At 47.4% G+C, this 72,089-nt stretch overlaps 1 protein-coding gene, 1 non-coding gene and 1 pseudogene across 3 annotated transcripts in view; all 3 read left to right on the top strand.

Moving 5' to 3' along the window:
- The window catches only part of LOC144170459 (nose resistant to fluoxetine protein 6-like), a 72,619-nt pseudogene extending 68,674 nt beyond the window's left edge, over positions 1–3,945 (top strand). Inside the window, exons 14-15 of the transcript XR_013322618.1 lie at positions 124–269; positions 2,639–3,945. The product of XR_013322618.1 is annotated as a nose resistant to fluoxetine protein 6-like (transcript). The remainder of the gene's footprint in view (positions 1–123; positions 270–2,638) is intronic.
- A 25,504-nt stretch (positions 3,946–29,449) lies between these two features.
- On the top strand, positions 29,450–64,807 carry LOC144159676 (protein Wnt-8c-like). Its single transcript, XM_077691317.1, has 7 exons — positions 29,450–29,511; positions 35,176–35,209; positions 41,228–41,366; positions 43,122–43,250; positions 49,016–49,158; positions 60,173–60,447; positions 64,621–64,807. Exons 1-7 carry the CDS (start codon positions 29,450–29,452, stop codon positions 64,805–64,807), a joined length of 969 nt encoding a protein of 322 aa, XP_077547443.1.
- On the top strand, positions 57,939–58,011 carry Trnaa-cgc (transfer RNA alanine (anticodon CGC)). The gene has a single exon. It is a non-coding gene; the product is annotated as a tRNA-Ala (tRNA).
- Positions 64,808–72,089: the final 7,282 nt, after the last annotated feature.

Raw genomic sequence — 72,089 nt, 5'->3', positions numbered from 1 at the left:
GGTCGCAATTATTGGTTGTTTAAGTGCGTTGTGGGGGAAGTGGGCCCACTGTATATTTTAGAATATTGTCTTATTAGAGTATTTCTCAGCTCTTATCAGCCTGGGCGCGCATTGTGCACGCAGGATGGATCGGCCAATTTCTTCAATGGAAGGCGCTGATTCCGCTCAGTAGGCTGACCTTCATGACCTACCTCCTGCATCCGGTGGTCATGTGGTACAAGCAGGGCCAGCTCAGGGAGCGCTTCTACCTCCGGCACTTTCCAGAAATGGCAAGTACAGCTGATCATTCTTCCAAAGGGCCACATGCTACTGTATTTTAAGGAAGAGTAGCTCATGCTAAACCTAATGCCAATGAAGCAGACGGCCAGGGGTCGCGAGAAAAAGAAATAACAACAAAATCAGCTTGACGACCACAAAATAAATTCAATGCGTAAATTTTGTTTGGAAATTATGCGTTTCTATATTAATTCTATCGCTATAGGGGGCGTGTATGAGTGACCTTTTCTACTATACTCTTTGCTGCCAAGTGGTCCCATCTATCATCGAGAACAAATAAAGCTTCGCTAATTTTATTTTCGCTGAGCACTTCGCCGAGCGACCTTTATAGTCCATAGTGATCGTCAGTTATCGTATAAAAGTCCGTTTATAGAACGTGGGGCCGGTAATTACCATATACTTTATGCTCATGGCGATAAAAACAGTCAAATATGTATACAAAACTAGATTAGGAAATATGCGCCAATGCACTCTTGTCTGCATAATCATCAGCACCAGCAGCATCCTACCTGTCTATGTCCACTGGAGGACGAAGGCCTCTCCCACAAACCACTTCTCTCCTGCGCTGCCCGAGTTCTTTTATTTTTTTTTTTTTTGCCCCCGAGCTTTCTTATTTCGTCCCTCCATCGAGTTAATGGTCGCGCCTACTTCTAATCCTGTCTCACGATAGCCACTCAGTCACCCCGGCTGTCCAACGGATGTTATTGAGCTGGGAATGAATTATTAAGCTATTTGACATCACCATTCTTATGAGCCAGCATTATGCTATCATTTTTTTTGTGCTAGGGGTACTATGAAGTCCGGAAAATTTTTTAAAATAAGTTTGCAAGGTTTTCAGCACAATGTCTCCTCCGCCCTTTGGGTGATCTATAGTTTTCCGTCTATTCCTGCAGGTTTCTCTTTTATCCCCTAAGCACCCTTTCCTGCGCCTCTTTAGTTCTAATGGTACACGGAGAGCCAAATTTCAAGTTTCCGCACTGTTTCCTATCTTGTCGTTGCTAGCGTACAGCTCAATATAAAAACGTACCGCTACTTTTATTTTTTCAATGAAAAAGCATCAATGGTCTATGAAGCGAGAAGGTCGGCATCGGATTCGGAAGCCGGCAAACGGCGCCTATCCCACAGTCTGGGAAACGTTCCGCAGCAAGAGGCATTATACAGCGCGAGCTTAAACTCGGCAAACGTTTGCTGTCCACGCCGGTACATTGCAAATGACCTAATCGAGCGAAAGAACGCATCCGAGCTATCGAACAAGCAGGCAGCGAAATTCGCCAGCGTCATTACATGGCGGTAGGACCAGCAGCGGCGCAACGCGTATACGAGACACATCGAAGCCATTCGAAAGCGTTAAGACGGACGCGGATCGCGAAACAATGCGTCTCAAGAGACACGAAGCCTTTCTTTCGACCAAGAGAGCCGGGCGCAAAGCGCCTCCGGCGTTCAATCAGACATTAATACTTTCGCATCAGCAACCTATAACAGGTGCTTAAGTGTAATATGAGTTTCTACTATCTCGTCCAGGTTTTGCGTAACGTTACCTCTTTCGACTCTCAGCGTAAAGGAGGAGAATGAAGGACGGAAGGGCGGGGTAGTTAATCAGGTGTAGAAACCGGTGTTAACTGCAGGTAAAGAGCCCGAATACGGTAGTTTCTATTTGGCGTCAGACATCGCGACTGTGTATGCACGTCCGAAGTGCAAAAAGCACTTACATGCTTCCAAAGATGCATTCAGTACTTATTTCTACCCCCTTTTTGTTATGGTTAGGGGGAATGTGATAACGGTAAAATAAAATAGTTCGGATCCCCCGTCGGTCGACGCAGGCCCCTGAATATAGAAAACAGATGTTTGGAATAATAACGGCAGCTTACCGTGTTTCTATACATATATACATTCATGTCGTATTTCGTGCAAGCATTTACTTTCATGTTGTCATGGTGTCTTGCTTATCAACATTTTGTGTCGCTTCACTTCGTACACAGTGCGCAATCAAGGAGAGGTGGGCCGCCCACTCAAAGCCGACAGATTTTATCGACAAATATTCACTCAGTGGCCGATTTCCAGGGGGAACGCCAAAGTGATTTTTACCAGCAATGCTTGCCTGCTAGTTCTTTACTGCTGAAGAAGGGTATTGTTTCCTTCGGGCTCTATGATGCCCTGTCTGCAGGGCAGCCGGCTGTCGGCATCCTAATATTTCAAACCCCTTGGCGCAATCTATACTGACATTACTCCTTTTAGTCGGTCCCTTCAGAAACACCCTTGAGTAAGTTTAGTATTTTAATTAAGCGGCAGTGCGGAGGAAATTTGGGTGGTACAAGCCTCGCCTAATGCACTTACCCCCGCTTCCATGCGTGTATTCGCGCAGGCCAACAACGTCGTGTCTGACCTGGTCTTCTCGTACGCGGCGGCCTTCATCGGCACCATGCTGTTCGAGGTGCCCATGCTGAACCTGGAGAAGATCATACTGCGACCATTCTCCGGCGCTTCCAAGAAACAAGGCCGCTCTGGAAACGGCCTGTCCAACTCGGCCTACTCGCCCGAGTCAGCACCGGTCGATTTCGTCATTAACGGCCACCACTACCCCGACGACTACAAGCGGTCCACGGGAGGCGAACGAAACAGTTCGTCCAGGTTGTGAACTCAGTCGCGTGGAACTCGACCGCTGTGTGCGCGGCGCGAAACGCTCCAGAAAGTACTCGGCAGTGCCTCCAAGGCAGGGAAATGGCTCGCATACAGGGACGCTTGCTCCTGTTTGTATATTATCGCTCGCAAAGGCTGATGCTGTGCGACTGGCACTCTTTCGCCCTTTCACAACATTGCCCGTCGTGCACATTCGCTCTTCTACACTGGCAACCATCCGCGCGCTGCGACATCCGTCTCGCGGCTGGATGAAGGACCGTTCGTATTACCCTCTCACAATGTGCAGCGAGCGCATCGGCTATCCGCTGCGGAAGAAGTACAGGATGACGTGTTGCAATTGCCAAATGAGGTCATCTACTTGCACAGTTAAAGGTGCGCGCATCTTACGAGTATGACCCGAAAGAAACATGAACAGGTGCAACTGCACGCACCGTTACAGCGGTGACAGGGGGTAGAGCTAACGGGGGAAACGACCTCTACGGGAAGGCGGAAATCAGGGGTGGTCGTATGGCAACAGGTGCCGTTTGGAATTTCGGTTTGCTATTGAGGGTAACGATAAAAATAAAAGTGGTTAAGCAGAAAGGCGGACCTAGCGTCGACAGGTTTGGTTCCCGTGTTGTGTTTGCAACTCCCGTCTTTTTTGAAGCGGTTTAACCACAGCGTGCGACAACGTGTACTTTTCTACTGTAGTTACCTGGACCACGCGCTTTTAGGCATGCGTTTTTTTTTTTCTGAGAAAATGTGCTATAGCTTCCGCAATGTATCGGATTCTAATAGGCTTATGTTCGGTTTATTTTGCAAATTCAGTGGCATTCGTGTGTCGTTTTGTGCAATAGAAAGAGAGAGACAAAATACCTCATAGCCCACGAAATAGCAAGGGCCCCGCGAATCACGAACGGACGTGAACGGCTTGCCCGGCCGATTGAATGCATTGCTCTGTCCACCTCAGAGAAATTAAGAAAAGAAAATCAACATATCGCTGTTAGTGAAGGCAGCTTATCCCAGGACTTGCGTGCATCTCGTGTTGTTCTTTGACAGTTTCATCTTGTTTTGTAAATAAATTTCTATGTAAGTTGATCGTTTCGTTGACTGCTTCCTTGGGAACCCGCTGGATCCCTCCTGGGCATATGTATACAAGCCGCAAACTGTACCATTTTCTTTTGCTGGCGTTTTCAATGAGAGTGCTGTTAAGACCCAGCGGCGAAGGTTTCCTTGGTGCAGGGAAGCCCCATGGTTAGAGATGGGGAGAGTCGCAGCAAAGCAGAGATCCGGTCCTCTTACGGTGGGCGTCCCGGCGAGTTCGCACTCCCAGCTGGAGACCTGATGTTCTTAGGCAGCGCTTGAACCAGTCGCTTACGCCAGAGTGCTTCAACATAAAGACTCAGCTCACACAGTTCTAGTAACCTTGGCTTACACACTATGGTACAGGAACCGGTTTTACCACTCCACATTTTTTTTTTTTGCTAATAAAGAAGTTTATTCTCTCTCTCTCTCTCTTACATTGTTATACTAATTGCAGGCGCTGAACGTCTCAAAACAATAGTTTGCCTGTCTTTAGTGCGGCACTAGCACTCCGGAATAAGCAAAACTCCTAAGATTCTTCAAGTGCGAAAAGGTGTTAGTCGTCAATAACAATTTTTTTAATGTTCCCACGCCAGCGATCCCAGCCGGAGAAGCCACGAATAGGGGAAATTTCATGTCATACGTACAGACAGAGTTGGTTAGTAAAAATAAAAACACGAAGAACTCCGTCACTTTTCCTGCTATATCGGCAAAGAGTAGTCGGGGCTTTAAAACTTGGTAAAATAGTAAAAAAACCATCATGCGAAAATTTGCTTTTAAAATGTACGAGATACAGGCGGGCGCATATAACGGGGATGGTTGGTAAGTGAACAATTATTTTGCTCAAAGCAAAGTCACTTAATTTACGTAGCAATTATCTTTCTCTCGAAATTCCCGGGCAGCATATTACGTTCTCGAGATGCTGTGTATGTAGACACCTTAAGACAGCAAGAGAGAAGGCAATGTAAAGAGATAAAGCAATGCAAAAACATCACCATGTTTCGTAGGAATTTTGAATTCTGCATGACTTTCGCGGTATTGTTTTTTTTTTAATAAACAGCATCAACCGCAGCAAATTCCTCGCACTACATAACGATACCACTGCACAACTACTTCACTCAATATGCATTCCCCTAAAATAACACCGAAGGAAAAATGCAGCGGACCACACCTAATTCTTTCTTGTACGGAATTTCTTCGTTGGCACATAGTTTCTTCATCTAAACTGTTCACGGGTGAATCTAACTTCATCCTTCATCGATTAATAATCTAGGGCCCAGATTCATGTTAGCAAACCTAATCGCTCTTCAGCTTTTACAGGGAGCCTTTTTTTCGTTCTAACCAGCATGGTGTTTTCGTCAACTGCATTATCTCGTGACCACATATATTTTAAGAGATGGCATCCCCAGGGTTTTTGTTTTCACGAGCCCAGCCATTTTCAGCGAGTCAGCCCGAGCGTGCCGGAAAGAGCATACTTGCATGGGCGAGCCAGCTCAACCCGTCTGCTCTTGCTAGCAGACCCCTTGCCGGAGGGCCAACGTTCCAGCGTGCCAGCGTGCCAGCGTTCCGTGGTTCTGTAAAAGTTATCATGGTTCGCAGGGGGTCTCCCCAGAATATCGAGAAAGCTTGAATAGCTCTGAATAAATGGCACCGTAACTAACGGTCCCGGAACAAATGATTCCAGAACAGATGGTCCGAATGGCGAAGCACGAATAAAATGTTCCCGGGGTTAACGTCGGAAAGACGTTCCCGTAAAACAGTTTAACCTGCTACTTTTTAAGGTATAAAACTTACTGGAGGGCCAACTGTGTGCGCTAAGGGGAAAAAATTGTCCGCTAAACCAATCGGTCAATTTTAGTCGATTTTTGAGGGGGGAAAGAAAAACGTACGAAAACGAAGGACGGTCGAGAGGAACACGGACACAATGCTGTCAGCATCTCGACCGTCCTTCGTTTCCATTCGTTCCAGCTGAAGTTTTCCCGTGATCGGGAGCCAACTTGCCCAATCACAAGCAAGGAGTAGAAAGCCCACGCGGCTAACGAATGCGTGCTTTTGCAGGCTTACATCGACAATGTCGCATTACAAAAGCTGTACCAGACGTGTAGCGAGCTGGCGCGTTAGTGCGCCTTAATGTTTAACAAAGTGTTAAAGATGGAACAGCACGACGAAGAATTACACTGGACGAGCGGTAACTCTCAAGTAAATGTCTGTGAGGGAAAACCCCCGAAGGTTCTTTTTTGAAGGATTCAGGGGCGACTGAGACTTGTCACAGTGCCAAAAAATGGACGAGGGCACTTGGCAACGGCACAAAAACATGTATTCTCAACCCAACACACACACGGCAAGCAACTACAACTCGAAGTTCCGCCAAATATACATAACACAGGAAAGTATTAGTTCTAAAAAAACACCAACGAAAATTTCACCATTTTCCCGGGGGGGGGAACCCTGAGGAGGATGCGAAGCAGCAGTGGGGGTTGGTTGGTGTGTAAGTAGAGTTGAAGTAAGTAGTGTGAGTAGAGTTGGTGTGTGGTGTTAGAGTTATAAGGAGACGCGTGGGTAGGGTGAGGAGGAGAATGGAGGAGAAACGCGCATGCGCAGTGGAGGTGTGGACGGCGCAACAAGGGAGGGAACATGCTCGACCATAAGCATCCTACGGGAGGATGGTGTAATTTTATTGGAGGGGGGGGGGGTGTTAGAGTGGAGACGCATTAAAGAGAGAGAGAGAGAGCGAGAGAGAGAGAGAGAGAGAGAGAGAGAGAGAGAGAGAGAGAGAGCGAGAGAGAGAGAGAGAGAGAGAGAGAGAGAGAGAGAGAGAGAGAGAGAGAGAGAGAGAGAGAGAGAGAGAGAGAGAGAGAGAGAGAGAGAGAGAGAGAGAGAGAGAGAGAGAGAGAGAGAGAGAGAGAGAAGTACGTGGTATGAGTTTGTCTTTATTTAGGCATTATCATTATCATGTTCAACTTAGGTGACGTCGAGCTGTGGTTGGCGTCCCGCTTTGATTATGACCGCCTTATGGTCTGTGAAATGTAAAGTCAAGGGCTGTTGTAGTGGATGAACCCTAAATTTGCTGAAGATGAGGTCGATGCATGTTCCCCGGATGGTTGTGGACTGCTTGTAATCACGGCCCGCCGAGACTCGCCGACGCACGCCACCGCCGCCGCGGATGAAACGTCGAAGGCGCGTGAAGCGTGCTCGTCTCATGCCGCCCCAGGAAGACACCGGCAACACTGTCGCTCCAGGAGCCATTAAAGGGTAAGACACCACAGGGCGTTCAGCAAGCCGAGCATGCGCAGTGGGGGTGTGGACGGCGCAACAACAACAAGGGAGGGACATAGCCCCGACCATGACATGCTTCACATCTAAAAGCTCCCACCAAATGTTCGGGACGATGAAGCGTTGTCCGTATAGGGCGTTGTGGGTTCTGGTGGCGATGCGAGGCGAGGCGTCGCGGGGCTACATTGAAGTCGTCGCACGTGCCGCAACGTCGACGAGAAAGACGCACTGTTGTCCTAGCACACAACGGTCTGCTCGGCCCCCACTCATGATCGGGCACACTGTAGCAGCGGGCAGGAGGCACCGTGCACTGCCGGTCGCCGACGGGCAGCAGGCGGCGGGTCGTCCAAGGGCGGAGCACGCCAACGTTGCGTGCCTCCACGATTAAGGAGTCGCGCCTTGGCCCCAAGATGCCGAGACGCCTGGTAGACCCTTCTCGAGCTCGGGTCCTCAAAACCCGACGAGCTTCGAGTCTTCCACCTGGACGTCGCGCTCCTCGACCTGCTACGTCCACTCCTCCCGGCGTTCTTCTCTGTTCTCCCTTGTTCTCGCCTGGCCTACCTAGCACCTCGGTTGTGGCCACTTGACATTGACCCACGTCAGCCCCTCGTGTGGCTTGCCACTTCGCGCCACCACATTAAGGGCAATCCCCGCACAAGTACTGCGTGGGTACGTTCCCGCGCGGTTGTCGTCGTTGTCGTGGTCACAACGGGAACCTCACCTCACAATGTCTTAACTAAAAAAACACTGTAATAGAGTGCGTGCCATTTCCTTTTTTAGGAATAGACTAATCCATAGCTTCTGAATGTGACCGAGAATTATACCAAAAAACTTCGGCAGCGGCAAACTCTTCAACACCCTTGAATGCTATTCGATTTTAGCTGCTTCTTGTTAACTTGAGTTATGTGGCAGGGGAAGTTTGTAATGTGTGTACGTGTCAAATAAATCAAGCCATTCAACTGATGTCAAACAAGTCAAATGGCACAAGTCAAGGAATAAAAGCAGAAGAAAAAAAAGCAACTGGAGGGAAAATTTCAACCTCCCCAAAACCATATTTCAGTGTAATCAAACTATAAAGAATGTAAGATACAAAACATGACCGCTGAAATATGGGCGGCCACCAAAAATCAGCGAGTTTGAAACCGAAAGTGACAAAAAAAAATCAGTACCATTCCACTTTGTAAAGGTGGATGACCAGCGGAGCTATGCTGTCCGTGACGCCACTATCCAAAGCGACAACCTTGGTTGTTTGCAGTTTTATATGCTTATTTTTATTTTCTTTGTACATCGGCTTGGCTATAGCGCCATCTACAGGCGACACACCACTGGTAAGCGAAAAGAGTGCGCTGTAGCTGTGAAGCGCGCCCCGACTACGCAATGGTTGTGAGCGGAAATAGAGAGTTTTAGTATAGCGTTTTAGCTGTAGCGTTAACGTTTTGCGGGCCGCAATCGCGAACGGATAGCGCCTCGTTATGCTATGGTTAGCGTGCCCGCTAACGCTATGGGCGCGCTAAAGTGGTGCTTTCCGCTATACTAAAACTCCCTAATGGTGCGCTGCCGGGGTGAGGGGCGCTTGCGACAACGCACAAGCGTGTGTGGCGATGGTGTGCAGTAGTTGTTACGCGAGCGCTAAAGACACACATGTGGTGAGTGGATAGGGTACGCCGTAGCCCAGGCCGTGGCCGTTGCTACATTTCGCTGTATCATAGTCCTTCAATGCTTTACTGGTCACGAAACTGCTCCGTAACTCAATGGGAGAGCTTCGTATGCTGCGTTTGGCCGCCGCGCGGTGGCGCCACCCTCTCACTGAGGTCACTCCTCGGGCGGTGTTGCGCTGGCTCGAACGGCGGAGCCGCGGCGAGTTGTGTTTGTTTTGTGCGGGAAAAAAAAAATGTAACGTGCATCTCGCGCTCTTGTGATGCGACTTAAGTAGTGAAACGACGATGCCTAACACGTGTTGCGTCCCGGGATGTCGTTCCTTGTACAACGATACCACAGAAAATGTTTCCTTGTTCTGTTGACCGAGAAATGGAGGCGCGCCATTCCAAGGCAAGAAACGGGAGATTTCAGCTTCGATTATAAGTGTGGGACAGTGCGTGGAAATGCACTGTGTGTGAGAATGGAAAAAGCAATGTACCCTTTTGAGAGCATCGTGGACCTAGAATTGTACAAGGCTAACTTAAAGCCGGATTTTTGTCATATCAGTCAGGTTGTAGCGGTGCTTCATTACCTGTTTGCAAACTTGTATTACCTTGAGCTCAGGCTCGCGTGTAAAAAGCTTTGGGACGTCCTTGTGATTTTACTTTTCATATTTCCGCGAATTATCCCTTAGGGTTCGTCTTGTTTGTTTTGTAACCGCGCGTGGCCGATTCCGGTTTCTTATCTGGCGTTTCAACCGGAGCGCCCGTTTGCTCTTTTTGTCATACGTCCCGTCGGGCAATATTGTTTGATACGAAAAGGGTGCCACCTTGTCGCCAACTTGATTTTTTGTTTCTTCGACAATGTTCTCGGTCCCATTTCCATGGACCGGAAATTAATAACGTTCCGAGAGTAATGCATGCATAGCAAACGCCGCGCAACTCACTTTATTGACGTTCATCTGTGCACGTCACACTGCGGACTGCTTCTTCGACGTTTGTGTTTCATTCTAGTCTTCTGTAGAACAGGAGCTCGCTAGCTCGCTGCGTTCAGAAAAGCTTTGCGTCGTTCTTGGCTACGTGGCAATATTCTGTTTCCTCCGTGTGCTCCACATCGCAGCGCGAAAAAATAATTTTTTGTACGCTGGACCACGCTCTTTTGTCTCCCTTCGTAACATTGAATTTTTGTTGCGTGTGATAAAATCAGTTTTATTGTTTTTTTTTTCGCTTCCTGTTTTTGCAAGGATTGTAAAGCGTGGAAGCGGAAAGACACATGGTGCAACATATATCTCTTCGTGTTTTGATCCTTCGCGTTTCTGGATCGTTTTTAGATGTTCTCAAGTATGTACCCACTCATTGAAACGACGATACTATTGGGCTATTTCTTTTAGTGTTCTCTGCATTCCAGGGCAATCAACGGATTCATTAAGCGTAGTCTGAACGACGCGTATTTGGTTTCTTTCAGTTTTTTTTTATTGTATTATCGATAGGCCCGCATTAGTCTGTGACTACGCAGCTACCGTATGTGTGGTATTTACAACTTAACTTTAAGGAAAGAAGAAATAGAGATTTAAAAATCCGAAAACACGACGGCGCAGCGCTTGTGCCAGAGCACGCAGAAGCCGTTGCCGTTCGCGGCCGAAGTCTACGATAATTTACTACGAAAAATAAAACCCCATTGAAGGCAGGTGATGACTGGACCATTCATCGCTAACTACTACGAAAAAAAAAACACTTAATCAGCGCGCAGACACCAAAAGCAGCGAGCGTTTGCACGCCTAGAGCAGGCCAATACGCCGCGAAAGCGGCGGCTGGATGACCTTCGTGCGGCGGTGGCGCCTGTAGTGGCGCGCTCGGTCCCTATATGAAACGAGCGCCGAAGTTTCGTGACCACTCTGGCTGTATCGACGCTACAATGTTTTCTGGTCTACGCGCTCGGTCTAGCACGCTACGCCCTCCTATAGAAACTAGCGTATAACGCATGGTGTAACAGTTCCGCTGTAAAAATCGCGGTCATTACGACCAGGCGGAAGTGACGTAATTAAAGCCGGAAAGCGAACCTGGGCGGCGGACGAGGTACAGTATGATGGGGCTTTAGCCCGGCGCCTGCTCGGGTAAAAACGAGCGGCCGCTGGACCGCACTGGCAGGAATGTAACGTTTGCTTCATGTCTGGCTGCGCGATCCGTCGACAAGTGCAGCGTTGTCTGCTACGGTGCTGGTTGAAATGCGTGTATTATAGAGACATTGCACGTTACTACCAGTCATGAACCAGTTGCAGAAGGGTGTGCTGAAGGGCCAATTGGTACATTGTACTACGAAGAACCAGTTGCTTTGGCAAATGAACTGCAAGTTATAAATAAGTTTATCAAAAACGGTGAAATTTCGCTGCGGGTGGCCTTTAATTGATACGCACCATGGCAAAAACACTGATCGAAGCATTTTTTAATGCCCGACACGTGCCGCCGGGTCATTCTTTATTTTTAACTACAGCTCTTTACTTGACAATCAGCGCTCATCCTGTGCAATTATTTCCCGTGCTATCAGCTATCTCCCGGCTGTGTTAAAAATGAGGTGTACAAGATGTCACCACCACAAAAGGCGCTGGTGAATCGCTGCTGTGCGTCAAAGTCGACGAATTGCGGTCTGCGTAATTAGAAGCCGCTTATCATCCCACCCCTCACTCACAAAAAGAACACTGCGGGAGGGGCAGCATGCGCCCTCTTGAGGGACAACGACCGGCATTAGCGTGAGGGGCAGAAGCGACAGCGTGATCCGGCGTCTCATGAAAGACGGTGGACGTGTAGATGAATGGGTACACTGACGCCAAGAATCAGCCGGGTCCTTCCATGTGGCCTTTCATTTTAAGGTAAGATGGATTTCGATAGATCCCCACACCATTCGGGTCAAACCTTATTTCTCTTCAAAAATATTCCTCTGGCCAAATATCTACTGCCACAAAAAATGCTGTCAGAAATAAAGGGAAATTTCCCTAAGGGCAAAACCCTTAGCAGTAACTTTAAATCCAAACGAAAGATGGGATCGCAGTAAATTATATGTCGTCCCTTATGTTATTATGAGTCTCTTTAAATGTACTGTTTACGTGAGCGCGGAAAACCGGGAAAGTTGGTATACGTTTATGGTAACTATATAGTCACCAGGAAAGCATACTAACTCAATTTCCCTCTAAATACCACGAGCAGTGCAGGCACGCAATTTATATATCTCGGAGACTGCGCGAGAGAAATACGCAAATGCTGCGCAATTTCTCTCGCCCTGTTTCCGAAACAGACTGCGCATCTAGACGGCGCGTCACGGAGTCTCAGTCATGTAAAACGTAAAAATTGGTGCGCTCAGTAATCAGTGGCCTAGGAATATGAGTATATGGTGGTTTTTTGCGCTACAAATTTCAATTGCTAGTTAACGTCATATCTGTGTCCCCCATTTCACTGTGCCTTGAGTTTTCTGAGGCGCTGCAGGCACCATGTATTGTTTACATAGGTGATAGCTTGGGCGAACTAACATTATTGCAAGTGAGTTTCGCCAGAGCGCTTGTAGATTATTCAAAAATTCCGAAAGACGTTGAGGAAATTACTGGATGCGCTACCACAGGCCTAGAAAAAATGTCCCACTGACGTTAGTCCTAAATTACAAATTGAAGCGGCTCTGTCGTCGCATGACCACGGTGATCAATTGTGACGATCCCTCGGCCGGGTTCATACCCGTGTTTTTTACAGCATCACAACGCCTTAGCCACTCAGCCACCGCGGTTGGTCAAATCATGGCCTCCGCGATCAGCTGCCGGCGTCAAATGATCCACTTCGGTTAGAAATTCGGTCTTTATTGTGAGTTACTGCTATGGGTTATGCTTTCAGCGAAAGTTTACCTTTCCTAAGAGCTTATTTCTGCCTGTAGTTTCTTATGGGGTCGGAAACATTCCATCAATAGCAAATTTTCGGAAGCGAACCAGGTTTAACGCGATTTTTACAAATACACTTATGCCGGTCTCGTACAGCTTCTGTAAAAATGCAGGTCAATATAACCACGCAAAAAGATACCTTAATTAAAAGCACGAACCTTCGTTTTCCCCCAAAATGTATTAAAATGAACTGATTACCTTATGGGCAGTTTTTCCCACTGTAGACACAGCGCCACCACTTTAATCTTCATTTAATGGGGGAAAGGAGCACGGTGAACGTTTTTCCCGCGTTAAACCCAAACCGGTTCAGGAACCATTTTTTACACCTATGTCAGTCCCTATCGCTGAAATCTTTGTTTCCTGCGTCGATTATAAAGCAGCACCTTGAGCATTTTTTTCCCTCGTTACCCCCGACCATTTGCTCCGGAACCACCTTTTCCTACTTTGCTGTTGGGACCATTTGTTCCGGAACCATTTTTCTACACCACTGTGAGGTGTCCCTATTGCAAAAAGATTTGTGTTTCCTGAGGCAATGAAAGCTCTGCACGTGTTTGGCGTGTCTATGAAAAAGTGTTAACAAGTGCCCAAAGGTTTTTTTTTTATATATATATATTGCTCCAGGTTTGCGATCGTGCACTCGCTTCTCGTTTTTTCGCGCCGGCATCTGTTGAGCGCTATTTACCTCTTAATACTGTTTACATGAGTTAAAGACTGCTAAACCTTGATTGCAAGTGTGCTCCACGTGTACAGACATGAAGAAAATGGGCTCCATCCCGCCCTGCGAAAGTGGATGTGTTCAGCGCAGCTGTTGTGAACCACTACTCATGCTGATGAGGGAGGGTGTGGAATGTTCCTCGTGTTTCGGCAATCCTGCCGCCTGAACTCGGCTTTTCTGGCGGCAGATGCTGGGTCCTGACGCATGCCCTCGGCGTCTTGGGCGAGAACTGCTGAATCCTGCCTAGCCTGAAGCATGCGCTAGCCCTCGAGTGACGTCAACACCCTCCCCTTTCGAGAGCAGCTGCAAACCTAATCTTTACCAGAACTAATGGGGGGAAGGGGGGGAATGGTCCCCACTGTTCACCGGCGCCTTATCATCCGTAGTGCGGTTTCCATGCTTGCTTTGGGGTTTTTTCATTACACGAATACTGAGCTCTATGCGATACGCCTGAATAGCCTGACGCATGCGCTGGGCGTCTTGGGCGAGAACTGCTGGTACCCGTCTGGGTTTTTTGTTTACGACACGAAATTTTCCGACCAATGAGAGGCTAACAGCTTCGCTGTAAAAACCACCCAAACATAGCTAAAGACATGAGAGGTATTTGGACAGGCTCTTGCCGTTCTAGAGCAAATATCCACCTCATGTTATTCTTATATTACAAATTGAAGCAGTTCAGTCGCACAACGACAAAAATAAAGCGTCGTCCGCAACGTTTGTAGAGATTGCGCGTGACCGACAAGCTCACTCTCGCGCACTCCAGTCAGTTACTTTAGCTCACGTTACACGTGTGGAAGGTCTGCGGGTCTTAAACTATGTCATATATTTATTTCATTGTCTATAAAAACAAAGCCTGAACTCTGGAAAGACGTTGGTTGAAACCTATAGGTTTCAACCAACGTCTTCAACCAACCAATGAGAAACTATAGTTTCTCACCCTGTTCCAACTTTCAAAAAAGCCCCCGATTTCTCTGCCTAAATTTAGAACATCCTCAAACCCGAAAACGAAGGGCAATGCTTATATGCAGCACCCAGGATAAATGAGGAATGCTTTGATAATTAAAAAAACACCCAGGGTAGATTTTCGTAATTTTTGATTTCTTATATGCATGGCTTCGAAACAAACTCGTGGATCTCAACTAAAGATCAAATTTCCCGTACTCTCTAAGAAATCCCGGAAGGTGGGCGCCACCACAACGCTCCCGAGCGACCAATCAGCGTGATCGAAGTGGGAATTTGGTGAATGACGACGCCCAGCATGGGGATAGAGCAAAAAACGGAGTCTACGCTGGAACAACAGCGCATGCATGCCTTGGGCTGTTGACCCAGCGCAGACTCCATTTTTTAAAACTTTAATATCATGCTTGGCCTCGTCATTTGTCAAATTCGCATGTTTGGTCATGCTGATTGGTCGTTCTTGGCGTTATAGTGAAGCCCACCTGCGGCGATTTTCTAGAGTGTAGCACCCAACCACAGCGGAAGAAACAATTAGACCCCCCCTCCTCCCGCCTCTGATATCTCCGACTTAACGACCTTCTTACAAGTTTTTGCACGAACGATATGCTATAGGGCCGAGTCTGGAGCAATTTCCTCGTAATTTCGAGTATGGACCTTTTGTTCGGCGACCTGGTTGCGAATGGCGGCACAGCAGCTATCGCCATGCCTGGGTTATCGCAACACGCTGTTGTGATTTTGTACCAATTTTTGAAACCTTCGTGCAACACCACGTTGGATAATTTAAGCAATGATACGTTGGATAACACAATTTAAGCAATGACACAAAAACCGACACTCGCCACGGTAGCTGACGGCCAAAGCGTTGCGTTGCGTAGGACGCGGGTTACATTCCCCACCGCAGTGCCTGTTTTTCGGATGTATGCGAAAAACCAAAATGTCCGTGTGTACGGTACTTCGGCGCACTACAGAGATCCCAGTGCGGTTTAAATTAATTCGCATAATTCTTCAGTGCAGCGCATATAACTGTCCAGAGGCAGCTCCAACGCGTAAATACTCAATTTGAAATTTGACACCAAATTAAGCTACTCCGATTGATAATCTCAGCTACAGAGGAGCAGTCCCAGGGCACATTCCAACCCACCGCTGTCTTCACGTTCAAAATGTCGACTGAGCGACATGCTCTCAAGAGAACAACGATGATGGGGTTTTATCATGCACCATAAAGCATTCGTAAGAAAACAATGTCCAGGAACTCGGAGAAATGTCGACGAATACGTAAGCATTCCTACGCATTTCAGTTTTTTTTTTCTTGGACGACAGTATAGCCGCTTCCCACTCAGAAAGCTCAGGGGCGCCCTTTCATTTATTTTGCCGGAGGCGCCTGCCAAGAATGGCGGACCGGCAGCCCGCGCATGCGCAGATTGCTACTGGAAAAAGGTCCATTCCGGCAGTAGACGATAAAAATAACGTTTTTAATTTACTTCCGTTCAACCTTTCGCTTTATTTCAACATTCATGTGACCAACCCTAATTCTTTAAGTGTTACCGAAGCGCTTTGATTTCATTTCACCCAACGCTACAAGACGCTGCTGCGTTTAGCCCATTCCGATCACTCCTCCCGCCCCTCTCCCCCCCCCCCCCCCCCCCCCCCCCACCCCTTTTCCGCCAAACCACCGCGAAAAAAAAAAAAAAGAAAGGAAATGATCTAACTTAAGCGCGTTTACATTGCCTTTAAATTATTTTAACGATCTCGTCTTCGTTGCATTCAGAGTGGGTTCTACTTAAAAACTAACCAAACTCACACAGCCTCCCTAAACATCGCACTTACAGTGGCGTTACTAAAAGTGGGGAAAGGGAAGGGGGGGGGGGGCTGAGCACCGCCGTCTACCAGTCCCCTTGGTAGAGAGAGGGGTGTGTCACTTGTGCTTCTCCAATCTATAAACTGGATGTTGAAAACTTGAAGACGACTGTCGCAACTCTTGCCAAACCAGCCAACTCAATTTTTTTCTTCTTATAATCGGAGAAAGCGAGGTATGTCCGGGCACGGCCGCTGGATGAGAGCGCACGCAGTGCGCCTTTCATCCAGCGGCCGTGGTCCGGGGTGTCCATGATTGCGCGACTTGGCGGGGGCGACCGAAGGCGAAGAGCGATTACTGGAGAGGGGGCGCCGTAGGTAAGACTGCGACGCGCGAAAGGGTGTAGCCCGCAAGCTTGTTCCTCGATGGGAGTGACAGGCGCCAGCGATACTGGTTATTCCGTCCTCAGCGGCTTCAAGTGGTTTTTTGTTGCTCATTAGGGAAGCTGTGTGAGGTCATGGTGAATGTATAGCTTTTTCTTCGGTCGCGGAAAAAATAATCCCGGAACAAATGGCCCCGGAACTAATGGTTCCGGAACAAACAGTCCCAACTTCAAAGTAGGAAAAAAATGGTCCCACCACTACTGCACCTATCCATGAGCGCCTGTCTGAGGAAAGAAGGGATGGGGTTATAGTACAGTCGAGTCCACTTAGAACGATACCGTTTTATAACAATATATCGGATATAACGATGAACAGCTATGGCACCATCAACTTTCGTATTCTTTCTATGGTAAAATAAAGCGCTTATTACAATGCTCCAGTGCCACGATACCGGATATAACGAATGAATCCGGTTATATTGTGCACCAAAAGTGCAGCAGTGATGACTAATGACGCGGTTGCGCAGCCTACTCAGGTAGTGTCTTCGTAAGAGGCCCAGTGCGTGACACAGTCCCTCGGGGACATTGTTTCCGCCAAGGACATTTACCTCAGCTAGGTGAAGCACCTATAGATGTTCTTGGAAAAGATTCGCGCTGGCTTCACACGCGGCAAAGGTGACCGACTGTGGCTTCTTTTCCGCAAATTAGTAGTAGTACGACCTTGCTGGCATGCGAATAAAATGTTTTGAGCTCTGCTCTGTCTTTTTATTTCGCAACCCGCTTATAGCAATTATCGGTTATTACGATGGGATTTCCTTGGCACTTGGATATTGTATTAAGTGGACTAGACTGTATTTATATTTACATGTTTGTGTTTGTGCACAATGAATTTGACCTCTGTCTATATATAATATATTTGCTAGGGCTGAGTTTCCTGTTCCCGTGCTTCTTTGCTTGGGTTCTTTTGTTTATTAACCCTTGATAAGGGAGTCCCAGTTGAGCCTGTGCGGGGAGCCTATTTACAGTGACACTATTATTGAGGTTATGTGAAGTATCGAAAATGTGAGTGGGCCGGAACCGCAGAATATCAGACAACATAGAGCTGTAATAGTGCATCACGCTCGCCGACTTATCGCTATTTCAAAAAAGAACTTTACCCGACGAATGGTTTATTGCGTTAGCTATGCTGCGTTACGGTGCTCTTCATCTGAAATGCTTCAATACCTGCAGTTCGGATCAAGTGAAGTGGCACTAATCAAGATTTTGGACCTTGATAATTTTGCGCCTTGCAGCTTATAACTTTTGTTTTCTCCGAAAATGGGCAATGTAGCTATTATTACGCCTCTTATCTCGCTGCAATGTTTAGGAGACTACTGGCTTACATGATTTGTTAATGTTGACGCCTTGTTTCGGGGAGCGTGAAGTCGTGCTTAGGGCAGCAGGTGAGCTCATACGCGAAGTTTGTCACCCACCATCGACAACAAACTTTTTTTCGCAGCTGTATTTGAGCACAGATATATGCCGTTTATTCGCGGAAACACATAAACATGTTTTCCCTCGTCTTGCTGGCGGCTTTACGCTGCCAAAAATTTCGAGAAACAAACACAGTCACACGTCATGGTTCAATGAAAAGCAGTCGATTGCTGCAGGTTGATGCACCACCACCGGCAGAGTTGCCCCTTTAGACGCCGCATAAAAAGCAAAGGTCAAAACAGGAAAAAGGGGGGGGGGGGGGGGGGGGGGTAGCGCACTCGCTTCGGTAGCATATATTTCTTTGCTTGAGATGGCCCTCATTGCCCTCTTTAGAAGAAATTGGCCATGGTGCTGACTGTCGCGACAGCCTGGCTTGATCAGCGGCTCAGCCGGTGCTCGCGACCAGTCCGCATGTCTCGAGACTGCCTGTCACCAACCTGGCTTACTAGCGGCGTCTCGCGACAGGTGCGGCTTCCTGGAACACAGCCGGACTCACAAACTATCTTCTTAATCGGAAAGGGAGCGTTAAATCTGGCCGCGCCTGGAAATAGTTGGGGTGACTGAGGAAACTTCAGAGGGGCAGGAGGGGGGCGAGAACTCACTACGCACGCACCCGTGAAGTGCTTGCTCAGAAGAAACTGATGGTGCTTCTTTCTGAGGCATGCCTCTACGTCTTCCGTAAATCATGCAGCCGCATGCTTCTCACGTGGCTTCTTTTTTCCCCCTGTGTTTGCAAGTAGCACATTCATTCGTTATGTAATGACAAGGCAGATATTTGGAATAACAATATTTTGATCCACCAAAAAAGTCTAAAACAGAGAAAAATGAAAATATAAAAAAAAATAACGAAAGCGAGAGAGAAGTCATAAATAAGAATATTCGTCTTAAACGTATAAAAGACGCGAAGACTAAAATAAAAAAGACCGGAATGAAAATATCACAAAAATCAAATAACGAAAGAGAGAGAGAGAGAGAAGTAATAATAATTAAGAATATTCGTCTTAAACGTATAAAAAAGGCGAAGACTAAAATAAAAAAAAGACCTGAGAAGAACGACGAAAGTGTGAATAAAAAAAAATCGCAAAAATGGCCAGTTGTGTAATGCCCTGCACTTGCAAAAAAATGCATGGGTGGCAGAAATGCCGCGTTTAATCGTTACAATAGCGCAAATTGAGATAACCGGTTTAATGATTTCTGAAAAACAAAGAAAACAAAAATAAAGAAACTAAAGAAATTATAAACTGCACTCCATCAAGATACAACAAATTTAAACATAGAACCCACGTGGAGTTTTATAAATCATTTTGCCCGGAGAGGTACCTGGGACCATTTGTTCCGGGGCCAGAAGTTCCAGGACCGTATGCTCCGGAATCATTTGTTCCTACTAACAAAGTGGAACCAATTATTTCGGGACCATTTGTTCCGGGACCATTTGTTCCTACACCCCGTTTTCTTGCATCAATGCGGTGACACTTGGGAGGTCTGTAATGTTTTCAGGGGAAACCGAAAATAATATGAATCAGTGAAAAATAAATCTGGGGGAGATTGAAACCTAAAGACGAGGGTGGGGAGGGGGTGGGGGGAGGCTGGGACAAAGAATTACAATGAGATGAAAGTACGCGTGCAAACATAAAACCCTAATATGGAAATGAGTGGTATTTGTACGTACAACCCGTACGAGCTTTATCAGCTGTTTTCAGAAAGGCCTGTTCTTCTTCCACGACAACATCCTATAGACTTGTTTTCAAAAAAAGCTAGCGACATCAGTGTTTTCAATTCATTTTAGCGTGACAGCGCAGCTTACATAAAAGTTTTCATGAGATAGTATTCTTTATTTTTGGGGGCAACTGATAAGCGGCAGTAAAACCGCTTTTTTTTTTATAATGAAAGTGGGCCTTTCATTTAGAGAAAACTACTAAAAATTCATTACAACACCGTAAACACTTGATAATTGTCTGAGCTGATTTGCGTGCCGCAAAAAGGATCCTTTTAGCGGGAAGGCGTTAATTTATATTCGCTCGGGCGAATATAAATTAACGTAATGTCGTAAATTAAAAAAAAAAAAAACCTGTGCAAAGGAATTCAATCACTTGGCTGTATAACAGGTTTTTTTAACAAGGTAGTAAACAAAAATATACAAATGTTCAATTTCTAGCAATAACTGATAAGAATCAAAAACGGCATCAATTTAAAGATGCAATCACTGCGCTAGATTATGGTTCATCACGCACGTTATCCGTAAATAAAATATGACGTCTGTTTCAAACAAACAAGCACCGAAATGTCCGTGCACCGAAATGTCTGCACCGAGACGTCCTGCACAGAAATGTCCTACATCGAAAAGCCCGAATCCCCAAAAGCCGATGGGCAGCGCTCGGAGTTGCTGAGTCGGTTGGTTTTTATTAGCCCTTTGAGGAATGCCTTGGAGTTTGAGAGTGAGCGCTAGAGTGCGGATAAAATGATTGTTTCTGCATAAACCTTTGGTTGACGTGGCCCAGTGTGTGTTAGTAGTTCCTCCTCACACTCTTTCGGGACACGGCCTTGAAGGCGTTGTTTAATGTAATGAAACTGGAGTAATAAATCTGTAATAAAGCGACGTGCGCCGACAATATGTTCAGCGCCGAAGACATTCCCGCCTTTGTCAACCAGGCGTGTCCATTACAAAAGGAGCGGTCAGTCCCTCGTCACATATATACGTCGTAGCAGTGACACTATAGACCTGCTACGAATTTGAACTTCACTGTGTACCTTGGCCGGTACAACTTTTCCAAGCGCCGCGGCGCGCCTTTCTCTATTCATCTCAGGCCCCACGAATGACGCCGCATCGACGGTAACCCCACCGACCAGGACGCACCCGCCCTTTTCACGCTCTAATGCAGTAATCTCCCCAGTCAACTAGAGAGACCTTCTGCCGGCTTCACAAGATACCCTCGGCGCCGCTTAGACCTACGACAACAAAGGTGCGGCTCGCCGCAAAAGGACATAGATCACCCTTCCCTGGCTGGGATTATTGTATCGGCTAGACGGGCAACACGGCTTCCCCAGACAAACGATGAAAAGCGGAAAGCGCCCCTCGCTAGCGCTGCTCCTAGCATCCATTTAGCGGGGCCTGCACAAAGATGCATGCAGGCTTTTATACAAGATCAAAAAAGCAGGACGGAAAACCCCCTGTGTTTTCGCGAAATGTGTAATTGGCTTAGTTAACACATTTAATCGTTATATTTTACGTAAATAGAAGTAATTGGCTGCATGAAATTTTGAAAACCACAAAATGAAAAATAGAAAAACAAAAAGTTACAAACGTAAGCCTGCAAAATAGACTACATGTATCCCTCATAAACAAAGACAACAATAAAAAAATCTCGAAAAAACGACGGAAACACACAAAAACATTGTGAAATCTTACCGTGCAACGCCGTTCATTTGCAAAAAAAAAAAAAAAGCGGAATCGGCGGAGGTACCACAGTTATTTGTTATATAACAGTGTAGATAGCAATAATTGGTCGCAGCGAATGTAAAAACACATACATACAAAATACATAAAAACTCACGCACGCGTGCGCGCACGCACGATATCGCCTTAAAGTTGGGGAACGTATACGATTTACACGCCTCTGTGTTGATGACTTGATAGCAAAAAAAGAGACTTGGAACTCGAAATCTGGTATCACTTTTTAATTCTTTTTGTAATCCACACCAACTGATAAACCAATCAATTTATCGAAATTGCCGGCCAATTACTTAGATTAAAATTTTTCATCGATTCTCAGTCCTACCATCCAATCATCCATCCATCCATCCATCCATTTGTGCATGCATCACCCACCCATCCATCCGTCAAACCGTCCGTCCGTCAGTCTGTCGGCCCACCCAGTTTGTTTTGTTTGATTTTAGCCTCCACGGGCGTTCATTTCTTGCCCCTTATAGGAATATTAAAGCATTCCATCTCTTCCTCAACCCGTTAGCTAAAACGAAAAGGGACAAAACACAAAAAAGTTCAGGGGTGGTATTCTCGAGTTTTGTCCCTTTTGCGTCTCTTTCAAAAGTGTCCCTTTTGGCAAGCCAAAAGCAAACAACCGGAAGTGACGTAACGCAAGCGCGGCAAACCTACTGCCAACGCTCATTGCTTAACCGGAAGTACGTCACGAGGAAGGGGCGCAAAAAAGATGTTTTCAAAAGGGACAGTTACGAGAATACCGCCCCAGATCTGACTAACAAGCATGGGACCATTTTTCCCTAGATTGTCACCGGGGCGATTTTTTTCGGGACCATTTCTTCCGGAACCATTTTCTCCGAATCCATTTTTTTCCGTTTCCCGATGCAGGGTATTATCCGGTTGGTGCTGATACGCATTCGGCCAAGAATGCTTACGCATTAAAAAAAAAAAAAAAAGCCGGGAGAGAGAGGGAGAGATAAAAACTTTATTTGAGCCCCATGGGGCTAGTCTGGCGAAGAGTCGCGCCCAAGGCTCGTCGTCCCCTGGAGCTGATGCGGCGACCATCAAGCCAACAGTCTAGGGAATGCCGCCAACTGTTCATTTTGCGGTACACATTTCAATTACGGTCACCGTAACACAATGTCTTATTAACTTGCAGTTTTACTACCCCCCCCCCCCCCCTCGGCCCTTTAGTACTTTTCGGTTTCATTGTAATCAGCTTCGTTTGAATTGACTCAGCAGGCATCATTATTTGACACCACGTTTTCGTGGTGCTACTCCTTCGTACAGCGTGGGCAGGCTCCACCCGCACGCCCCCTTCTATCGTGAACCTTCCGTAACCACCTTTCGGGAGGCACCACACAGTTCGAGACAGCGCAGTTCAAGGTCGACCATCAATGATGTGACGTCAAGTTGAACGGAGCGCGGAGGGCGCCTGCGGTTGACCCCATTGACCAGCACTAGTGGGCATCAGTAGTTGACCCCGACAACATTGGAGCTTGCTGGCCACGTTATCCCGTTGGCGCCTGTCTTCTCCCGGTGCACGCCCAATGGGAGAAGAAAGAGGCGCGCCTCGTCGCAAGTCGTTCCGCCTCGTCACTCCGCCGACCCGAAGACGGAGCCGCCCGGCGACCACATGCCGTCGCCACCCGCCTCCACGCTGCGGGCGTGCATGACCTCCGTAGCCGTGACGAGCTGATTAGGTGCAGGACAATCCTGTTACCGCGGAGCTTTCCGCGGGCAGAAAGGCGCTGCCCGGTACTCACACGCGCGACAGCCGGGCGCCGCGGAAAGTTACCTCTTGTCAAAGGAGGAGGCTGGCCGCCGTTGGCCTGGTATGGCGCCGCAGAACACCGTCGTCTCCCTCCTCTGCATTGAACAACAACAATAACAGCAGCAGTAATACTACCACCACCACACTACTACTACTACTACTACTACTACTACTACTACTACTACTACTACTACTACTACTACTACTAATAATAATAATAATAATAATAATAATAGCGTTTTTGTTTGCTTCAATTCAATTTCGATAAATTCGTTTAATTACTTCGAGGTCGGCTCAGCAAACTCGCCGTAATGCCGGGCGTTTGCTCTGTCAAGGAGGATATTCGGTCCGTCTTGCGGCGGTGCTCACTGCTTTCCAGTGAAGGAGAAAAAACGACAAAACCGCTTCTGCGATTGCGATGAGGAAATGCGCTGGAACTGGGGAGCAGCTGTGCTGACGCATCGCAGGAAAAAGGGGCTTTCTCTTTTTAGCCGCTTCGGGAGTATTTTCATCGTGGCTCCGTTTTTTTATGTGCACGACGTTTCGGTACAAAGAGAGATAGAAGCAGGTCAATAATTGAGTAATTAAAGTGCGCCCGCATGCATGCACGCACGCACCCCAACTCCCCCCCCCCCCCCCCCCCCCCCCCACACACACACACACACTCACTGGTTCGAATTTATTCCACGTGTATCTATGTTCATATTGGGCCTTCTAATAACCCATAATTCTAAATGCTTTCAATTTATCTGAAATATCGTCTTGTTGACGTATTTATTAATAATGGTTCTTTGATCCCGTCGCATTCATTTGTTTTTCTTCGAGATATGTGCATAAGATGTCTTTTCTTTAATTTTGCGAAGCTGTTGAGCAAATCGTTTTTGTATGGTGTCCACAGTTAAAAATACCAAGATAATGCCCAGCGCTCGTGCACGCGTGCCCTCAACCCAACCTCTGGCGTTTCACTGAGTCCCTACGAGAGGCCTCGTTCCGGTTCCACCGCTTGGAGCAGCCGACTGAGCGCTGGGGATGCTGAGGACACCGGCCCATAAGTGCGCCAAAGTTGCCGAACGGCTCAAGGTTTTTGGCTCACTCTTATGGCAGCTGGTCTGTAAACAACTTTTTTTCGAGGTGTGGCCAGAAATATTGGCCACTAACCTAAGTGTTTTTTTCTTCTTACCCGCCGCGATGGCTCAGTGGTAAGGCGTTGCGCTGCTGAGCACGAGGACGCGGGTTCGATTCCCGGCCGCGGCGGCCGCTTTTCTGATGGAGGCGAAAAGCAAAAACGCCCGTGTGTACGAGATTCCGGCGCACGTTAAATATCCCCGGGTGGTCAAAAATTAATCCGGAGCCCTCCATTACGGCCCGCCTCATCGCCTGCTTTGCGTCGGTGCATTAAACCTACAATAAATGAAGTGCTTTTTTCTTAAAATGTATGAGCTAATTCGTTCGGGAAAACGCGAAAATATAATGCATGCGTAAAGGAATCGCTTTAGTTTGTTTGCTGCGCGGCAGTACAAGCAGAGCCATCCATACCTGAATGCTTGCACCGACAGAGGCGGCTAGAAGGCGGCGGCGAATATGTTTAACGAGGCAAATTCTGAACGTAGGATTAGCGCAATGCGCACAAATGCAGGAAGCTAAAAAAAGTGAATTTCAGGAAAAAGTTATCCTCCACATCAATATCATCTTTCTTTCTCACCCAGTTAGCGAATCCCGCATTGGTGCAGAACAGAAGCAGCAAAAATAGCTTCATGTCTGACTTGAAAGGAAACACCTAGCCCAGGGCACAGCAGAGTGCATATGCAGATATGGGGCCCAATTCTCTAAAACGACGAGCCGTCGCTTTGAAACGGCGGGGTAGCGCCAAGCAAATGCATGTGTTCTGGGGTTGGGTCCGTCGCTTTGAGGAGCTGTGCACTCAGTGTGAGCCGCAGAAAAGCACAGTGGCAAGGGCGCGAAGCGACAAAGCTGTGCCCTCAGTGAAACGATGGGGGGCAGTGGGTGTGCCCCCCAAACTATCCCCAAACATAGACCACGACTCATGTTGAGTTGAAAAAGACTACTAATAAACAAGCCAACATACTTGGCCGGTTCCGTTAAGAAAATAGAAGTTCTTACATTAGCATTCTGCTGACGCTGAAACCTCGCACTCGCAGAGAACACGAATTCCCTTGCAAGAACACGAAGTCCCCTGCACGGATGAAGGTGGCTGAGCAGCAAGCGGCAACGTTGGCTTCCGCGAATGGGGACGCCTTCACACACTGCAGCGTGCAGCAACTCACGAAGAATATCTAGAGATTCACTTTCGGTTTTACATAAGCTGACGAAAGGGGAGCGAAGTGGCGGAAAGATTTTTGAAATAAATGAAACAGTGAAAAGAAATACAAGCACAAACAACAACAACAACAAAACGGAGAGTACTGCACATGGGGAGGCCAGCTTGCAAAACCCGTACACTCGGACGCGCGCAGTAAAGGCTGACCCATTCCTTGGAAAGATTACAGGCCCTCCTTTTCACGGCGATTTGTGTTAACAAGCGGCAGAGTGCGGGCGGGAAAGTGCGGTGGCTGGTATAGAAAGAAGCTGGCTTCCTGAAAGGAGGCGTGGGCCCGCGACGGCGATCGCGGAGGGACCGGCGGGCACACTTGAGACGGTCATTCGGAACGATTTAAGCGTCGTACGCGTTACCGCCCTCTGGGCCTGATCAGGTAGTCGCGTTAACTAGAAACGTTTCGGGCGCGGAGCCAGCCGGGGGGTCCGGTGAGCACAAAGCCAGCGACGGGCCAACAACAATGCGTCGCCGCTGGCTGATAAACACGTGTCTCCAAAGCACTGTCACACGAGATGCTGCACCGGAAAGCGGTGTCTCGACGTACCTAAACTACGGCAGGTGACGAACATATGCCGAGGACAAACGTCGTTTTGTTGAAGCTCGTTTTTGATGAAAGGGGTTAAGCACAATGTGGCCGAGGTTAACGGATTCTACTGATCCTGAATTACAGTGCTTGTGATTTGCTCAGAACAAGCTTATGGAAGGATGGAGGATGCTGCCACGAGGTAATACCCGGAAAATAACTCACTGTTATTCAGTACTCTGGTAAAGCTGTTCAGCTTTACCAGCCGAGCTGCACGATGGTTTTGTCGTGGACTTCGTATTGCTTTTAGGTGCGGAGTACCTTAGGACCGCACAATGTCCGTCCGCGTCCGTGCGCATAGCATTTACAATAGCAAGAAATCACACAGGCACCGGCAGGATTCGAGCCTGTGTCTGGAGACCAGATAGAGTTAGTGTCAGTCGTCTTGCCCATTGGGCTACGACCGTGAGTTAGTACCCGAGAGTCAAACGCCTTACTCCCTCGGCTGTAACTGTGCGGATCACCTTAGGACCTCCCAATGTACGTCTGCGTCCACCCGTGCGCACACAACTATCAAGCGAAAATCAAGCGAAATTCGATTTGAGCCGTGCGTTGCAGTTTCATTTAGGGAATAATCAAGATGCTACTCACGGCTCAAATCGAATGACGGTCGGGCGCACATCGGATGTCACTCTGGGCGCAACTTGGATGTCATTTCGAGTCTCCGTACTCCGCACCCTCGCCATCATCCGCGAAGTGGAGGTGCTGGAATTTTTTTATATGAGACTGAATATAATCATTAACCTTGATATTCAAATCCAAACTGATGCTCCGTCATACTCGCATAATATTCATGTGATGTAAACAATCTCTCCCGCCTGAATTGAGAATTCTGTCTCGGAAGCCACGCAAAGGGTCGGAGTAAACATTTAGGCTGTAACTCGCCCGAGCAGGCATGGCTAAAGCTTTCTTCATTTTCTGTGAAGTCAGTTGTATTGTCCTTTCGTTAACATGTAATATATTGTACCATACGGCTATTAGAACAAAATCCGCAACGATCATGTAGCGAGAACCTAACTATCAGTGGTGCCTTCTGCACGAATCCTAGTCCGTTAAACGGCTCCAGAGCAGCGTAAACAGCTATCATGGCCCGCTGCTTCCCCTCAGGACCACCGCCTTCGTTTGACCGGCGAGAGTATTTTCCTGAGTCAGAGGTCGCGCTGGGAAGCTTACAAGAAAACGCCGCCGTGTCTTGCCTCCAGTGGACACCTGAACAGTCGGAGCAGCTGCAACGTCGAATTTTCAAACTAAGAATGTCTATACAGCCGCTAATATTTCGACTGGTGGCTCACCAGACCAGGTTTAATTTTTTCGACAAAGTGAAAATTCGGGCTGGTCGCTACACGACCGCGAACTTCCAGAAACAGCGCACATATGGGACAAAGGAAGAGCAGCGGGATGAAGCGTTGTCCCGTCCTTTCGTCCTTGGTGCACGGCTTACACAAGTTTGTTTTTGTTTTGTTGGTTCCAAAGTCTTAGGATGTCAAGCGGCAAAAAGAATGACACATACTACTTATGCATCATGCCTCTCATTGTCAGCGTTTGTACGTGCGGGGTGTATGTAGGGATGTTCGTTTTCGGGTAAAACCCGATTTGACCACATTTTGACACCGCGAACATGTTGCAGGATAATCGGGTTAAACCCGACTTCTCCCCGAATGGACTTTTGAAAAGCAACGATCTGCACAATTGTGGGCTGACGGTCCGCCGTTCTCTACCAGTATTTTGTTGAAGCAAGCCCCACAAAAATAGTTTTCGAACTCATTGAGCATCGGCATGACTCTGCGGCTCGCTACCTCGTGCTGGAAAGTGCTGCACTGACATTCCAGCTAACGGAAGCTCTGATGTCAAGAGAACTTCCTCCCTGCTGACATACCTTGAACAATCGTACAGGTCTCGAATGGAGACCGACATGTTGTGCATGCGCATGCAGATGATAATGTGCGGAAACAAGGATGTTTGAAACATCGATGGTCAGCTTTTTGTGAATAAAATGTTTTATTTCTTTGAAGTTATGAATGCTCTTCACTGTCATTACTGATCTTTAACAAAAAAACACGCATTTTCCTAGAGTACTTGCTGGGAAGCCCTGACGTCCCCTCATTACCAGATTCAAACCCCAATTTTAGCTCGTTAGAGTTAAGAAGCTCACAATATCTTCTGAGAAATACATCTGTAGATATAACCCGGAAAAAACCGAACTTCGGAATGGTTTTATAAAAAAATACCCGATTTCACCCCAAGTATCAGTTTGAGAAATAACACTCAATCTTTATCCCCCGATTTAAAAAATATATAAAACCCGAAAATGAACAACCCTAGATGTACGGGAATTAACAGAGAAATCGGACCGGATTGTACGGGGTGGGAGACTTACCACTGTAGACGTCATCTTTCACACACATGCACAAACACAAAACCAAAACCGAGCGAGCATTGGTCTTTGCTTTGTGGCGAGCCCGCGTTACTGGGTTTAATTCAGTTTTATTGATTGTGGGGTTTAACACGCCGACGCTACACAGGTGATGGGGCGCGTCGTAGTGGAGGTCTCTGGATTAACTTTGACCACCTGGGGATCTTTAACGTGCGCCGAAATCTCGAACACACAGGCGATTTCGCTTTTCGCCTCTTTCAGAAAAGCAGCCGGGAATCGAACCCGCGTCCTTGGGATCAGCAGCGTGACGCTTTAGCCACTGAGGGTTTCATTCTGCGCTGCGATGCCCATCTCCAGGCTGCTACCGGCCTGCGTAAGCCGTGCGTAGTGGAAAGGAGGATCCGCGGAGGGGTGAACGTCTGCCCGCATGTCTTCTCGGTGCCCGACATCCCGTATCTTCGGAGGGACGGTGAAAGCCTCCTCCTCACACCTTTGGGAAGAGCCCTCCTCTCGGTGTCGCACCGCCGTTTTCGACCACCCAGTGACTGTGGTCCAGCATTGTAACCCCTTGGACCACCGTCATTGCGCCGCCTGCACGCCGCCCGTTACTGGGGCTCCGGCGGCGACCTGCGTTTCCGGCCTGTGATCGACTCCTCGGCCAGTTGTTTCCAGATGTGGCGGTCAGTGCAAGTAATATCCGCCTCCGGACCGCGTGACTCTCGACCCACAGAGCATTCTAATCCTTTGACCGGGTCACTTGCGCGTAGCTTGGAAGCTGGACAACACGGTCTGGGATTCGGTACGCGCAGTCACACACATCACCATGGGAGTTGTGACATACATTCTCTCCACCCTGACCGTCTTCGTGCTCAACACGACTGCCTGGTAAGTCCAACCGCTCCATTCAAGTCTCGTTGCGGGAGTTTGGTCCAATTTTCCTGAAATAACACTTTAACGGCACTTTGTAGGAGTTGCAGCAGCCGCGATAGAGATGTCTAAGCAGTGAAAGCGGATGGGGGCAGGTGTGCGACTACGCCAGGTTTCTTGTGGCTCGGTGGGAATGCATTGAGCCTCTTTGGGGGAATTGATTAGAACAGAATCATTTGCATTTGAAGCTTTGAAGTACTTTGGATTTCTTGCGTGCATAATATCACAGAAGTCCCCGTCCATGCAAATGAGGATAACAGCAAGGTTAAAAAATGCTTAGATATCAACAGTGAACCGTGTTCTCGCAAGTACGTAGCACCGGGGATTCCATAAATATCGCTTCACAGAAAATTGAAAGCGAACAAAGTTGACGAACGTACACAGCGTGACAAAAACTATAAAATTGGAGGTGTTATTTACCGGTGTAGTCATTATGGTATGGAGGGATTAGCGAATAGCCTGCCCATACTTTTCAGTAATTGCTCATTTTTTTTTTTTCGCCACAGTACCGAGCCAATGCGTTTTGTGAAATTGCCGCGTTGTATGCACATGTTAAACTTCTGAACACTTCTAATTCTAAATTTTTGCGTTTCTTTCTTGCCTTTGTGTCAAGCCACATTCTCAAATATTGAACGTGCCTTACACAGTGGCCCCTGAATGCCTTTCCGTGAGGACTGACGCTATAGGATTCCGGCATGGAAAAAAAAAAAAGGAACACGGCAATTCTTGAGTGTTCGTGGGTTCGAAGCCATGTTGTTCGGACTGGAAACGAGCATGCAGGAAATGAGTTCTGCCCGAGAAAGTGGAGCGAGTGTGCGTTGCCTGTTAATTGCCGCCGCCTTGATTAAGTTACACTAGTCCTCGGTGGAAGAATAGTCTATTCTTCCACCGTGCTCTAGTCATCCTACTAAACGAAAGGACGGAAGTGAGGTTGGGTAAAGACAAAGACGTTAATCAGGCTCGAGTTCAGTTTGCTGTGCCACTTACAATTGTCACGCGTATTGCTTGATGATATCAGAGTCTGTTGGATGCTGTGTGAGAGTGATGCGCAATCTCCTTTGTCTGACGCGCATAGTGAAACCATATGCATTCTCCAAACGTTCCGTTCGACAGTTCCAATTTGAAGCCATAAATGCTTCAGAACACTACATCCGCTGCATTTCTTGGCGTCGAAGCAGAAAGCAATGTAAAACCCTACAATTTCGGGGCCCCAATTTGTGAATTTGGGGACTTAATTGCCCCTCCCCCCTTACTTCGCGCTTACTAAACTTCGCGATTTCATACTTACACCGTATGGCTATCCCCCGGCCGGGACACTATCACGTACCCCTCAATTTCGCGAGGTATGCGAATGATGAAAATTGCGACAAATAGAGAAATGCGAAAAAAAAAAAATAAATAAATAACGCGCCAACGCAACACCTTGGCCATGAGGAGCGTCGTAGTGAAGGGCTCTGGATTAGGTTAAATTACTGGGGTTCTCCTAAATGGGTAGAAATGTCGGCGCACGGGTGTTCTTCGTATTTCGCCTCCATCAATTAACGGCCGCCGCACCGGCATCGAAATCGCTCACTGAGTCTCAGAGCACAACGTCACTGAGCCGCTAAGCCACCACGGCAGGTCAGGGTTTTACTGCAACTTCCTGTTGCATTGTTCCCTTGCAATATTTTTTTTTTCCGAAGCTCATTTCTTTATTGCTGAAAATCAAGAAAGCAAACCCGGCGTTATGGAAGTGTAAATATTTCGACATTTTGTCTATTTACGGCAAAAAAGAACATCGCATACTAATTTAAAAATGGTGTTCTCATATGACAGCGCATTTAGAGCGGGCTTTTTTATTCGCTCCTCCCTTCGACGCTCAGTACGATATTTGGATGCAATGCATTTGAACCGGCGCGGTAACTCTAACTGATAAAGCTTTGTTTTTCCGCAGTAAATCTTGATTTCGATCAAGGTTTCGTTGAAGTGAAGCTTTAATGAATAGCAACGAACTACTTCGTTAGAAAAAAAGAGTAAACTCCCCCAAAAAAGCTGGCGACCACAGACAGCAGGACACGATGCCCGGCGCAGACCTCGCCTGTCCTCATGTCCTGCTCTCACTCGTCTTCAGTTCTTTTGGGAGGAGCGGGGGGCGGCTTTATTATTTTTTTTTAAGATGCACCAACTCGCTCAACAAGTCCTTCTAAATCGAGTTGGCTTGTTCTATCAAAGATGTCATTATTAACTCATGGGTAAGCTTTCCATAAATCTTCGATTCCATGATTACTATTTATGATGCTTGGGAAAAATGTAATATTTTAAGGGGAAAGCTTTAGATCTCAATGTACCATGGAGTGCATGGGGAACAAAAATTACGCCGAATGCTTCGACCTCCCTAAGAATGTGAAGGCGAAAGTCTAACTGGACCTCCTGTTTATCTGCGGTTGAACTATTCGTTGCGCTTCCGGGCTGCGCCCTTCACCCCTTGACCAGCCCCTTCGCCGGCACCCTACGAAGCTTTTTCAGCTCGCTGCCGCCGCCAGAAGCCCCCTGTTTGCCCACTCGGTACTTTGCATGGGCGGCAGCGGCCTACCTCCCTGAAGAGCTGCGTTCGGTCGCCTTTCGTCAGAGCTTTCATCCGACGTCCTCCGGCGCTGCTGTTTCTTTCCGCGGCGCGCGATAGCCGGCTCGCTCTCCTACTTTTTGTACCTCACGGTTTTCTGCACCTCACAAAAGGCACGCTTGTGATCTAATGCTCTAAAAAATCGTAGTGAGGTACACAGAATCGCACATAAAATCGGAACGTGAGGCGCGAGCCGGGAATCGCGCCGAAAAAGGGAAACAACAGTGTCCGAGGTGGGACGGAGGAGGGCTTTAGGAAGAACAACACACCACGCCGCGGCAAAGGAGGGTCGGAAAAGGGTTCTGAGAGGTGGAGGTATCGACGGAGTCTAAGAGATGACTCCTGGCGATGGCGAGCGAGCGGAAGGAGCTTCGGAGGGTGGTTGTCCAGGGGACCGGTTAAATGGTGACTGGCGCGGCTGCAAAGTTCAGTAGAGAGTAGGACTAGAAGGACTAATACCCCTGCTACACTAGCGTCCGAATGTCAAGTTGTGCTGCTCCACTGGGTTTTGAAATGCCATTCGTCTCAAATGACATTCGAGCCAAATGAGCACCCAGAGAGACATCTGGGGCGGTATTCTCGAGTTTTGTCCCTTTTGCGTTCCTTTCAAAAGTGTCTGTTTTCGCGATCACTGATTGGCTAAAAGCAAACAGCCGGAAGTGATGTAACGCAAGCGCGGCCAACCTACTGCCAACGCCCACTGCTTAAACGGAAGTACGTCACGATGAAAGGGACGCAAAAGGGACGTTTTCATAAGGGACAGTTACGAGAATACCGCCCCTGGGCTCTCAAATACCATTTCAAGCACTCTCGCGCACAGCGTTCCAAGTCAGCCTAAACAAATACATTACTGATGTACTTAAATCAAACAAAATATTTTTAATTGTGGGACTTTGTTTACTTCTCGTTCATTTAAACCGTGATATAAAGATGTAACAATTCCGTACTCTCAGCACCAGTGTGAGCAAGTGACAAACCAGTGTGGCCAGACAGCACAAAAAACCTCCATTGCGATTCAGAATTAAGCCAAAACCGTGTCAAAGCTTACGTTATAGATAATTTGATATCATTTTAATGCCAAAGGCTGCCGCTAAATTTGGTTGTTGCATTATTGCGTAAAAACAGAACTCGACAGCAGCAGCGCCATGCAGCACGGCGAGCGATTGTTAAATCTTTCAAATGCCATAGAAATTGTAGTGTAGCACGGGGGATTCTGAATGGCATTCGAAGCACCCAATTTGAGTCAAATGACATTTAGTTTAAATGACATTCGGACCCTAGTTTAGCCGGGGTATTATGCCTGTTCTACGTGACCGTTTCAAAGGCCTTCCGAAGGCCTTAGAACCAATTGTGTATCGAGTGCCCCATTGCAAATGCATAGGGCGAACTTCCAAGGAAACATTCAACTATCAATTGAAAACCTCCGTGTAGGCCAGGCAATATTCCAGTTCACGCTAGTTCAACTGCATATCCACCAGAGATCCATCTATGCTTTTTCGCCTTCACATACTCTGAAAATTCCAAGAACACCCCACAATTTGTTATGCATTACCCGAAATGATATATTATTAAAAGTGCAATGCTTTTTTGTTGACGCGAGTACGGGTTTTATTATCAAGCTAACATCTATTATACTGTTGAACCCTGTTATGTCAAACTCAGAAAGACGCTAGCTGGCCTGCACCATTCTGAGCTACGCAGCCATTACAGGGAATTTCATTAAGGGGTAGGGACATTTCATGCTGCTCCTCGCTAGCGCTAAGAGCGGCGGATCTCTCTGCACACGAAACGGTTAATCCCGCTCTGTCACAGTCTGAGGAGATCCCGAGAGAGCCACTGGGGTGCTTCGTAGTACTAATAATAATAATACTTTTATTCGTACCCAGAGCCGGTGGACCCAGGCGTACAGGGCCGCAAAAGGCAGAGCTGCCCACACCAATGAGGCTTGCGTACCCAACCAAGGACCCGAAGAGAACACAGGCCCGCGAATTCGAACTCAAATCCTCTGGTGATGCGCCAAGAAAGGCTTCTAGCGTTAAAAAACAGAGCAGATATAGCCCAGGAATGCAATATCACCGACTTGACGAGGTAAAGAGCTCATATGTGAAAGCCACATTCATTCCCTTTGGGAGCAATGGTGGCCAGTCAGAGAATGCGAATCTCAGGTGCGTAAACGAAGAAAGCATTGGCAAGGCACTTGCCCACATATGCGCGTGTATGGGTGCGCCCACCTGCGTGTCTCTGTAAGGGATAAACAGCAGTGTCGGGATACTCTTCCCCAATCTGCCCCTTGCGAACGTGGGGAATAGCTGACACGCTACTGTCCACCTTGGCACACGCACACCCGCACATACACACACGCACATGCACACACACACGCACATGTACACACACACATACACACACACACACGCACGCACGCACTCACACACACACACACACGCGCGCGCACGCACGCACGCACGCACACTTACACGCACACGCCCGCAAAAGTGCGCTCATGAATCGCAGTAAAACGCTTGCTGTATATATGCTCCTGTGTGCCTTTGTCATTTGATCTAAGTTTTATGGAAGATCTCTTTCATTTTCCATGACTGATTTTAAATGAAGTCCGTTGTCCGCGAGAAAATAAAAACATTTGAATTGTAAAAAAAACACGATAAGGACATAAAAACACTGAACGAATTTGCTCAGAACAAAATCCTAATAAAGAAGGAAAGAAAAACAACAGGGAAGTTATTAGGATCCTAACCTCTGTATAAACCCTGTTGGCTACCATACGATTGTAAAATGGGCGAGGGGTTGAAAGGAAGTATGGCGTAGAACGAGAATAAGAAATAAATATAATAAGAAAACATTTACATTTTGACTAAATGAACTATATAAACTACACCTAAAAAGCGCTCCCCATAAAACAAATTTCAAACACGAGTAAATAAATTTGATGCCCCGAAATTTTCATTCTAGCGTAAATAACACACATGAATGGTTTGTATGTAACTTTGATGTCTTTATTGCAGGTCCCTCAGGAACCTCATGATGCCTGGATCACGGGTATAGTGGCCTTTAATGTATTTTGATGTGTTTCCTTGCATTCCCTGTTCCCTACCCGTACCCAGCGGGAACTTCCTCTGGCCTCTTTTTAACGTCTAATATTGAATATCACCTATATCGTGATATGCGTTTTATAGCCATAGCCTACAACGAAACTCGTTACCGCAACTTAGTCGCACTAAATCTGCCGGAAGATCTTTTGTGAAACAGTAAAAGGGGGCCAAGTCCATCGGAGTGTCAGAAAGCCTCTGAATTCGCCTAAATATGCACGCCGGGCGCACTACCACTGGATTCATGTGCACCGCGTGAGGTTTCAAGCCTATATAGACGCCCATCGGCCACCCATTGCACTCCACGAATGCGTGACCCGCACGTTGCCACTGATTGCGCTTGCGCAACGCTTCCTTTCCTTCACCGAACTAAATTGCCAGGCATGTCCGAATGATATTTCGCGCTTATTACGAGTATTCCCATTAGGCGCCATTCGGGGTGGTGGCCGTTTTAAAATTAAGCGTTCGCTTCAGGTGGTCCCTGATCGGCTGAATGCGGACGACACACCTCAAAGCGAGAGAGGCAGAGCGTTGGCTACCTGTGGACCCGACCTGAACTACGCCACGACGACTTAAAGCGGGAGCTAAGCTGGCTCTTTTGAAACGGACGAAACAGCCCCTGGGTCTTTAACGCGTGTGGAAGAGCACGAGATTTTTTTTATATATATTCGCGCATCTAATTACGGGAGTGTGTGCCACACTATAGCACTGCGCCCCGGAACTTTTATACCCCAAGGCAATCTCGTAATTTAGCTTCCCCACAATGCACTCAAGTGCCCAATCCATGCCGCCAACAAATTAAATTCGGCGAATGACAGCAACGTGCATAAAGTGGACCCAGAAATGTGATCTGCACAGCTGAAGTGCGCAATGAAGATCACCATGCGTGATATTACACAGCGCAGACCAAACTATATAGTCAGATCGTATGCTCCATATTGTCATTCACTGCCTGCATGGATTTACCAATCGAGCACATTGTGGTGAAGTAGAACCGCAGGACTGTCTTAAAGTGTAGAGGTTTGCGTAAATTGTGCATGGCGAAGCGTCGTTTTGACGAGACTTATTTCAACAGATTTGGCAGGCGACCGATGGGGGGCCGGGTGACGTCACAGGTTGACACATGCTATATTATTGTCCTTTCATGAGGAATCGTTTGAAACCACTCATTAATGGTTAATTAACACTCACAGAATTGCACTTCGAAACACTGAAACTGGCATTTTCACTCGAACTTAGCAACACCCCGCAGGCGCATGCTCGCGCGCCAACATTTGAAGCTAAATAAGCGCATGTTCTGTATGTTTTGTTTGTTTCACCCCACATTCGTTCGGGACCAACGCCCGGATTGCCTTTATCAGATATTTTGAACGCACTCGGCTTCCTCACCACATATAGATTTTCTCTATTTTGCACAAAGCCGCCGTGCAGAAGCAGATTTTCATTCATGCGTGTTCCACCATGTTGTATAGCATAATTCCAGTGCTAGTTTTTTATGGAGCCGAAAACGTGCACCCCTAGGTGATTGTTTTCTAAATAGCCTTCGTTGTACTCGCCGCGATGGCCGTGTGCTAGTCAAGAGGAAACCGGCCATTGGTATACCGCCTGCAGAGGCGCTTTTTATGGTGGCGGAAAAAAAAAAGCAAATGCGACCATTTGTCGAGGTTTCAGCGCTCTTTACAGTTTGCTAGGTGATGCAAAATTAATCTGCAACCATGGCAACGGCGCGGCGCGCCAAACCGTGCCGTAATGGAGCCTGAAGGGCGCCGTGCCTCGCAGCCTATATATGTGCAACCCGCCATAGCCAAGTATAGCTTATTCGCGTAAAGCATCAATTTCAACTTTGCTTTAGTTTTCGCTGAATTTTCTTAAATCATCATGACAGAATAAATCCGTTAGCACGGGTTCATAAGTTTTGATACATATATGGGGCCCTCCAGGACGGTATACCTGCCTTTACCATGTTGCAAATGTGTGTGTGTGTGTGTGTGTGTGTGTGTGTGTGTGTGTGTGTGTGTGTGTGTGTGTGTGTGTGTGTGTGTGTGTGTGTGTGTGTGTGTGTGCGCGCGTGCGTGCGTGCGTGTGCGTGTGCGTGCGTGTGTGTGTGTGTGTGTGTGTGTGTGTGTGTGTGTGTGTGTGTGTGTGTGTGTGTGTGTGTGTGTGTGTGTGTGTGTGTGTGTGTGTGTGTGTGTGTGTGTGTGTGTGTGAATTCCGTCTGATTTATGTAATACTTCCACTAATTGTCTCACTTGCCGCATCGTGTGATATATTTAATACTTTCACTAATTGTCTCACTTGCCACACCGGGGGATATATGTAATACTTTCACTAATTTTCTCACTTTCCGCATCGGGCGACTGCGGTTGTCATGCCCTCATGGACGTTTTTTTTTTTTTCTTTTTGCTGGATGCTTCGCTTTGTGTAACGCGATCTAGCTTGTCTCCTGCATCCGCGCAACTCTCGTAGCGTGTCACCGTGGTGAGCTTCCATCAGCTGCACATGAAAGCAGGCCACCTGCGCAGACGTGTTGGAGAAGGGCAACAGTGGGAATGAATGCCACATGTCTCGCCTCACACTGCCCATGGTTGCGAAAAACTTTGGCAACGTTCTCTTGGGGGATGCGCTTCCCGGAAACACGCACTTGTCTCCATAAAAAGCTTCCTATCAGATTGCCCCAAAGACCACGGTCCATCGCAGGAAAAGAGCGCGTTTTCAACGCTTCTTCTATAAACAGTTAGGCTTGCAAGGTCGCGGTGCCAGGAGCTACGTCTAAACTTTTACAGTCAGGGACAAATCATGCAACGCGAACACGAAAATATGGACAGAACACAGAAAATCAATGAATATGGATAGAGGAGATAAAATAATGGCTCGCTAGTAGTATAGTTGGAAATACGCATTTTCGATTTTTGTTATTGTCATAAAGACACGCAATAATTTCCCTTGCGCGGAAAGGAATTGCGCTATTTGTGTGCACTAGTTCATACTTCCGTGTTAGCGTTTCATTTCACTATGACTGTACAAGTTCCGTCAAAAGTAATTGGAACATGGTCTCGTACATTTACAGGAATTTCTTCTTCCGGAAACTGCCTGGCTACATTGGTGTGCGTTTAAAGGAGTCCTGCGTAACAGAAAAAGCTTCATTAAACCGGTAATGGCTGTCATAAAGCCAGTAAGACAAATATTTTGTGATATTCACAAATGCTTGTTCCAATTACTTGTGACGGCCCCTCTACAGCTCGGTGCTTGCGTGGATTCCCGTCCTATACACCATTTTCCATAAGCAGCCGGGAAAGGAGGAAAATACTCTCAAACCAGTTCTCTCGGCGGCCGACCAGTGTTGCCTGTGCGCGCTGGGCTGTTAACATCGCTCGGCGCGGTATGCTCCGCTGCGTATACAGGGGGTATTTCGCACCGCGTGCTTAGTTTTTGCGGAACTTTCAACTGTTTTAGCCAATGCTGCGATGCCGTTCAAGGCGCAAACGTCACTTGGTCAGCACTGCGCGGTGGTGGGTTATTGAACAACCAGAGAAAGCGAGAAACAGTCGCTGACAGCACGCATGTGCACGACACTGCCTGGAGAAAATGCAGTGCGGTTGCGGCGTGTTTTTGCTGCATCGCTTCCCAACACGCACCGAGTTGAGATATTGGTGGATGCCGCTGATAAATCGCAACGACTTTGTACCAACGACCAACTCCAGGGTTTGTTGGGTGCGACGGCAAGCAGGCGGGGCAAAATCCATTTATCACACGCAAAGCTGCGACAGGGAACGGAACCCCCTGAAATGTTAGAAGCAACTTTATCATTTACCATACAGCATTGATTGATTGATTAATTGATTCATTATGGTGTTTAACGCCCCGACGCTTCTGGGTGATGAGGCGCGCCGTAGTGGAGGGCTCCGGGTTAATTTTGACCACCTGGGGATCTCACGAGCGCCGATACAATACAACATTACAATAACTTCTGGTTCCTTGTAGTCAATTTACAATACCATATATTGTTTGGTCATTACAGCCGATTGACATTAAACAATCCCCTTTTCACCTAATATAACCTTTAAAATCACGGCGTTTTGTTTACTTTTTTTAGGCCAACGCATTACACTGCCAGACGATATGAAAGGATAACATTCTCCATCGCACACTGCTGGTCGACAGCAGGATAAGCAGGCAGCCAAATGTGGAAACGCAGCTCGAGATACGCGTGGACGCTGCATTTGGAAAATAGCTCAACCTGTTTACAACGCGGTCAAAGGAAAAGCTTCTAATCCTTTTGCGTTGCCACGGAATCTAAAGTATTACAATTACAAAACAGTTACTGCTGGTCGCGTAAAGCATTCGCGGTGCAAGCAGCGGTTTCACAAAGGTGGGCTCCGAGCGACAGGCCATATGCGCTGCGCAGAGTTAGGTAAATCATGATCACGATCATGATCAACCAATATTAACTCGCCCGAACGTCGACCCTTCTGCTCAACCTTCGAATAGTAATTTTGTGCGGTCGTGTTATTTTTCCGCCCAGGTAATTTCGTTTCGTCAGTAACCGTCATAAGTCTAGTTAAGAAAGATTATATTGCATTGCAATGTCAACAGCGTAGCAATCGCCTCGTCGAAAGTCCATCGCGAGCACGGATCACCGTGACCCACATATGTTGTGCGCGCTCCGAATTCGACGTCCGCGCTTCCGTAAACATGACTAATCGGTGAACATAACAAGCACGGTGGCATTGAAAACACGTATTTACTCTCCGATATCGATTTCTATGTCAGTCGGTGCCATACCGGTACGTTTACATCGCGGAACTGCGGAGCACCACCGGCACCACCACCACACTGCTACTGCTGCTCGCAACAGCCGGGGTCGGAATTCCCGCTCTGGCAGCAAATTAGGACCTAAAATCCGTCCGCATATGATGAAAACAAAACAGAACACACACACACAAGCACTGCAACCGCTAACTTAACGCCAAACCACTACGGTTCACTTGGTAATGCACGGGTACCGAGCAGACGCACGGAAAGAACGGAGCACTTAACAGCCCAGCGCGGAAGTTTCGGCGGTCGCTTCATAGACGGCGCTAGCGTCCGGTCAGAAAAAAGCAAATGGCGGCGCCCATCTCTAGCAAGGAAAATGGTGTATACACGACAGCAAACGCGCGCAAGGAAAACGGCTATTCTCTTGCGTCGCAGCAACGGCGCGGGGGTTTGGCGCTGCGCGTGTCTGTTTCTGAGGTATACGGACAAAAGTCGGGGCGGCTGGGCGCTTTGAGTGAAAGGAAAAAAAAGGGGGCATAACATTTAGACGTAGCATATTTAGGGGCGAACAGCTTCCCACGTGGTAAACAGTATACGTTGCAACACTGGCCTTGGTGGTCAGTGGGCAGCCCCGTTCGGTTTGAACCATGCCTGCCCCCCCCCCCCCCTCCCCCAGTTACTAAGCCTGTGGGGTGGTGTTATCCTAATCCCTCGTAGTTTAGGGCTTACTTCTTCTCGGAAGCTCTCTCCTGCACTCTTTTCAACTGTCAGGCATGTTTGACGCCTTCCTCGTCTACCTCACGCCTATAGATCTTTGCGGAAACAATAGGGAGTTTTAGTATAGCGTTTTAGCTGTAGCGTTAACGTTTTGCGGGCCGCAATCGCCAACGGATAGCGCCTCGTTATGCTACGGTTAGCGTGCCCGCTAACGCTATGGGCGCGCTAAAGTGGTGCTTTCCGCTATACTAAAACTCTCTAATGTCCCGTATACAGTTTTCGTCATCTTACCGGCTATTCTTGGCTCAGGTTTACCCAGACCCGAGTAATGCCAAACGTTGCGCGCGATCTGGCCGGTATTTACACTCGTAATTCACGCCCATGTGCTCATAACAATTATTAAAAAAAAAAACAGATCAAATCAAAGTTTATTTCAACATTGGCCTAAGAACCACACCCGAATGTATAAGTGCTTGGTGCTTTTTTTTTCGGACAGGTCAGCCGTGCGACGGTGGGAAACATCGACATCGGCATGCAAATAGCCCTAGAAGAGTGTCAAGCCCAGTTCAAGTGGGACCGGTGGAATTGCCCAGAGGCCGATTTCGACATCGTCCCCAAGCATCGCAAGCTTCGAGGTGAACCGTCTCACAATCTTATACATCAACTTAAGCGTAGAACAAAGCCTGTGACTAGAATATAGCAACATGCGCGTTGCGGAGGTCAGACCCATGCCGGTATCAGAGCTCACTTTATAGTGCCCCAGTACTATATACACTATAGTGCCCCACTATAGTGCCCCACTATATATACACTATAGTGCCCCAATAAGCACTACCGCTTGGCCCAGGCTTCATAAAAAAAAACTAAAGTCGCTCGACTATAAACATTTAGTGGAAATAGCCTACAGTATATAAGAAAAGCTGCAAACCAGGTGAAATTAAAGTAAAAAAAAATAAAGGAACGCACCTCTACCCTCAACCTTGCGTCAATAATGTTTATTACTGCTATTACCTTTTCCCATTTTCCTCCCAGAATGATTGTTGCCTGATACTTATGTGACTGGCACTTTTTTGATTTTGAACATGACGCGAGCACCGCCTTTTTTAGGGTGAGGCCATCTTTTGATCGTAGTGGTAACTTGTGTAGTTGGAAAGCATTCCTTTCATAATTCAGGAAGGACTCAGTTAGTCACTCGGTACCAAGCAGGAGATGTATACAATTAAATTTATCCAGATGTGTTGATACTTAGTTTACTGCCGCTTCTCTAGCACAAAAAAAGCCTCTGAATGACTGGACGGACAGTGGTGCGTCATGAACATCATGAACAGACGTAAGATCCAGCCAGCTACGTTGAGAGAAAACAGGTGTGCGGGGGACTTCATGGTCATCTTACACTATTATTCAGAGCAAAACCTCAGAAGCTTTGACTTTTCTTCAAATTTTTCTTCAAACTTTTCTTCAAACTTCAAATTTTTTTTTTACCTCATTTCAACCTCAACCCTCAATGAGCTATAGCTTGACCCACCGCTGTGGCTGAGTGGCTAAGGCGTTGTGCTGTTGAGCCCAAAGACTCGGGTTCGATTCCGGCCACGGCGACCATTTTCCAATGGAGGAGAAAAACGAAAAACGCACATGTGCAGTCGATATTCGGCGCATGTTGAGAATCCCCAGGTTGTCAAAATTAATACGAAGCCCTCCGCTGCCCAGGTGTGTCTCTCGTGCGTGAAATCCTAATAAGAATGAAGGTGGAATTTGCTTAAGCTAGTTTGCTCAACATAGGTTAAACACGATAAACTTTACCTCAAGCTCGCCTTATCTCCAACTTCACCTCAAACCTGACCACGCCTCAACGTCAAGTCAATGCGTTATAAGGTTTCGTTAATAGCAAGTTGATCAGAAGCTATCTTTGAACATGTAAAGCACCATGTCAATGGAGAGGGATACTTTACATAATTACCGTCAGGTATTAAAATCTACCAGGGACAATTAAATGTAACTGCGCAACTGAAAAGCTTAGTGAGCGCTCGAAAACGCGAAGCGGAATTTTTCAAGCGGAATTGAAGGAATTTTTTTTTGCGGAATAGCCCGCCTACATGAATATCCTGCTGCCATGGTTAACAAATCTGAAACCTAAGAAGTTGCGGACTTTATCTTGTGTGACTGGTGAACGCGCTTCCTGTGCATTAGAGCAGTGAGCGATTGGAGGCCCATGAGCCTGAAAAGTCGTCATACGGCAGGAAATTGTGATATCAGAGGGACTAGACGGAAACCCATTTCTGATGTGTACGTTTCCTCGTGATTAGTGCAATGAAGAGCACAGCGACCCCGAAAACTAGTTATAGGGGCAGGAAATTGTCATGAGAGAGACTAAACCTAAACCTTTTCGACAGCCACCCGGGAAACGGCGTTCGTGCACGCGATGCTCAGTGCGGGCATCACTTATTCGCTCACCAGGAACTGCAGCCGAGGCCTCTCCAAGTCCTGTCCGTGCGACCCTCGACCCAGGAAACTCCCGCAAGGTAAGAGGGAAACAGCTGCGATAAGGTCAGGGGTGTGCGCTCGCTGTACACTTCTTGCGTGTCACCCGCTTTTATGCCCACTAGAACCACTAGATCAGGTTTCAGAGTACCGGCATTTCTTTCTGTAATTGTTGTATGCCGCCGACAGCAGCCATTGGTCGAACCGCGTCCCGTGACATTTGTTTACCCCGGGAAGACCCATGGGCGCTGACATTTTGGTGCCTCTGTGTTGCCGCGCGCGCTCTTCGATAAGTCATGATTTTCGGAGTGCAGTGCGTCTGTATGACCCGTTGAGAGTGAGTTTTCAAGTTCCCAGACAGAGTGGCGATGCCGTGCTGCTCTTACTGGGCTACTTCAACCGGCGGGAAGGTGGAAAACGCCTGCATCGCTTCCCGCTTGGAAAGAACGATGGAGGCCTAGCGTAACATATATAGCCGTTTAAAAAGCGTCGCCTAATTCGTGGCTCTACCGTAACATAGAGTCACTAAATAAGCTACGCTAGCGTAGCCGAGCCTGACCCTATCGCACCGGCGCTCTCTCTCTAAATCTTCGAAAAGTAAACACAGCTGTCATGGTTGCCAAGCGGCGCCCGGGCCAATTCCAACCGTCAATGTCACCCGCAATAGGGCGCATAAAGCTGGCCACCCTGGCGTCAAGCCCCAAAATGGCTGCCGCCGTGCGCCAGTGTCGTTACTAGAGGTATTCTAGGCATTATACTAGAGGTGTGCGCCGAGACATCGGTGCGCCGCCGCCGACTGTTCTCGCGGCGCCGCCGCCGCCGCCGCCGCCGTATTTTCCCGGCGTGACCGGCGCGCCATTTAAGCATGTAGAATAAGGATGACTTTTAAAAATTAATCCAACTTTGTTCACAATCGTTCAGATTCAGATTTCAGAAGCTCAAAGCTTTTGGAGACTATGTGACATAAAGGGGTACATCTAAACTTGAATTTCAACTGCGACGTCACAAAGCCGATTGAATGTGACACGCGCCCTAACGACGCTTTGACGTCCTTAGCACGACGCCATGACGACATTCGAGTGCGCAACAGCCCTGGACTAACGAAATTAATGCGGAGTGTCACGCATTCTTATGTACCTTGCACGCAAGTGAACGACGCAATAAATTTTTGGAAGGCTCTCAGAAAGATCTACCGTGGCTCTCATGTCTAGCTAAATAAGTTCTTTGTATCCAGGCAACGAGCTCCCCGAGCGGGCGAATGTTCCCAGTGGCTGGTCTTGTCCTTCGATTTTGAAGAGCCAATTTGCACCCGCTCACGGTAGATAAACTCTTGTTCATTCATGACAACTATAGTCTTTGCAAATCCTTCCGCAGAACGGAATTGTTCTATCCAATCATTGTGTTGTTTCCATTTTGTTCGTTTCCTAAATGCACGTGCTTCTGCTTTGGAACATTCATATGAAAAGCGGATGCAACGACACCGATAGCTGCACTGAAGTATATAACAGTACAGGTTAAAAAAATAACTTTTTTTCCTGCAATAATTGTGCATGCGAGCAATTCCTGCGTTAATACTAATCCACTCTTGGCTCATTCAACCTGGTGATGGTGAGTTATTTGAGCAAATCCGTTTTCTACCGCATCATAACATGTTTCATTTGAATAAAATGTTCACCTGCTGCAAAGACAAAACAAGTATTTTGATTCATTTTTTTCCCTGGGAAACCGCCGTTATGAGAAAAGGGCGACTAATATATAGAATTATAGACTATAATATACAAATTGATTTCACTTATTGTCCAGTTTGGAATTCGCGTTACTTGCAACATCTGGTGATTGGTTGACAGCTTAACAGCTGAACTAAGCAAAATATATACTCAAAAAACGAGCACCATTTTGTTTTTGTGTTTTTAGTTTACGTAAAGCATTGGGAACAAGTGGAAGCAAGGTTAACAAATCTAGAAAGGGTCACGTGTGTCGGTGTTGGCTTGGCTCAATGGAAAAATATGTCGTGTAAACCGAGACATAGCACAAAAAAAAATTGCGACTATGCGACGCAAGAAATAAGTAAAGCTATACGTATTCGTGGGCGAAGAAACACACAAACGCAATTAAGATACGCGCCTTCAGATATGTGCCTAATATTTTTTTCAAATATATTGGATGCAAAAAAAGGTATTTAAAAAACGTTTTTTACTTCCCTCACTTTCAGCACCTCTGTATTGGGTCCTCTCAGCCATTATTATGAAAATCCCAGAATTGCAACCAGTTTAGCAAAGGAGGGTGTAGCGAAACAGTTTTTTTAATGGCTCGCCTTTTGTTAATTTGAGGTTCCGGTTTCTACGCCGCCGGCGCCGCCGCCGCCAGCAAAAAATTGACTGTGCGCCGCCGCCGACTAAAAACGGCCACCACGCCGCCGGCGGTCAAAACCGACACGGCGCACACCTCTAGTAGTTACTCTTAATTAAGCTACAGTGCCTAGAATACTTAGTGGTTATAATTTAGTGGTTCTAGTAGTTCTTAGTGGTTCTAGAATTTAGTGGTTCTAATGCCCACCCTCTTAGCCTGACGCCTGCGGGGCGGAAGAGGCAATAGAGGATGTGCTGTGTCCCTGCCTCGAACACTCGTCGGAAAGAAGCGTGCTTGCCAGAGCGCTCAGCCAATTGGACGATCGACCATTTACAGTAGAGACTATCTTGGGTCATCGGTCTCTACCATCGACTCCGCAGAAGGCCCTTCTACGTTCTCAGATCGATACGAATTTACATGAACGGAGTAGAGTGTGCGCCTTCTCGCTCTTATCTCTTCCTCTTGGTCTGCCCTCTCTTTTATCCCTCCCCCCAGTACAGGGTAGCAAACCGGGCTCTACACCTGGTTAACTCTCTCTCTTTCTGGGCTCTTTTGGAAGAAAAAAAAAACTACGGGATCACTTACGCTCGGTTTTATAATATGGAAATGCGTGAGCGCCAAATGTCCCTGCATTATGTCTGAGTTTAGTGTCTGTGCCACCGACTTTCGTGCTGCTGAATTAGTGCTGTGGAGCACATGATATCGCTAAACCCACAAGACGACAAATCAGCCAAATTTCGACCTTTTAGCTGTTTTATTCGCAGCATTTCTCTCTATTGTAGTATTGCTGCGAGAATTCGTAGCGCTCCGTTTTGCAGACGCCACATTTCCGTGTCACGACCCCACATTCCTGGTCGAAGACCAGGCTTTTCGCTACCCACTAGGCCTGGGTACAGTGGACTAGAAGAGAAAGGTGTGTCGTTCGGGACCGATTAGGGGGGTCCCTTTTGCGATGAAAATTTCTGCTGAGAAACTACTGTTGTAAGCAGCGCCCCTGGCGGCCGCTGCTTTCCAGTTAGTTTCAGCAGTTTTGTTTGGTAAATAATCCTTATTTATTGCCCTAGATAATCTTATTTCTTTATTTCACGACATAATTTTTATAAAACCCGTCAAATAACTGTTTAGTTTGATTTAAAAACTTTTAGGTGGCGCTGGCTGCAACAAGAGTTCTCTTGAGGACGCCGGCTGCTCCATACAATTTTTTCATCGCAAAAGGGACCCGCCCTCTCCATTGGTTTTTCCCCCGCACGACACACCTTATCTTCTAGTACACTGTAACCAGGGGTCGGCAACCCGCATGCGGCCCACGGGGCCGCAGCCCCCAACACGTCGTCAGACCCCTCCCCTCTCCCCCTGTCACTTCCTATCTCAAGGCCCGACACGCCGTTTCGACGTTAGACTGGAGACAAGAACAGAATTAAACGCTTCCAGTTGACATTGTCCCCCATCTTCCTACTTAGCCAGATTATTGTCAATTATTGTCAAATATTCTGTTTGCCCGCAAAGCCCCTCACCCAATTTGCCGTCCGGCCCTCTGCCGTGTCGGCTTCATGCCACTCGGCTTTCCACCTCAAAAGGTTGCCGACCCTGCACTAGACGATGCGGACGCAGACGACAGTGTAGACGCTTCCTCGATTGCTGTCGGTGCGTTTCTATACCTCAGGTACAAACGCGCCTTAGGCGATATTGCGCCATCTAGTAAATGAGAGCTCATGGGTGCTGCCTCGTGGGCGATTCGCGAGATGGGGAATGCAGACTTATGCTGACAGCTTCCGGCCACGCTGTTTGGTTACTCGGATTTCACCAAATGAGCCATGTAATGTGTGCGTATTGCTCACGCATTATAAATGGTCATTTTCGGTTAGACTTTGACAGATGCGAAGAGCACTGGTAGCTTTACTTGCTTTTGCAATGTGCGACCAACTCAAGCAACATCCCTGTACACAAAGGCACAGCACCTGATGAGCAGTGTAGGAAGTGCCTATCTCGGTCACGAGTCCGCACCATGCTTCTGGTTGCAAGTCATCTCAGTGAGCACGCGATCCGTCGCAGTATAGCTAATCGGCTAAATAGTTGGGCTGCTGAGCATACAGGACCTGCTCTGATCCCGGCCGCGGCGGTTGTTTTTCTGATAGAGACCAAAAAAAAAAAAATGACACGTTTCGGTTGGGACAACCGCGGAATAGCGGGTAAAGCCGCATACATTCCTGCCTGTCAAGCGCTGTCCAATGCCCTCAGAGACTGATTGATACATTCATCCATTCATTGCTAAGAGCATGCACCAGCATGCATTGCGGGCGTCAGCGTCTAAAGCAATGCGCGCTGCAGCAGCATACACTCGTTCAATGCAACGCATGCAGATGTGACGACCCCGATAAGGGCATAGCGTCAGGCTACCAACTAGGTGGGTCAACACGGAGTTGAAGGGAAAAGAGGCAACGCAGGTTTGTCTATAGAAACAATTTAATTAACAATGAAGTTGGCTGGTGCCGACGCGCTCACCCGGCGAGATGCTGAAACTCGGAGGGGCGGGTCAGGAAGGCGGCTTGCGCTGGACCTCGTGGACGGGGCTCTCTCGCTTTGGGGCCGAGGAGCACGGGGTGAGCTTGCTCTGTTGGCCCGGGAAGGTCGGGACTGTCGTTCCGGGGCACGGTGATGTCTCCGCACGCTGCAGGGCCGTGGGGGCGAACTCAAAGTGCTGCTGCGGGCTCGCTGGTCTGCGTAGATGGGTACGAGGGATGATCGTCGTGTCGATCTCAGCCGGTATTTGGGAGCGCTTTCGCACGTCTCCTACGGCGTCTCCGACGGCGACGGGTTCCGAGGGGCCGATCGAGGGGCGTGCGAGCCTTCTTACCACCTCTGCCGGTATGTGGAGGGACGGCAGAGCTGGGTAGGGGAATTCGCGGCTGGCCGGTCGTTGGCGCTCCGCCTGCACCGGGCGCCGGGGGTCAGCACGGGGACGTCTCCCGCGGGGTGGTATACGCGCGTGCGCTCTTCCGTGAATAGGTGGCACGCAGTCAGCGGCCGGCGTCAACATCCGAACAGTAGTAACTGTCCCGTTATACAGCAGCAGGAACGGGCTGCGGCTTTCGGGCTTCTTAAATTTTTTGCGCGTATTTTTTTTACTGGCCCCGAAATGAACGAAGAAACTGTCGTGTGCGCTCCGGAGCTTAGCCCTGAGGTTTTGCATTGAGGTCGTACGCAGTGAACCGGTAGCCGAAGTTAATATGCAATGAGTACTTTTTCCGGTGGCTACCGCTTGACACCATCCATGCTGCAAAGCCCTTTAACGTCGCTCAGTGGCCTGGCTTTCTATTTTGCGGCCCAGGATTTCTTGCTTCGAATGTTCTCCGTCGACGATTGCTGCAAGTAGCCGGGTGCATTCACATACGTTTGACAGACTGCATGGACTGTCTTGAGATGTTCGACATGGCTACAGTATGCCCATTTTCCGCAGGTGCAGACTGGAGATGGGGTGGCTGCAGCGACAATGTCAAGTTCGGCGATCGCGTGTCACGCCGTTTTCTTCTCGACAAAGTTGAAGCCTATCGGGACATGAACGCCATGATGAACCTGCACAACAGTCGTGTCGGCAGAGTGGTAAGAGTACTGCTGTGAGTTGCTACACAGAAGAAGATTTGTTTGCCTAGAGTTTGGGAAAAACTTGATTCTGGTCATTTGAACTGACAGAGTAAGGCCTTGAATACAGGAAGCGTAATCGGGCTAATTGGTCCGATGACGCTTCCTGTATTGGTAAATCGGTAATTTACCAAATGGTAAATCGGCTAATTGGTAAAACTGCGCCTGCGGCAATTCCCGAATTCTTTAATGCTTGTAAAATTAGAGGTAAAACAATTATATGCAGTATCTACCTCTCTCTACCTATATATATATATATATATATATATATATATATATATATATATATATATATATATATATATATATATATATATATATATATATATATATATATATATATAGGAAGCGGGCAACACTCTTACACGTATTCTCATGGAGTGTGCAATCGAAGACGGAGGTAAGATCGCTAGACCGGAACTCCCAGGAGACACGAAACATTCAATTACGAAACGGCAAGGCATGACAGTCTCCACCCCTGACAGAATTGAACGAGCAGCAGAGCTTTTGAAGTTAATCAATTCGCAAGAGGCATAGGAAATGCGCAAAGCGATCCAAAATAGCTGTCCTAACGATGATCCGGAGGTTCCCCCCACGTACCGCCGCTTATGCGCTCGTAGGAAGCAAAGGGGGTAACCCTACTTTTTAACGTCGGTAGGTGACGGTGACGCTAGATTTTAACGGAATACTGTCCTTAAGAGATTGTACGCGCCAAATTAGAACTAAAGATGAACATTTAGGCCCACAAACGAAGATGAAGAATATGGAAAAAGCCGCTCACGTCGTTTGTTGCGGCGAGAAGGCTACCGCAGGGCTCGATCTGTGACACTACAGTTTCTGCATGCAGATATCGCTGGTTAACATTAGTGAAATTCGTTCATTAGCGGTGCAGACTTATCAGAGTCCGCGAGATTACTAGGAGTTTCATTAACGCCAGCTTACTTGACTAATTCTGCCTGTATAAAGGCAGTTTCATAGTATAGGGTGTATTCACTGGGCTTTGGACCGCGCGGCGGCGACGACGCCATACGTGCGGTTGCACTCCGTCGCACTGGCAGCGCGTTCCCCGACGCGAAACGTGGTTTGCAGCGTGGTGTTGGCGAGAACGTTCGTGTGGACGGTGTTTTTTCTGCGTGATTCGTGGGTTTGCGAATGCCTTGTCGTAACGAGTAGCTAGCATGGTTTTCGCTTCGAAATTCCGGACTCCGCTGCGTATTCAACCGCAGACCCGAAGCAGACCGCACGACGAAATCAAGCGCGCTGGTTTTTTTCTTCTTCCTTTTGCTGTTTCGAAGCGACGGCTAGGTCAATGGTCTGGCTTCATTCGACGGATTCGCAAAGCAGTTATTGGTAATATGGCTAATCAGTACCGAATCTGTTGGCGCCCGTCTCGTTTCAGGTGGGCCCCGGGTCGATGGGCGTCGGAGCTTTCACCTCGCACCTCGTCACATGTTTGAAACGTTACGCAGTGCTAAAATAATTCAGAAATTAGGGTAGCCGGCGTACTTTATGGATGAGATGAACCAGATATTGCACGCCCAGCCTCAAAATGGGCTACATCGAGTGTTGAGGTGAACGCACGTACGCGTACATGCAACGTTGCTTCCCAGATAATTGCGGGCATCCAATTCTTCGTCGCCTTCTACTGTTCTTTAAGGACCAAGCGTGTTCCGTGATAACACACTAAAGCTTGACGCTGGGTACACAGTTTTACTACTTCCAAAACAGCGCAGAGATGACGTATGCAGTGACAAACTAGAGCACTCTTTGTCACTTAGATCTGAGCTGCTTTCGAAGTAACCAAAGCGTGTTCCGGAATCTTGTTGTGCAGTTATACTTCCACTTGGTTTACACCGAAAGGAATCATCGGTGAGATTTTTGTCGTCGCCACCATACCTAGTTTTATCACGTACTTACCTTGCGATGGTTTCCACCCAGACCCCGTGCGTAATTGTTCCGCTTCATTAGGAGCCTAAATGGACGACCTTCGTGCGTTCAACGCACAGAACACTGTCACCAGAGCACATCACCGTATCTCACTCCTCTAGAAGCGCGCAACATGTCTGGGTGGCACGGTAAAACCAGCACCTCGTCTCACAAGCCACCACCACATCAAATATCGTCGTAGCCTTGGGTGGAGAAATTTTCTCAGCTCGAGCTGCGGTCGTTTCAAGCAACACACGAAATAAGGAAATTGGCGCACGGGGGTGACACCGAGATAGCGCGAAATCGCCGAAACGGACCGGGTTATGTGCGCCGCTGGACGTACCTGTCAAACTGTTGGACAGTTGCATTCGTCGCGCGAAGTCAGACCGTCTTCAAGCACTGCCCTAGCCTCCGCTTCGAAAAGCTAAAGCAAAAAAAAAAAGTACTCTGCGCGCTTGCTTTAGTCGTTCGGCCGTCTTCGGGTCTGCGGTTGTACGAGACGTGAACGGCGCATCCGGAATTTCGACGCGAAAACAATGCTGACTACTCGTTACAACAAGGCATTCTCAAACCCACGAATCATGCAGAAAAAACACCGTCCACACGAACGTTCTCGCCAACACCACGCCGCAAACCACGTTTCGCGTCGGGAAACGCACTTCCCGCGCGGCGGAGTGCAACCGCAGGTATGGCGTCGTCGCCGCCGCGCAGGTAGCACCGCCGCGCGGTCCAAAGTCCAGTGAATACACCCAGTAGCACGTTGTGTCGCTCCATGCAGGACACGCAAGTCCATGGAGTGGTTAGCGTGATTAGTAACAGTTTCCACTAGATCTGTTTTACCACCAGCGAACGCAACGATATAAACGTTTCCGATCAAACTACGTAAGCGTGGTCTCTTGAAGGTTGACAGTATCCTTGGTTAGGTATTTTTTTTGTTTAAAACAACAATACCGAGCGATCGAGGCTGTGGCAGTCGTAGTGTTATCACCCCCTACTAAGACGAATATTTTGATAAGACACAATATTAGTAGAGCGTTAGATGCTGCTGACAAAGAAAAAAAAAACACGTGAAAACGTTTTTTTAGAAAAACAGTGCACCCACTCGCTGTTTTTTTTTGTGGCTGGTGTAAAAGCAGGAAATAATTTTATACATTCCAGGTACTGTGTGTTTCCATTCCTTAACCCAAAGGATTCTATTTAGTAAATTTCCTGTTCCTTCGAGGAAACGCAAACACCGCTAATGCGTGCGTAGTTATTTTGAATAAAATTTGTATCGCACACTGTCATATGAATTAAACGCCAAGTGTGGTCGATAAAACCAGCCGAAACAATTTTGTGGCTCCAGATTGGAGTTGGTTAAACACTTGAAATTTCGATGCTGAATGTTAACCTGATAACCAGCTTGAGCTGCCTTCTTACTATCCCCTGACGTTTCCTGCATTGGTAGCAGCGGCTCCCTGAAGAAAGGAAAGACAAGGAAGAAATACAAAGCTCTTAGCACGTAAATCATTAATTGTAATGCTGGTTCTTAACTAACGCGCCTGGGCAAGCCTAGCTGTTGTCTGTGAAATGTGAGGTGATGGCAAAGGTGTCCCTAAATCACAAACTGCCCTCCAGGCGTCGTACATGCAAAGAGCTCTGTTATTAAGAGCCCATATGATGTGAAAACACGTTCGCACAGAGCACTATCCGCAAAGCAGAGAAACGGTTATCAAGAGCGGTGGGCTTTGAAAAGAAAATATGGTTCAGCGTAACATCTTGCAACTGAAATGTGTTATGCCTGCGCTCTCAGACACCTGCTTTGCTATGAAAGAACGTGAATACGAGGGAAATAAAATTATAGCAACGTTGTTATCGTTCCTTGCACGATTAAAGCGACAGACATCTGCCACCTGGAACTTCTGGCATGTATACAAACGTCAAGTATGAAGGAAGGCTGTAGAAGAAAGGCAGGAAAGTTAACCTGGCTAGAGCCTAGTTTGCTACCCTGCACGTGGTTAAGGGTACATAGGCAAAAAAGAGAAAGGAAAGAATTGAGAAACATTGGAAGAGACAGGCATGCCCAGCACTGAAGCACTAGACGTTCAAGTTCAGTGGTTGCCACTGAAGGCTTTGAGTCTATAGTCTATAGTTCAAGTTCATCGCCCGTAGAAAGCGTAAGACTCCCTTAACCGCATTCTGAGCGGATGACAGAGAAGGCCAGTGACACGGAAGCTTCTCCGAGAATGGCCGCCGAGAGTCTAGGTTCCTCAGTGCTGACGACAGCTTCGTTCTTTCAGGCGAGTAGCATGGGCACTCGCATAAAACGTGGCGTATCGTCTCCGGCGTGCAGCACGTTTAGCATTCCTGACTTGCTGCCATTCCTATTAGGTATGAGCAGAGTCCTTCAATGCTTTTCTGGTCACGAAACTTCTCCGTTACGCTATGGGAGAGCTTCATATGGGGACCAACGCTCCCGCACGGTGGCGCTACGAGTCTGGTGAAGGTAAGGTCCCTGAGGGACCTTAGGTGAAGGCGGCTTGTACGGCGGCGGCCGTATTTGTCGTGCGTTGGAGCGCGAGCTTGCTGGTGTTTGTTGTGTGATATAGCTTTCTAAACTCATCACGATGGGCAAACTATGTGAACCACCATGCCTCTGACGTTCTGTGTACCTGGTTGCCGCTCTGGCTATCGGAATACAACGGAAAAGGCTTCGTTGTTCTGCCTCCCAAGCGACCGCGAACTACGCGGCAGGTGGAAGCGAGCCATTCCACGACAGGAGACGGACGCTTTCAGCTTCGAGTGGAAGGCCGTTCGTGTGTTCGGGAAATATTTCGACCCCACGGACGTTATTCGAGCCGATGAGTTCAAAATAAGTGGACAACCTGTGCTTCTGCAGCGAGAAGCTCAAGCTCCGCGTTGCCCCGGATATTTGAAAACCTGCCGGCGTATCTTACGAAGCCCAAGCCACGATCGCGCTCACAACGAGAAAATCCGTCTGCTAAACGTCCTCGCGTTTTGTCGCCGCGTTTCGTCGCCGCACAAAGATCGGACTGCAGCTACTGTGATTTTGGTTATCCAACCAAAATCACAGTAGCTGCAACCAGATATTTTGAATTTGGAAAGCGGAGCATGGCTATCTTTGCCTGCATATGTTTTTTTTTTTACTTGCCCGCCGCGCTTGCCCAGGGGCTAAGGACGCGGGTTCCCAGCCACTTTTCTGATGGAGGCGAAAAGAGAAAACGCTTGTGTGTTCGAGATTTCGGCGCAAGTTAAAGATACCTGAGTGGTTAAAATTAATCCGGAGCACTACACTACGGCGCGCGCCCCATTGCCTGTGTAGCGTCGGCACGTTAAACATCATAATCAATCAATGTTTTTAACTTGCCGTTTGGGAGGGAGGGGTGTGACAGGCACTGAGCGGGCGAGTTTTTATCTGTTGACACCATATGCCTATGAGAACAGCCGGGAAAGTAGCTCAAAACTGTAGCATTTACTCCTACCCTGGCCCCTCCGCGCGCCCATTGTTCTGCTTCCATTTCGTGGGCGTTTTTTTCCCTGCTGTACACGCTAACTTTCCGAATCTCGATTATAGTTTTACATTATTAGCGCGCTATAAAATAGCGCAAACACAGCGCTAACCCAACGTGCTGTACGTTTGCACACCTATTTGCTCAGCGCAGCATGTCGCGCCCAGGGGTAAATACAGATTTAATTCTGGCGCTAGTTGACTCAAATCATGCAGGCGGCTGCAAAGGCTAGTCAAAAATTGAAAACGCCAGATGACCGCCTTTTCGAAGCGAGAATGTAGCGGTGCTTGCCGGAATGAACGAACACTGCAACATATGCGCCTTAGTAACACCCGTGGTCTTGCCTCAGTTTCACAGCTGAGCTACGGGACAACAAATGACTCAAAAACAACAACTGACTGACTCAAAAGCTGACTCAAAAACTTCGCTCGCATTTGTACTGGTGGAAATGAAGAGCAGATGAAAGTAGGCGCGTGCCGGCGGAGAAACAGCCGGCCAGGAAGCGTCGTCGACCGCCGGCGAAGCCTTCACGTTAACAGGGGCGATCCTAGCGGCAGCTTTTGTCCCTGAATGAAACTTCGGCCGGAGTTTCGTGACCAGAAAAGCATTGCAGGACTCTGGTATGAGTAAGCATTTGTGAATGCCACTCCCCAGCAAGAGACGGCAAAGAAGTGTTGCGTCAGACCGTGGGAGGCTTAGTGGAAGGGGACGTTGCAGGTACGGGTCAAGGGCACCAATACGTGCACATGTGAACCATTGACCATTGAGATATTGTTTTTTTTTCGCGGCCAAGTATGCGGAGAACCCTAGCTGTGTAAGAGTGACGGAAACTAAAGGCGTCCGTCCTGTGACAGCAGAGTTGTCGTTTAGGCGAGTTGGTACATACTTGCAGGGATTTAAAAGCATTGCATGAAGACAAGGAACTAAAACATCACAATAAGCACCATTCGCACTGTGTTCGGTTCGTGTTTTGGTTCCTTGCTTTCGTGCGGAGCGTTGAAATCTCTTGCACATGGTGTACCAAGCACGAGAGCCTTTAGAACATAACACGCATTCGGTGAATGTTGTGCTTGTTATCACGTGGAAACGGCGTCAAAGTTCCTGTAATACTACGGGCGAACGCTTCCGGCCAACGTGCGCTAGTGAGGGCTCCCACGTTTCCGTCGCTCGCCGATCCTCCATAGAGTGTTTTCTCTTCCTGCCATCACACGGCGCCACCGTCTACGCGGCTTGCGAAAAGGCGTAAGACAGCTTACATACGGAAGTACAATATGAAGAGGAGTGAGCATGCTGTAAAGAACAGAAGCAGCCTGAAAGAAATGAAGAGGCGTCTAGGCATGAGGAATAATCAAATGTATGCACTTAAAGGCAAGCAAGGCAATGTCATCACAAATAGGGATAAAATAGTGATAGTAGCCGAGGAGTTCTATAGAGATCGGTACAGTAGCCGCGACATCCAGAATAGTACCGAACTTGGAAGTAGTTCAGAGGAGCTAGACATACCACCAGTAACGACAGAAGAAGTAAGCAAGGCTTAGAAAGAAATGCAAGGGGGCAAAGCACCTGGTGAGGATCAGATAACACCAGACCTCCTGAAAGATGCCGGGCAAATCGTACTAGAAAAACTGACAAACCTGTATACGCAATTCCTAATGACCGCGAGTGTACTGGAATCTTGGAAGAACGCGAACATCATCCTAAACCACAAGAAAGGCGACATGAAGGACTTTAAAAATTACAGGCCGATCAGCTTACGGTCAGTCGCCCAGAACGTGCTCACCAAGGTAATCGCTAACAGAACCTCTGCCCCCTTAAATTTTAGTCAACCTAATGAACAAGCAGGGTTTCGTAAAGGCTATTCAACAATAGACTATATTCACGCGATCAATCAGGTGATAGAGAAATGCGGGGATTGTACTCAACCGCTATATATATATATATACAGGGTGTTGCAACGATAACTGGAACACTTTAAACATTTTTCCTGAGCGATCCGCCGCTCTGTTCACGCTCAAACTTCACACAAAGGTCGCATTTTGTGGTCTATTTTGTTTGACACCGGGAACAACAACGGCACTTACCTGTTTATTCTGAAAATAAATAAAAACGATTTTCGCCTATGGGAAAATGGCGGCGATTTGGACGTGCGAGCCCGAAAACCGGGTTTTCTGATCGTCTGTTAGCTCATTTCTAGGTGCATTTTCTGATCGTCTGCTGTACCATTTGGCTCCGTACGTGAATCCCAAACGTGCGTTTCACTCTGCAGGTGGTTCCGTCGTTCCAACATCAACTTGCGCTGGCTCGCACGTTCAAACCAGCGGCCATTTTCCCATAGGCGAAAATCGTTTTCATTTATTTTCAGAATAAACAGGTAAGTACCGTTGTTGTTCCCGGTGTCAAACAAAATAGACCACAAAATGCGACCTTTGTGTGAAGTTTGAGCGCGAACAGAGCGGCGGATCGCTCAGGAAAAATTTTTAAAGTGTTCCAGTTATCGTTGCAACACCCTGTATATAAGACAGAAAATAAGGGTTGGCAGTCAAGAAAACCTCGGAAAGCAAAGAGGAGGTTGTGGTGGGTCATAGAAGTAGATCAAGAATTTTTTGAGTCAGTAAGAAAGTGGTGAAAGATCACACCAGACCGGTATTCTGGAGGTCGTGGGTTCGGATCCCACCCGGCGGGAATTTTTTCACCAATTTCTTACTGACTCAAAACATTCTTGATCTACTTCTATGACCCACCACAACCTCCCCTTTGCTTTCCGAGGTTTTCTTGACTGCCAACCCTTATTTTCTGTCTTAGTTTCACCGAGCCCCTCATTTTCCAATTTCTGATTCGCTATATATATACATATATATATATATATATATATGGAAATAAGGGTTGGCAGTCAAGAAAACCCCGGAAAGCAAAGGGGAGGATGTGGTTGGTCATCGAAACAGATAAGGAATTTGGAAAGAAAGAAAGTACTACCACATCCTCCCCTTTGCTTTCCGAGATTTTCTTGACTACCAACCATTATTTCTGTCTTATTTTAAAACGAGCCTCTCATTTCCTATTCTGATTCGCTACATGCACAGCGAGGGCCTCTGTTCTGGCAGTCTTGGTGCCATAGGGAGCTTAAAAGGGTTCAATGCTGGTCGACCACTCTCGATATGTCGTAGACACTCGAGTCACGGCCCGGCGGTTAAAAAGAAGGTCTCCTTCAACCCGTGTAGTCCGAGTGGCGCTAGCTACCACACCCAAGCACAGGAAACAAAAATACCTTAACATAAATACCCCAGAAAGTGGAGGGGAAAAATAGCCCCGCTGGTGGCGTAGTGGTCATCGCACCAGACGCGCATTCTGGAGGTCGTGAGTTCGTATCCCACCCGGCGGGCATTTTTTCTCCACTTTCTTTCCAAATTCCTTATCTGTTTCAATGACCTACCACATCCTCCCCATTGCTTTCCGAGGTTTTCTTGACTGCCAAACCTCATTTCTGTCTTAATTCAACGAGGCCCTCATTTCCCATTCTGATTCGATATATATATATATATATATATATATATATATATATATATATATATATATATATATATATATATATATATATAACAAGGTTCTTGTTGAATTAAGACAGAAATAAGGTTTGGAAAGGGCACAAATAATTAGTGAATCCTGTTCGGAATAATTTAAAACAAAGCGATGGGCCTTTCTTTTTTCTCCGGCGTAAACACATCCGTCAAAAAATATTACCGCGTTTGATTCTTAGTTTGATTCCCTGTACCTGTGCTATGAGGCGTTGCCTGTGCCTGTGCTATGAGGCGCGCAATATATTGCAGGACGGCAGAAAATTTTTGACCAACCGGGAATATCAAGACTTAGTCGTTTTCGTTTTTCGTCTACATCAGAAGAACGGCCATGAGAGAACATGCATCCTTGCCAGCGGCATAGCCGGTGACCACTCCTGCGGGCAGCACTTCCGAAGTATTTACACTTTACAAGTGTGCTGCCAACAAATTGTGAAATGCAAGAAGGAGGCATGCTTAGGGTGTATGCTTTCATCGTTGCGTACTGCCGAAATCTTGCGGTCTGATTGCTCTCAAATAACTGCAGCGAAGAAAGGGCAATACGATCTTTTATATCGCCTACAGGATGCCCAAAGTGTTTTGTTCAGTCCTACACTCTGCATGCCCGACCAGCAGCAACATATTGTCATGGGGCATACATAATGCCACATGGAGCCATGGCCCGGAATCGGTGACGACGAGAGGGTGGCTGGCATGCAGCCTGCGCGGGCTCGGTTATGGCCGCTTGTAGATAGATAGTCCTCATCTTGTAAATACATCGCCTCATCACCAACCGTGGTTCCTGTCGTCTGCTCTGCCCCCATGTAACAATATCATTGCAACATTGATGCGCATACCTTACCCATGTTTTGACCACGTATAGAGCGTTAATAGTGCTCTGAAGGAGAAAAGTGCGCAAGAGGTTACGCAGTTGATCCGGCGTGAAAGAGAACAGCCCCAAATGATATTGAGTGCGCATTATCAACAAAGCATGGTTGAACCGTTACGTCGTGAACCGGTAACTGTTATTACTTTTTTCGGTTAAAATTTTTTTCTGCCTGGCAATATACGTTGCGCCTCATAGCACAGACAGATCTTGGAGGCATCAAACGCAGCAATATATTTTGACAAGTGTGTTTCCACAAGAAAAAACAAAAAAAAGAGGGCCCATCATTTCGCTTTAAATTATTCCACACAGACTTCATGCTTGATTAGTTTTTGCTATTTTTCGCTGTCTTCAGTCGTCGAATAAAGCACAAAACCAAGAGGTAGATTTATCCCTATAGAAGCCACTTCCTTTGTCCGACCTTTCGCATTACCAAAAATCACTGCTAATGACGTCTGGTATAACCGATAGTTTCTCAGAACAAATCGAGCGGGCAAGTTTGTACTGGCCATTTCTCGCCTTCCGTTGACGTCAGAAGTTTGCTACAAACCATTCTTGTATGTCACTGCAACACAACTAACAAGGTCGTATTTCGTGGTTTGTAGCTACGAAACTACACAACTAATGCAATATGTTTCTGCGGTATGTTATAAAAAACAACCGCGGCTTTGTTTTGTGAAAGTTTGAAAAAGAAAATCTAAGATGACCTTTTGTGCATATTGGTTGTAAAATTAGAGCACTTATCGCCAGGGCAGTACATTCTTCAAATTGAAGAATTTCTGCTTTATGAACTAAAGTTGACCCGAAGAATGGAAAAGGTGAAAAATAACACTAAAACGTTGAGCTCAAGCTTGTTTAGATGAAAAAAAAAAGCGAGACCTGGGATGGAGGCGAAAGGTAAGCGCCCGTGTGTCCGAGATTTCGGCGCACGTTAAATATCCCCAGGTGGTCAAAATTAATCTGGAGCCATCCACTACGGCGCGCCTCATCGCCCCTGTAGCGTCGGCGCGTTAAACCTCATAATCACCAGGATCCGACATTTTGGCAGTTTCTGAAACCCGTTCGGGGGATTCACGTAACGGTAGTTGCACGTGTGATCGCAGGCGGTGCGCAAGTCGATGCAGCGCACGTGCAAGTGCCACGGCCCCTCGGGATCGTGTTCCGCCAAGACATGCTGGAAAAAGCTGGGCAAAATGAGCGACGTCGGAAAACTGCTGCGACAGGCCTACGACCAAGCGGACTTGCTCAACGTGAACACGAACAAGCCATCGTGGGAGCCGTTCAAAAACGTGCTGCTCTACCAAAGCCCGTCGCAAAACTTCTGCCGGAAGAACCGACGCCTTGGTAGGAATGGAACCTTCGGCCGCGAATGCTCACGGTAGGTCCACGCACCAGCAGGAACCGTAGGGGAAGGGTAGTGTGGTACTATGGAGTTACTGTATATAGCTTCCCTAGGGTGTCATATACAGTAACTCTAGGGTAGCACAGACCTGTATGTGTCGAGGTAATGCTGCGAATTACGTCGGGCCGCGTATACATACTCACAGTGCAGAGGAAAGACCGAAAAATACAGATCACCGTACTAAAACAGTGCTTTCCTTGAGGATGATTGTACAAAACGTCTGCTATGTCTGACTTTTTATCTCACGAACCCTAAAAAAAAAAATCAGGAGCCATTTCACTCCGTTAAAGGGACCCTGCAACACTTTTTTCAACTGTTATTGAAATCTTAAATTCTTGCAGAACGTAGTAACCCAAAACACACAGTACTTAGATAAGGGGGTCGCAAAGTATCTCAGCCAAAAATAACTGCTCTATGCTCATCAGATAACTTGTAAACTCCCTCAAAACATTTTTCTCTCTTTCCCGCTATTGACGTTCTTCGACGGCTCGAATAACGTCGCTAAGGCCGTGTAGCGGCTGTTGGCCGGTTTTCCTTCGGTTGCAGCAATAAACTTTTCGATAGCAACTTAAAAAAAAGCCGCGATAACAAAGCAGAAATGAAAGGCGTATCTGGTGCGGCGAGCAAATCACGCAGTGCCGCTCCGTACTGGCGATAACTACAGCTTTCGCAGTGGTTCCAGACGCGACGGAAAGAGTGAAAGCGCTTATCGAAAGTGTTGCAGGGTCCCTTTAAAGGGACAGACAACCGATTTTTGTCGAGTATATGTTCTCTATCCGAAATGAAAAGGCATCCCTTAAAGCACCTTAACGAGAAACGGTTTTGCTGATAACGCCCAAAAACTTTTTTAATCAAAATTTTTAGAACTTCGAAACGTATGTGTCCTCCCAAAATTCATGCTGGCAACCATGACATACAGTAGCGCGGTAACATACTTTTGTCTGTATGCGAGATGAAAAGCGATATTTAAAAACTTGTGCCCACCTAAAAAAACAGTGAATCGAGACTTTCTGGTTCGTTTATCTGTTATTTTTATTTCACTAGTCTATTTTGCACGAAGGCGCCATCTGTTGGGATGGACGATAGGTAGAATCTGGCTTCACGTTGCGGAGGTCGGCAGTTAGATTCTCCCCGGGCGCGTCCTGTATTTTTTTGAAGCTGCCGTTGGTGTATTTGGAAACGGAAATCGAATATTTCGGCAGAAGAAACGCCCATGACTCAGGCAGAATCGTCAAAGCTCCTTCACTGGGTCTGTTTACTGAACGCTGCCGTTGATTCTGGCATGAAGGCTTATAGCGTCCTCGATAAACACGCACCGGTGTTGCCCCCAAAACCGGCGCGGTGCACAGTGCCCCACGACGGTGCGTACCGGCACGGAGCGTTGATCGAGGACAAACGGGGCGGTTCTACCCAGGCGCCATCTCTTAAATCTAAGAAATCAACTCATAAAAACGTTCACAAGTAACAATACAGCACTGTAATGAGACACAGCGCTATTTGAAAGTGGTATTTACTGAAGGCCAATGATTATATGTACGCACAACTTAAATCCGTCACACATGCGGAACAACGTACCGCCACCGCTTCCACTAAACAGCTACATACAAACTGCTTCTAATCTTCGTTTGAGCCATAATGCGACTGCCTGTTTTGTTCCGCCCTTCCGTTACAGCAAAACAAGTAGGTCTACATCGTCTAGGCACTCCGGTAACAGTTCATGATAATTCGATCGAACGAAACGAATGTCAATCCCCAGCTGTCTGGCAATGCATGCAGCCGTCTTTGAAGTACACAAAGTTCGCGTCCTCATTTACAATCACTGGCCGTTGTTGCCGCCCGTTAGGAGACTGTCGCATCGTTGCCCGATGAATTCACAAGCACGCCATCCTTGTCAGCAACAATACACAGCTCCGTCCGCCTTGACACGAGTGCGGCGATGTGCCGTCGCTGCATGCAGCAGACGGCGGAGGAAGCTCCTTCGCCGGCATCGTCCGCGATGCATCTCGGGACTGCACGCCGGCGCACCGTCGACTCTCTCGGTGCGCGGCGGTGCAACCAAAAATTGCCCCGCGACGGTGCACCCCGGTTTATCGAGGACGGATGGTGCACACCGGTGCGGTTTATCGAGGATGAAAAGGCGCACCGGTGTGCCCCGGTGTGCACCGGTGTGGTTAATCGAGGATGCTATTAGATAGCCCCACAGAGCGCAACCCAGTGGTATAGTGCCTAGAATACACTATACCAGCGGCGGCTGGTGGCGTGTCTAAAATGTTTTTAAAATAATGTTAAAATATACATATACAATTTTAACTTATACAAATACTTGTGTTCAAAGGTTTTCAATAAGTGAATAAACGTTTCAGCAGTCACAGTAGCTGCAAGGTTTGCAGGTCACGTGACCGGGACACATATTGTAGTGTCAAGTTTCTACACTACGAACCGCCACCCTTCCGATTTCAGAAGTTTGGTGCCAAATTAAAATTATTTGCGCAAATTTTTTTACAAATTGCTTGTGGTTACCGGGCTATATAAAACGCTGGCTTTCATTTGGAATAGAGAACATATACTCGACAGAAATCGGTTGTCTGTCCGTTTAAGGTGGATGGCAACGAAGCTGCATAAAATACACATCCCAAACATGAGTAAAGAATGCACACCTGTCTATTTTTCTTATCATTTGGTAATGGTTTTGACTACAGTTTTGTGGTTACATAATGCAACTTGGAACGAGCAGAGATTTACCCTAACAGACAAACGTGGGGCTGTCGGCTTCCCTCCCGTAGATGCCCACGTATTGACCGTGATTCCTGCAGCGTTTGCAACTTCACTGTGAGCCAATTACCACAAGTAAATGAAACACGGCTTAATGTTCGAAGCGTCTCAGCGTCCGATTGCCATACAATTTTGCTGAAGGCGTTTTAATAAAACAAGAGTTCTATACGTTTTCTGTGACCGTACTCATCCCGTAAGCGCCCATGTATCGACAGCAGGCGGGCATTCTGTGGCGTTTAAAATTTCACTGTGAACTAATTAAAACAATCAAATTACACTTGGCTCAATGATTTAGTTGTCTTAGTGGCCAATTGACAAATAGTTGTTGGTTGAAAAAAAAAAACGTTATAGGTGCTATAGGCGTCTCGGCGGCGAACGCTTATAGTTTTTCCCAAGTTATTTAGAAACATGAAGCAGGCAGATAGCATGTTCGGTCGAGGTCGACAGTATGCAGTAGCTTGTTCGTGTAACAGTTAAATTTATCCAGCGAACCAGGTGTTACGAATGTTAACTCTCATGAGGTGCATCGCTTTGTAACGAAATTGCGTTCTTTGGTAACGAATTTCTTTTTCAGCAGAACATCAGGAAGGTCAGTTTTTTAATTTTGGTGTTCTCGATTTTATTCTCAATAACACAGGATTCAGTCATTGTGCATTACATTGTGCCATTGCATTTAAAGAGGGCGCTGCGAGCGAAAATTTTTACAGTTTCTTAATGTTTTTTCTCCCGCCATAAATCCTACTGCTTTTCGTAAGGAGGCCGGCGTGCATCGCCATTCCTACTAATGTATTCGCTCCTTCGGTACCAACCACAAGAGTATATAAAGATATATAAGCATTATCTTTACCTTTAGTTAAGCTTTCTAGCCACAACAACTCAAATTTGCAGCACAATGTATACTCGACGCCACCGCGTCAAGGAGCTGAAGCCAATGCGTGCACGTCGGTTTCACGGCGTAGGGTGTTTGTAGCAGTGCCACGGACAAAATGCGAGAGAAAATTCCTACATTGACATCATAGTGTTGAAACACATAAATCTCAAGCATATAAAATTTATGACCGCTGCAAAGATAGCTGCGTGGTGGAATGGAAGTGCCAGCGAAATCATTTGTGTTACGGACAACTATGCGAGCAGTGCTTTATGGACACAGAAGTACTTCTCGGTGGCTTCATTCGAGTAAGTACCAACTCAATGCACGTGCCTCGCATAGCTATCGATGACGCGCAGCTGACAGCAGATGATCCGCAGTTTTGTTTACGGCATAGACAATTGAGGACTCGGCCGGGGAGATCACGAAGCGCGAAGTCTGTGGGTGTAGTTTGGGCGTCACATATGTACCGGCCCGCGCGTTTACTAACCACGCACTCGCACTCGCAGGCGGACTGGCAGCGACGTACCGGCGATGGAACGTGCCAGCTGCCGCAACCTGTGCTACGACTGCGGCCTCGATGTTAGACCGGGAGTGGCGGCAAAGATAAGCTCTTGCAACTGCAGGTTCGTCTGGTGCTGCTCCGTCAGGTGCGATATCTGCACGAGCAATGTGAGGAAGTACTACTGCTCCTGATCCGACACAGCCCTTCGTGCTGCCCCTCGGTTCTGTTGGCGGTGCGTCTCAACGCGACGACAGCTCCGCGCTGCACGCTCGCAACGACTGCCCGTTCCCCGAGGACACGACTCACACTGCGCTCGTGCTCTGTGCCTCGCCGGGCGCACTTGGCGTGTCCGTCGGCCACTCAGATTTACGCACCGGTATCTGGGTGACACGGAGTATTATGCAAAGTGAACTGTGCAATGGAATATTCGAACCATCGTGAACTTTGTGCCACCATGTGCCACGAAGGAAAGCGCGCGACAATTATGCCGCGTGAAGAAGTGCACCCGCTGCTCTTGGTCCTTTCTGCCTAGGTGTTCAGGAGCGTCGAAAGTGAGGACGAAGCAGTGAATAGCGGACGCTGATCAAACTTCATGGTTGCCAACAGTGAGAAACATGTGTAGGAAATGAGGGGCAATCATGTTATTTTCCCGCGCGCATGGAGTTCCCTACTAATATGCACTGCCGGGAAACTGGCGCTAGTGTCTACGTGAGCTGCGCTTCAGCGAGCGTGCTATCATGTGACGAGGAGACACGTTCCACTTCTACGTGCCGGTGGCTGCAAAAATTGCAACATTGTTGGTAAAAGACTACGTTTTTTAATTAGTACAAACGCATAGCTCCGAAAAAAATATTTGTCAGGAATTTGTGAACGCTTCATGCAAGATCGACAAGAAAAATGTTGCCCTTAATCTTAATTTTGGCGCCAGGAGCGAAAAACAAGCCATTTTGGATGCCAGGCCAAGTAGGAATGAGACGTAAGGCGGCCCCTTGCGGCTCAGCACTTGAGTAGCAGTTTTCCCCTCTGGTATATGTTAGTATGAAACTCTATGCCCCACGTTTTCGACGCGCTTGTAAATACTGGAAACGGCCACAGACATGGCCGATGCGCCACGGGCACGGCGCGGCTTGGGCCACTGCGCCCGCACGCCGAAGAAAAAAAAAAAAACACAGGCGTGCGTCATCTGCTCCGTTCCAATCCGATTCTAAACGGTGGCGTCAACAGAGATGTTATTAATCGCACTCACATTGAACTCGAGGCAATACTTTGCGTTCGGTGAGGTAGAGTTTGTAACGTGAAACACAGTCATGTGTTTAACCAACGCCGCCTGTATTAACATTGCCTGACGCGTCGCGCGCTTTTCAATGGGAAGGGTAGGAACGCTTAGTTCAGGCACTGATCCACTATGTGGCGCGTTCCGGCGGACATCTCGCCTTACGTCACTGCTCGTGAGTCGCGAACGCTGCACCCACTTCTACGACGTGTGTCTGTCAGCTTGCCTGTTGGGCTTCAAGGGCCGTTTCGCTTACATCTTAGCCGTGACGGGGCGCTAGTTCTGTGGCGCACGGGGGATCTCGTTCAACGTGTCGCTCGCTTCATACTTGCTGCAGTTTTCGAAAGATAAAGACGGAGGCGAACTGAAATAGTGTAAGAACATACTGATTGTCGGGTAGACGTATAGCTAACAGAAAAACGATATTTTCTGCTGGGGCAGCCATTATTTTACTGATATTTTTTTTCCGGAGTATTTAGAGAAGAAAAACTTGCGTCCGCGTTTTTTGTTCAGGCGCTCACTTCTACGATTCCTTTCCAATACTATCACGTGCTTGTAAACTTCAGAAAATTATAGGAAACAAAAGGAGAAGCAGCTGGGATCCCGCCACGCTGTCCGGGTGCTTCTACAGTACAGTCTGCAATTTTAGAAGTGCGTACCGATGCGGAGTGCGAACAGCGGGGTCAAAACAATACCTAAATGCGGAGGGGATAGAGGTGGGATGCCCCACTCAGAAAATTTGAGGGCCTGTGATCCGAGTAGATAAGTGCGCAAAGCCGGCATCAGCCTGCGGCAGCGCAAGGATCCTTTGCTTCGTGACAAAGGAAGTTTTATCAGTGACAGACCAAGACAGACAGGCATGGTGAAAAACAAGAAGGCGTAGGAGCGCCGCCTCGGGAACGCTAAACAAACTTTCCACTATTTTGCATAGTTTCCGAGAAGCGGCGCTGGCTGGCGGACACGAAAGCACGCTGGAAGGCTATGGAGCGGGGAAGGGTAGGAGAGAGCAACAGGAGAGTGGCTGTTTGGCCATTTTTCGCTCACGCGTTAGGCACTGTTTATACAGGCGGCGTTGGTTTAACAGTCGTGCTTGGCATGGACAAGTACCGCCATCCCGCGGAGCCCGACGTAACGAGTGACGGCGCACTCACACGGTTGCATGGAGAAGAGGGGTGCCTGATCTGCGGGCCGTGCGCACAACGTCGCCTAGCAACAGACGCAGGCCACAGATATGGCGGCGCACACTTGGTTGCCTCCATGCATTCCACGCCATTGAATACCGGCTATAGTTAACCTATAGCCGGTATTGTATGTATGTATGTATGTATGTATGTATGTATGTATGTATGCATATATATATATATATATATATATATATATATATATATATATATATATATATATATATATATATATATATATATATACATACGCTGAAAAACCTGTGTCTAGGGGTATAGTGTGGTGCGTAGGGGTGCTGCATTGGGTCGGCTTCTTTCTGTCGTCGTCGTGTAGTCTGCGCATTGAACGTTCAAGCAAGAAGGTCAACTAGTTTGCCATCATAAACTCTCCGTTTATGAATCTGTACAACTAACTGGCCGAATACCAGCGAAAAAAGTCGGCAGAAATACATGAGATGAAACGGAAGAAACTTTTGAGAGATAAGGTTACATGCTCTGTGCTCGTCCCAAGATTTCTGTCGCCTAAATTCCCCAGCACTCAAGGTTTACTACATCGAACGACGCCCTGCTAGCATCTGATATTGTAGTAAACCTATCTTATTACGATATTTCCCTTGACGAGGTTTCATTGTTGTCAGGATGGCTGAATTTTTGCCCATCGACGTGTGGTTACAGCGAATTTGAACTCGTGAAGGATATAGAGATACTTTTGCCAAAAACCTGCGATTGCGTGAATTGTTCTTTAAAAAATCTTGGTAATTCCACTATCACTATTCTTCCACCTCACACACATTGGGCCCACCCTACTATATACCTATACCTATACTATATATCTATATACTATACTATATACCTATACTATATACCTATAAATAACCGCCCTTCAACAAGATGCTATAGAAATTTATCGCAAACAGGCTCCGTTTAACAAGATAAAGCTTTAATAGCGGCTATGGAGCGCCTTAAATCCTGCAATGACATCGTAGTTAAGCCAGCAGATAAAGGCGGTGCTGTTGTATTACTAAAGAAAGTGGGTTACAACGTCGAGGCAGCTTGATGACAGCACGTTTTACAGGCGGCTTGACGGACAACCCACTGAGAATTTTAAATCTGTTATTACCAGTGCTCTAACCAATCTTATCGAACAGCAAAAAAATACCTGCTTCTGCTTTTCATGCACTCGTTCCACTGAGCCCTGCCACGGGTCGTTCTTGCCTGCTTCCAAAAATTCATAAAGCAGGAAACTCCGGTAGACCTATCGTTTCCGGCATACGTACGGTTACTGAACTAATCTCCCAATTTGTAGATACAATTATTAACCAAATCCTGCTTCCTTTCCACCTTATATAAAAGATACCAACCACTTCCCGTCCGATATTGCCGACATTTTTGAACCCTCTGGCTCGCTGCTGGTTACATTAGGTGTGGCATCTTTCACTCTAAGCAAAAAAGGTGTGGTAGTTTCTCCATTAAGGGTGAAACAGGAATGTATCATATATTGCTCCCCCAAAGATAGAAATACACTCTCTTTAAGAGGGAGGAGCGCGTTTCTCCCCCTGGGAGTGGGAGAAGGTTTTCCCCTTTTGCGAGGTAATGGAGAAACATCCCTCCCTTGGCGGCGCTACCCGAACAAAGCTTGTTATGCGAGAAAGGCCTAGCGGGCTGATCGGTTTGAGGATCGAGGAGTACAAATAGCTCTGTTACTGTGGTTGTGTGTGCTCATAATGCACTAAAGTAACCAAGACATCATCTACCGAGCGCCAGAACTGTGGTTAGCGAGACATGACGACATCCGTATGCGCGACTACTTCCATTTGTCCCGGGGGGGCGCTCCGCCTTCGCTTCCAGCGCGAACACGCCGCCGTACACAGAGCAGAAGTCACAACGATTGCATTCAGAGGGCCATCTTTATTTCCCACAGGTTTATAACCCCGCCCATCCCCGACACACGAGATCACAAACATGCAATGCGGTCTTTTGAGAACAACTAGTTGTTAGTCACCTCACCTTGATATAACCGGTGCATAGACACGCAGATCGCCTGCAATTGTGCATCTCGGGGCTAAGCGGCGACTCAGGCGGCGCGAAAAACGGATCCTTCGCATCCGCCGGAGCGAGGACGCCACCACGCAAAAGAATGCACAGGTGGCACTGCTCGCCACCTAGCGAGTTCGAAGTGAACCAATCGTAACTGTTTAAAAATGACCGATACATGACGCTAAAAAAAAAAAAAAAGAGGAGGGGGGGACTGGCAACTACTAAGCATCACTATCAGTGGGCGCTTACATCAAGGCGTTTCCTCTGTGATTAACACGCGGCAACTTTACAGAGAGGCCGCACATTGGCGGGTACAGTTTCTGGAAAAAAAAAACATGGAACAATACAGCGACATACACTGCGTTGAAGGCATTGCCAAAGCACAATTTATGCACTAGACAACAGTGCAAGCATAATACACGTATAAATACACACTGCACAACACATAGTAGACTTTTCACATGTCTATAACATTCGCGTGATCCCAAAGTAACACAGAAATAAGATTTAGCGTAGCGAAAGACACGGACGGTGAAAAGGACGGGACGGGACAAAGTCAGATTGCAAGTTGGACTAGTTGGTTCAGATTCCGATTCATGATGAAAAACAGCGCATAAACCACAGGTACAAAACAAGAGGGGACTACGCACAGCGCTGAACTCGCAACTGAATGTTTATTAGAAAGAAAACACGTATTTACACACAAAACCGTACTATCACGTGGACACATAACGCGTGGATTGTGGGTAAAATCTGGTTCCGCAGCGGGCAGAGAAGCAGAGTCTAGGAAAAAAGACTCCTCGGTCATGCCATATGTACACGTGCTGTCCCATGGCTTAAAAATTGTAGCGGGTCGTCATGTTGTAAACGCCCTGTTCTCCAGCACGTCACAGGAGAGTGCAATTTCTCCAAAGACCACCCCCGACATATACCCATAAGTAATACTCCTACTATCCTCACCCTTGATGAGCTATCCAGCCCCGCCCTGGAACACCAGCTCCGACTGATCCACAGGGGCCAGGCGGCCCTGGAAGCATATGGAACCCGTGAAGAGGGAGCCACTCCATCGTGCGCTTAACGCCCTCCGTTTGACAATAAAAGTTGTTTCCTCTTTCTCCTCGGTGCCAACCAAGTTAGGAAAGATATGTAGCGCGGCAGATAGGAGGTTGGCAGATACAGCTACACGTGGAAGCTGTGGAATAAAACATTTGTCAAGTTTTGTGCCTTGTAGTGTTGGCGTGGTGTATGTGATTCCTTTCTTCTGCGGTCAAGTTTATATTGGGCAAATGGGCCGATGCCTAAACATTCCACTAATGGAGAATAGACATTCTTTGAAGGTAGATGACTATCCACACATTGCACAGCCCTGCAAAAAGTGTAGAGGTTGTTTCCCTGTCTTCAAGCATACAAAAGAGATTATAGAAGCTTTCCATATGAGAAGGAACGAGGTCAAGTGCGTTAGTACTCCTGTGTCATTACTAGACAAGGATTTCAGTTCCTTATCGCTAGCAGAGTATATTCACTTCTTGGATGCGGAGAATTTCACGTGCCACACTGTTTAAGGATGTAAACTGTGGTTTATTACATGCAATCTCCGTGTTATCTGTCCACGCGATAGTCGGTTTTGTGCATAAATACCTGTTTTCTTTCTAATAAACATTCAATCGTGAGTTCAGCGCTGTGCGTAGTCCCCCCTTCTGTTGTCTGTGTTCCTTGCACTGTTTTGCGTCCATGAATCTCGGATCACAAAGCACAACCAAGCTTAAAATGATGAGAAAGTATAACCCTGATCTCAGAGCATGCAAGTAGGAACAATCAGCTTGTTGTTTGATTTGATGACCCGCAGCAATGCGTGAGCCTCCCCTGTGTTTTTTTATTTCGCCAATGTAACCCGCGTAAATGCTACTTTTTATTAATTTCAAGTTTCGTAAGAAGCAGTAACATAGCTCAAAGAACAAAAATAGCACGTGTAGGGAAAGAGTACGGCGCGTATGTTTTTGTAATAATACTGGGGCTTTTGGATTTACAGTCTCGGACTCACTGAGTATAGTCCGCGGGTAGTCCGAGGATTCCCCAAAGCCATAGGGATACACAGAAAAAATCCAATGCAGGAGTGCTTCTCGTGTAGTTCGCGGTGAGTCCGAGACTAAATCAAAGAGCCCAATTCATTGTTATGCCTTCTCTCTTTTCGCGGACAGCACACCCCTTGTCTGGCAACCATTCGGGTACGGCAGCAACGCCAGGCGTAATGCTACCGAACGTGGGTAGTGGGCCTTTTGTTGTTGGTTGATTGATTATGGGTTTAACGCGCCGACGCAACGCAGGCGATGATGCGCGCCGTAGTGGAGGGCTCCGGATTAATTTTGACCACCTGGGGATCTTTAACGTGCGCCGAAATCTCGTACACACGGGCGTTTTGCTTTTCACCTCCATCAGAGAAGCGGCCGCCGCAGCCAGGAATCGAACCAGCGTCCTTGTGCTCCGCCATCATATTTCTACACGGGAAACCTTTCTCCGCATCTCCTAGAACATCTGCAAATTTGTCAGTGATTCACATTTTATTTGTTTATTTAAATACTGTTAAATCAGGAAAGGGGTTAAGCAAAACTTCAGCAATGCCGCAAAATCTTATACAATGTTAACTAATCTGGTTTTGAAAAATTGCTAGTCTTAAATTATTTACCATCAGAGCAAAGGCCCTACTCTCCGTGGTACGAACGACTGAAAAAAGGTGCTGGTTCACCAAGGAGGGGAACCGATTTCATAAACGGGCTTGAGGCAAGGATACAGGTTAAGTTAATTGTTTAGCTCGTTGTGATTAGACAGCTTGTAAAAGGATAAGATTCACGAGGTTTCGAGGAAAGGCTGAACAAGGTAAGTTGTGACTATTTATTTATTTATTTATTTATTTATTTATTTATTTGTTTGTTTGTTTGTTTGTTTAAGTTACTCTGATGGCCCCAGGGGCATTATTTAGGGGAG

This window comes from Haemaphysalis longicornis, unplaced genomic scaffold (assembly GCF_048455015.1).
Source record: "Haemaphysalis longicornis isolate Haplotype H1 unplaced genomic scaffold, Haemaphysalis longicornis Haplotype H1 scaffold_1, whole genome shotgun sequence".
Classification (NCBI taxonomy): domain Eukaryota; kingdom Metazoa; phylum Arthropoda; class Arachnida; order Ixodida; family Ixodidae; genus Haemaphysalis; species Haemaphysalis longicornis.
The sequence above is the reverse complement of the archived record's forward strand: the minus strand, read 5'-3'. Positions and strand labels throughout refer to the sequence as shown.

Excerpts from the sequence above, each read along its gene's own strand:
- LOC144159676 (XM_077691317.1), top strand. The coding sequence starts at position 29,450 with ATGGGAGTTGTGACATACATTCTCTCCACCCTGACCGTCTTCGTGCTC. Across the intron at positions 35,210-41,227 it reads TCATGATGCCTGGATCACGG|GTCAGCCGTGCGACGGTGGG; the intron begins GTATAGTGGCCT and ends TTTTTCGGACAG. Across the intron at positions 60,448-64,620 it reads TTCGGCCGCGAATGCTCACG|GCGGACTGGCAGCGACGTAC; the intron begins GTAGGTCCACGC and ends TCGCACTCGCAG.